The 70,974-nt window shown below is 36.8% G+C and overlaps 7 protein-coding genes across 8 annotated transcripts; 1 reads left to right on the forward strand and 6 right to left on the reverse strand.

Annotated features, from left to right (window-relative positions):
- Positions 1-4,454: 4,454 nt before the first annotated feature.
- Positions 4,455-8,099, reverse strand: LOC133979225 (guanylyl cyclase-activating protein 2-like). The gene is made up of 4 exons (XM_062417710.1): positions 7,905-8,099; positions 7,655-7,804; positions 6,941-7,037; positions 4,455-4,576 (listed from the first exon to the last, which is right to left on the reverse strand). Exons 1-4 carry the CDS (start codon positions 8,097-8,099, stop codon positions 4,455-4,457), a joined length of 564 nt encoding a protein of 187 aa, XP_062273694.1.
- A 5,076-nt stretch (positions 8,100-13,175) lies between these two features.
- On the reverse strand, positions 13,176-14,275 carry LOC133978815 (retinal cone rhodopsin-sensitive cGMP 3',5'-cyclic phosphodiesterase subunit gamma-like). The gene is made up of 3 exons (XM_062417153.1): positions 14,163-14,275; positions 13,350-13,387; positions 13,176-13,252 (listed from the first exon to the last, which is right to left on the reverse strand). The coding sequence occupies exons 1-3, from the start codon at positions 14,270-14,272 to the stop codon at positions 13,176-13,178; spliced, it is 225 nt and encodes a 74-aa protein (XP_062273137.1). The 5' UTR covers positions 14,273-14,275.
- Positions 14,276-18,527: 4,252 nt separating this feature from the next.
- On the reverse strand, positions 18,528-18,934 carry LOC133978769 (retinal cone rhodopsin-sensitive cGMP 3',5'-cyclic phosphodiesterase subunit gamma-like). Its single transcript, XM_062417085.1, has 3 exons — positions 18,828-18,934; positions 18,705-18,739; positions 18,528-18,604 (listed from the first exon to the last, which is right to left on the reverse strand). Exons 1-3 carry the CDS (start codon positions 18,932-18,934, stop codon positions 18,528-18,530), a joined length of 219 nt encoding a protein of 72 aa, XP_062273069.1.
- A 6,860-nt stretch (positions 18,935-25,794) lies between these two features.
- LOC133997015 (stonustoxin subunit beta-like) lies at positions 25,795-26,844 on the forward strand. The gene is made up of 2 exons (XM_062436596.1): positions 25,795-25,944; positions 26,279-26,844. Exons 1-2 carry the CDS (start codon positions 25,848-25,850, stop codon positions 26,842-26,844), a joined length of 663 nt encoding a protein of 220 aa, XP_062292580.1. The 5' UTR covers positions 25,795-25,847.
- A 1,629-nt stretch (positions 26,845-28,473) lies between these two features.
- LOC133979754 (ras association domain-containing protein 7-like) lies at positions 28,474-35,720 on the reverse strand. Of its 2 annotated transcripts, none has more exons than XM_062418350.1 (5): positions 35,639-35,720; positions 30,705-30,833; positions 29,562-30,209; positions 29,183-29,451; positions 28,474-28,848 (listed from the first exon to the last, which is right to left on the reverse strand). In XM_062418350.1, exons 2-5 carry the CDS (start codon positions 30,805-30,807, stop codon positions 28,696-28,698), a joined length of 1,173 nt encoding a protein of 390 aa, XP_062274334.1. In that variant the 5' UTR covers positions 30,808-30,833; positions 35,639-35,720; the 3' UTR covers positions 28,474-28,695. The 2 variants fall into 2 exon arrangements, with proteins under 2 accessions (XP_062274334.1, XP_062274345.1); XM_062418361.1 differs by having other exon boundaries at positions 28,764-28,843.
- A 5,691-nt stretch (positions 35,721-41,411) lies between these two features.
- LOC133997118 (up-regulator of cell proliferation-like) lies at positions 41,412-53,268 on the reverse strand. Its single transcript, XM_062436682.1, has 4 exons — positions 53,241-53,268; positions 49,023-49,101; positions 48,831-48,940; positions 41,412-46,093 (listed from the first exon to the last, which is right to left on the reverse strand). The coding sequence occupies exons 1-4, from the start codon at positions 53,266-53,268 to the stop codon at positions 41,412-41,414; spliced, it is 4,899 nt and encodes a 1,632-aa protein (XP_062292666.1).
- Positions 53,269-62,563: 9,295 nt separating this feature from the next.
- On the reverse strand, positions 62,564-70,749 carry LOC133997203 (interferon-induced very large GTPase 1-like). Its single transcript, XM_062436806.1, has 5 exons — positions 70,746-70,749; positions 70,546-70,611; positions 69,117-69,219; positions 68,938-69,044; positions 62,564-67,281 (listed from the first exon to the last, which is right to left on the reverse strand). Exons 1-5 carry the CDS (start codon positions 70,747-70,749, stop codon positions 62,594-62,596), a joined length of 4,968 nt encoding a protein of 1,655 aa, XP_062292790.1. The 3' UTR covers positions 62,564-62,593.
- Between the last annotated feature and the right edge of the window lie 225 nt (positions 70,750-70,974).

Raw genomic sequence — 70,974 nt, forward strand, 5'->3', positions numbered from 1 at the left:
ATTGTTTTGTAAAGATGTCATATCACTGTCACTTCTCATAACAGTGATTTAATTCATCTTTTAGTCAGCTACAGTGTAACAGGTGTGGAAGTGATAGGACCCAATAGCAGCACAGAATCAGGAGCCGTTTTAAATGATCTTTATTATATATATATAGCAAGGTAACAGAACAGGTATCTGGCAGGATGTGTAGGTGGGCAGGCTGGGCTCAGGGTCACTGAAGACAGAGAGTAGGCAGCAGGTAAGACAATGCCAGTAGCATTAATGGACAGGAGGTTGACCAAGCTGGAGTTTCTGGGCTCTCCTGGCAGGATTGAAGCAAGACGACGCCACACAGCCACAGGCAAACAGGAACAGACGATAATCAAAGTCAGGGACAGAAGGCTGGTGCGTTTACCGGGGGAAGACATGAGGAGAGGAAGTCAGAAGCAGGCAGGGTCCAAACCAAGGAATCAGTCCATGAATGAGTGGAAGGTCTGGCATGAAGCAATTGCAAATGACGATCTGGCCAAGAGTGAGTGGAGGCTTGATTACAGATGGGGTGCAGCTGAGAGTCCAGGTGATTACTGATGAAGGTGAACAGAGTTAACTGATGAGGTGGGTGTGGCTGATTAGCAGGAGTAGAGCAGGGGTGTGGTGAATGGAAATGTACCAGACTGTGACTTACAGTGAGATAAACTGTTATTATGAAAGTCAGAAAAATGTAGAAGTTTATTTATCATTGGACATTTTAAGAATCCACAATTAATATTATTCTTTAGTAATTGTCTTCGGTAAGATTCTGATTTTAAAATGTGGTTACAATCATTTGAGATTACAGGTTCAAGTTTCTCTCCTGTGCTTTCAGGTTTGGTGTCACAGTTTGTTTGGTTTACTTCTTTAAAACATCTGAGAAAAAACAGTCAGTTTAATTTGTGACTGAGAGAAAGAAAGACATTATCACTTTAAAGGAGATTCATGATGTATTGTAGATATATTTTGGAGGTTTTTTATCATGTGACTCTCAGCACCACGGACAGCGACAGATCCCAAATTACACAAACACATTTCACCTTCCTGTCGTCCTCCCGGGTCAAATTGACCCCGTCTGTTTTGACTGTTCCTTCTTTCCTCCCTTCCTTCCTTCCGTCTGTCCTTCCTTCCTCCCTCCCTCCTTCTTTCCTTCCCTCTTTCCTTCCTTTCCTTCCTCCCTTCCTTCTTTCCTCTGTCATTCTTTCGTTCCTTCCTCCGTTCCTCATTTCCTTTCTCCCTCCCTCCCTCCTTCCTTCCTTCTTTCCTCCTTCCCGCCTACCTTCCTCCCTTCCTTCTTTCTTTCTTTCCTTCCTTCCTTCCTTCCTTCCTTCCTAACTTCCTTCCTTCCTTCCTTCCTTCCTTCCTAACTTCCTTCCTTCCTTCCTTCCTTCCTTCCTTCCTTCCTTCCTTCCTCCCTTCCTTCCTTCCTTCTTTCCTCCCTTCCTTCCTCCTTTCCTTCCTTCTTTCTCCCTTGCTTCATTCTTCCTCCCTTCCTTCCTTCTTCCTCCATTCCTTCCTCCCTCCTTTCCTTCCTTCTTCCTCCCTTCCTTCCTCCTTTCCTTCCTCCTTCCTTCCTCCCTCCTTCCTTCCTCCCTTCCTTCCTTCCTTCCTCCCTTCCTTCTTCCTTTCCTTCCTTCTTCCTCCCTTCCTTCCTTCCATCCTTCCATCCTCCCTTCCTTCCTTCTTCCTCCCTTCCTTCCTCCATTCCTTCCTCCTTTCCTTCCTTCTTCCTCCCTTCCTTCCTTCCATCCTTCCATCCTCCCTTCCTTCCTTCTTCCTCCCTTCCTTCCTCCTTTCCTTCCTCCATTCCTTCCTCCTTTCCTGCCCTTCTTCCTCCCTTCCTTCCTTCCTTGACTCAAGAACAACAGGAGGGTTAAAACTGCATAGTGGCCAATTAGTCAACTTAACACCTCACCTGCACCTCTATTAACCTTCCAGGCCTTTTTATATTTGATTAACACGGTCCTGTTTATCTCATGTTTCTTGGCCTCTCCTTTCCTGACCCCCTCCTCCCCCTTTCATTTATCCATTTACACTCTTACCTAATCCCTCCTCACTGCCAGTACTTAGTTGCACCCATGTCCTCTCATCCCCTTTCATCCTCTCTTCCAATCAATCACGTGTACAACTCTCTCACGTCTCTTTTCTGCCAGTAATTAGATTCAATCATGGGCCGATTTGTGATTGATGTTAAATGGAGGCGCCATAAAAAACATAGGACTGTATACTTCCAATATTTAGTTTTTTTATTTATATTAATTAACCCTCCTGTTGTCCTTTGGTCAAGGAAGGAAGGGAGGAAGAAGGAAGGAAAGGAGGTAGGGAGGAAGGTAGGAAGTTAGAAGGAAGAAAGGAAGGAAAGGAAGGAAGGGAGGAAAGGAAAGAAGGAAGGGAGGAAGGAAGGAAGAAAGGACGGAGGAAAGAAGGAAGGTAGGTAGGAGGGAGGGAGGGAAGGAGGGAGAAAGGAAATGAGGAAAGACTGACAGAGGAACGAAGGAAGGGAGGAAGGTAGGGGGGAGAAAAGAAAGAGAGAAGGAGGGAGGAAGGAAAGAAGGAAGGGAGGAAAGAGAGAGGAATGAAAGAAAGAGAGAAGGAGGGAGGGAGGAAGAACAGACGGAAGGAAGGAAGGGAGGAAAGAAGGAACAGTCAAAACAGACGGGGTCAATTTGACCCGGGAGGACGACACAAAGGTTAATTTAGGAATATATTTGATAGAAGAAATGCTTTTCTTTAGGATTGTATCCAACAGCAAATGTATTTTTATCTTTTAAAGGCTTTATGCAGTTTTCAGAGCACAGTGTCGTCTTGCCAACTTAAAAACACTTTAGATCAATGACCGGACCTCCTGCGGACAAAGTGACTGGCAGCCAAGTAAACTACTGAGGATTATGTTGAAATCCCCCACTTATAGGATTTAAACATTTCTCACTTGAGCGCCCCCCAGTGGCAAAATCAAAGATGACATGGGCTGAAAGCACTTAAATAAAAACACAAAATGTATATAAAAAAATGCTTTAATAATAAAATAAATACACATCTGAGATAGAAATCAGAATGGGTTCAGCATGGGTTTTCAATTTCAACTGAAACATTTTCTGTTTTCTTCACTCTTTTACAAAAAAATAAAATTAAAATTAATTTCAACAGAGGCAACAGAGACCTGAGTTCACGTCCTGAGTCCTGCATTTGGTTCGCTTTACTCTGTTGCCGAAAAAACCCCTCAAACACGTGTTTTTCTTCTTGTTCTTATCTGTGCATAATGATGATTGTGCAGAGTTTGTTTTCACGTTCAGCTGATGAAAGTGGAAAGTTTCTCTGATCTCACTGAAAATCCAGTTTTTAAGGGGTGGTGGACATTCAAGCAGGATTTGTGACATCAAAAGACCTCTGCAGAGTAAATTATTCCCTCCGTATATTTGTATATTGTTATTACTGTACTGGCATGACTGTAAATCATATAAGTTAAAATCACTTATATTTAAACACACAATAATAAACAACTTAATTGTAATATCCAATTAAACTACATAGATAAAGACTGGTTTGATTTGTGTTGATAATGTGAAGTTGAGTATTTACTTTGGGGTATAACATGCTCTATAATCATACTTCCTAAACTACATTTTAAATGCAATAAATACATGGAATAATAATGAATGTAGAAAATATACAATAAATGACTGCACTTGATTTAACCCTCCTGTTGTCCTCGAGTCAAGGAAGGAAGGGAGGACGAAGGAAGGAAAGGAGGGAGGGAGGGAGGAAGGAAGAAAGGAAGAAAAGGAGGGAGGAAGGACGGGAGGAAAGGAAGGAAGGAAGGATGGAGGAAAGAAGGAAGGTAGGAGGGAGGGGGGAAATAAGGAAGGACGAAGGGAGGGAGGAAGGTAGGAGGGAGGAAAGACAGAGAGAAGTAGGGAGGGAGGAAAGGCGGAAGGAAAGGAAGGAAGGAAGGAGGGAGGGAGGAAGGAAGGACAGAATGAAGGAAGAAAGGGGGATGGAGGAAGGAAATAAGAAAGGGAGGAAAAAGAGAGGAAGGAAAGAAAAAGAGAAAGAGGGAGGGAGGAAACACAGATGGAAGGAAGGAAGGAAGGGAGGAAAGAAGGAAAAGTCAAAACAGACGGGGTCAATTTGACCCGGGAGGACGACATGAAGGTTAACATCAAACTTCCTGTGACAGTATTGAGTGTCTTCAAACGGAGACATCAGCTCGATGCTGAAACAAATCACCTCAGTCGATAAAGAGACTCGGACCTTCGGACCAGCAGTCAAAATCACAGCAGAACTGCAGTTGTGAGAAAAGTTTGCTGCACTCCAGCTTCAAATAACAGGAAGCTCAACGTGGAGACACAGACAAAAACCTTTCAAACCAAAGGTATGAAGACAGCACTTCACTGTCAGTCTCAAACAAAAGCACGTGGGCAGTGAACCGACTAAGTTAGTCATCATGGTGATTTCCCGCAGTTCTGGATGACCCAACCGCTGGCGTTCACGTCCAGCTTGAGCAGGTTCATGACCCATTCATCCTTCTGAGCTCCCTCCATGAACTCGGACAAAGTTATCTGACCTGTGGGGCACAAAAACACAATCATGATGATGACTTTACGTATGAAAAGAAAACTAATTTCAACAGTAAAGTGATCTTATAGGGATGTGCAGAGAGTATTTTCTGCTGTATTTGTTGAGGCAGCCAGGCGGGGAGTTCCGGTCCTCTGAAATGAGGCTAACGCAGAAGTAACTTAAGACTGCATTCTATCAAAAGGCCACCAGGGGGCGACCGTTTTGGTGTCAAAAGGACTTCCGTCTCTATACAAGTCAATGGAGAATTCACCAACTTCTCACTGGATTTAACACATTTTCAAAATGTGTTTATGGTCTCAATCGCTAGTTTAAAGCCTTCTTCAATGCAGTATGATGTTCATTTGGGACATTTTGGCCTCCCTGATTTTATATGTGACGATAAAGCAGGGTATGCATTAGGGCGTGGCTACGTCGTGATTGACAGGTTGATTGGTTCACAGGTTCAGGAGGGCGCCTCATGCTCCTCCTGATGCCCATATAAGTAGAATCCGTGTTTTTATTTTTCCCAGCATGCACCTGAGATTTTCAAGATGGCGCTGCCCAGATCCGATACTATTGGCCTCCGAGCAGCAGTCCACAAACCAATGGGTGACGTCACGGATGTTACGTCCATTTTATATACAGTCAATGGGGGCAGCACAATTATCTGTATTTGTATTTCAATAAAAGTGGAAATAGATGTAAAGGTTCTTGTTTTGTTTTTATTACTCTTCTAATTTTGGGATATCAATGTGTTAAAATAAGTGTTCATCATTGAAATGTTATGTGAAGGAGGCTCCTACACCAGGTCTTGACCTCAAGTCTTCCATGCAACGAACGACTGTGCTCAATCTCAGCTCTACTACAAATAGAGGCTTGCAGCTATTTATACATCATGCAATACATCCACGACTCAGAGGAGAGAGAGGGACGCATTGATGTAACCAACCTACATGCTGTTATTTGACTTTTTTTCTTCTTCTTGAAAACAAATAATTTCTCAAATATTTAATGGAATAATTGTTTGTATAAATGTGTGCTTTTCAGAATATCAGATACAGATTCAGATCCAATCCCTATAATCTTGACTTGACCAGAATTTAAAGGACAGTGTGCACACTGCATGTTAATCCATATTCATTACTTTATCTCTGTAGTTTAATGTCACCTTTTTACCTAACGCCACAACACTTCCTAAGGGAACTTAAAAGTATTTTTGTTAAATAGTGGTGCTCTATTTCAAAGAGTCTAGAGTTTTTATTGTGGTGATGAGATCGGTCCAACGCTTTCAATTCAAAGTAAAATATCTCAACAACTACTGGATAGACTTAGATTGTCATTAGGGCTGCAACTAACTGTTATTTTCATTGTTGATTACTCTGTCAATGATTTTCTGGATTAACCAATCAGAAAATGGGGAAAAATCCAAATAACCCAAAGATATTCAATATACTGTCAAGAAGTTAGAATCAAAGAATTTGGAATTTTTTTCTGACTCAAAACAATTAATCAAATATCAAAATAGTCAATAATCAATTAAATAGTTGATAACTAATTAATTCAGCTATAACTGTCATATCATTCTGTAAAATAGAGATAGATGTATGTTTCACCACAGGATTTGAAATACCAGCATGCTATCACATCAGGGACTGACTATGTTGGTGCTCTGAGCAAGATTTTAGATCTGAGGCCCCAAAACATGGGACCTCCGGTTCAAGAACTCCAGATATAAATTCTCACTAAAATCAGTTGCCACAATGGCCAATTGGGATCCTCATCCACACCTACTCCACCACCACCACCATCCACCCACTGACCATTAGCTCTAAAACCAACACGGATGTACAAATCATTAATGATCAGGTCTTTGCTTCTGCTGTGTTTTGCCAGGCTTTCTTTTCTTGCTCTTTACTTATATTTGTTTAACATAAAAATGGAAATATTTTCTTATAGTAACCGCTGAAGGATAAATTCAAACTGTTTCCCTGTTGGTCACTGTAATAATTACTCCTCTCCATATTGGCTAGTCTTACTGTCTTGCGTAGTTCGTTTGATTGGGGCTTCTGATCATACCCATTTGGTTTGATAAATAAAGACTCTGGATTTTGTCCTACAACCAGTATAAACAAGAGGAGTTATTATAGTGCCAAGAACTGTCTTAATGTAAATGTGAGGGTGTAAGGATTGTATAAACTTGGAAAAAAGTGACATAATCCTCTAAAACACAAACATATTGTGCTGCAAAACATACCAATGTAAAATGTAATGCAATGTAAATCACTGAAATCGTCATCAATTGAGACAAATGATCACATCACATGGTAAATCACATATTATAGTTTCTAACGTACATCGTGTTTGTACTCACCGTCGTGATTCTGATCGACCAGCTCGAAGATTCGGTCACAGATTTCGGACGGCGTCAAATTGACATCACTCGTCTGGTACTTGATTTTGTAAATAATCTGTGTGAGATACGTGAAATCATGTGTCAGCGTCTGATTGAGTTGATAACGATAATCATCAAGTGTTAAATGTTAAATGAAATGACTGAGATAGAAAAACAAATCCAACCGCTATATGTTTGCATTTCTTTGATGGATCCCAAACATGTCCCATAAATGAATAATACTAAGATATACTAAAACATATAATTCTATAGCCACAGTAACATACAGTAATGAGGAATATAATATTTCGCCCTGGCATGAGCCTGTTACCTAATTCCTGTCCAGTAAATCCAGATCATGGGGTATTATTTTGAATCTCTATATTTAGAGGCTTACTGTAAAGTACAGCAAAGATTTTCGCTTTAAGAATAGCCTTAACTGAAGCTACCGACTCCTCATGTAATACACTGTGAACTTACTATGCTGCCCTAAGCCTTGTCACTGGGTCAGTTCTATAATCTGTCTTAAAAAGGATTTGTGTTATGAAACATGCTCATTTTTTAAAAAGTAAACACCTCACCGCAAAATAACCACCCTGTTAATATCCACAAAGCATTCACACATAAAAAAATCAATTAACAGACATTTACATAACAACAAAGTTGATGTCTGAACAGGTTTTTCTTTCTTACCCTGATGAGCCGTTTCACCTCCTGTCTGTCCAACTTGCCGTTTCCATCCTTGTCGTACATCTTGAAAGACCACTTGAGTTTATCTTCAAGATTTCCTCGTAAAAGCAAGTGAAGTGCTGCTACATACTCAATGAAATTTAGTGTGTTATCCTGTAAACACATAATGCAGAAATTAATACAATCAGAGCAAACAAATCTACTTCTATACTAACTATATTATTTTGGTATGTCTTTTTACATTTTTTTTTACCTTATTTGTATCAAAGGAGCGGAATATCGTCTCGATGTAGAGAGACTCCTCTGAAGAGTTGCATGGTACCCCGAATATCCTCTTGAATTCGTGTAAGTGCAGGGCACCACTGGGACATTCCTTCATGAAAATAATGCACAGATCCTGAATTTGCGCCAAATCCATCTCCTCATTGTGGCTTTCTTCTTGCCCCATTGCTTCTGATTGTCTGTATAAAAGAAAGAAAAGTCCTGATGATGGTTCTGTGGTGATTTGTTGCAGGCTTCTGACAGTGTGCAGGTCACTAAGCAATCTGCTCAAACACTCCCATCAAACTAAAGAGCTTTGCACTATCTACAGCAGAGGCACTCTCTCAGCAGGTGGGATGAGGGATGGGCCAAATCTCATTATCTCGTTAATCACTTGATCTTTCACAGATGAGGTGTTGTGAAACGGGATCTAAAGACCTGGCAATGCTGTTTTTAGTAAGTGCCAAAAATAGTTGTAACTGTAATAGCCTATATCTTCAGTTGCAGCAGATTCAGAAAGTCATGTAAACCTGTTGTCTTTGATGCCTCCATTATTTAAATACATTACTTACACTGCTGTCCAGACCCCAAACCTACAAAAGTCACTAAAATGTTATCAGAAGACTCAAAAAATATTGTCATATGTTTATATTTTTAAGTATAAGTGTACATTTAAAGGTCTGTGTTTTCTCCCTTTATTTGATCATCTGACTGGTGATAAAGGAGAAGACATTTAAAGTCTTTTCTAAAAGCTTATTGGAGTTAAAGATAAAATATAAAGCAATATTTTTCCATTTACTCTCTATTTTAATTATTTAATCAACAGCAAAAGTTATGTGTATTCAGTTTTTTGTTGTTTTTTTTCGGTTTTTTTTTTTTTTGTCAGTTTCAGGCCTCCATACACTGCAAGCTCCTCAGCAGGCACCTTGATCTGAATGTCTGGATATATGTTGTAATGATGTCATTAATAAAGAAAATGAAGGCATGATTTGACAAATAAACAATATACTATGTGAAAGTATGCATGTTGACCACTACCATTGTTTCTCCTCTTCTATATGTTTTTCATGCACTCATAAGAGGCACCAGTTATTGTGTCTTGCTGGGCTTTGTTATTTACTGGTGGGGATGTGTAGTTTGTTCTAAGTGCATGAATTAACAAAGGAAGCTGTAAATCATGCAGTATGTATGTAAGAGTCAATTTCAAGTATCATATGGTATGTGTAGATGTGAATCAGTTCCGAGACATATGATGGTGCCAGGTTGTGAAGGATCTTGTAAGTGAGGAGTAGAATCTTAAAGTCAATGCGGGATTTGATAGAGAGCCAATGAAGTTGCTGCAGGGCAGGAGTGATGTGTTCAATAGAGGGGATTCTGGTTATGATACGGGCGGCTGCGATTATGTACCAGCTGGAGTTTGTGAAGAGACACCAACACCAACACAAACTAACGATAATGATCCATTTCTTTTCTTAGGTTAAAAAATACTTTTAGATTAGAAAAAATCATTGTGGTAACAAGAGATGCTGTTGGACTGGATCAAGTGGAGAATATAAGAAACGACAGCCAAATAATAATAAAGTAGTTTATGTCATATATCTCATCATTTCTTTGTGGTTCAATGGTGGAGCCACCTCAGAGCCGTACTGTGACAAAATTAATTCTCTCAGAATATCTGTCTACAAATATTTAACTCAATGCCAGCTGTCAGAGTTGTGACATACAGCATCAACATGCTGATTAAACAATATAAACCTCACACAGGTGTCTGTTATGATGGAGCAAATAAAAAAGAAATTGCACAGCATCATTTAATAGATGTGAGGGATCATACTATCAGCATCTGTCTCAATATCTCTATCACATATTTCGGCTGAGGCTGATTCTTCCGCTCTGTTAATGCAAAAACTCATGACTTTGTGCAGCCTTTCAGCAAAGAGTTGATTGAGTTTCTGCTGGTGGTTTGTTTTAAATTAAACAGGTTGAGTTCAATGTTAGGAGGATCTGGAAAATCATTCTACATTTGTCACATTTAACATGTTTAACAAGTGGAGGTTGAACCCAGTAGCAGAACAAACACCAGAGATAGTGTCGTGTAATGATGTTTATTGCAGATTATAGCAGGGATAAAGGGTAACAGGAGGAATGCAGTGAGTTCAGCTCGTCAGGCATAAGATCAGGAACCAGATGCAACCATGATGACAAAGCAGGAATCTCTGATGTAGAGTACCCACAGGAAAAAATGGCAGGGAAACTCACACTGTGAAGGAACTACTGAGGCTGAACACGTGGTCGAGGACAGAAGGCTGAGGCTTTTACTTGGGCAGTGACAAAGCAGGATGATCAGAGCATAGTCATAAGCAGGACGTCAATCTGATTGTGAGTGCTGGAGAGTCTTGTATGAAGAGTGAAGAACAATCTGGCAAAGAGTGAGCAGGCAGGAGAAGCATATATACTGGCTTGATTGCTGTTGAGTCGCAGCTGAGTTGATGAGGTGGGTGTGGCTGACTGGCAGAATGAAGCTGAGGTGGGATGAATGGAAAAGTACCAGAACAGCAGATACAGAGGAGAGCAGACTGTGATGTAATGGAAAAATCTATATTCACTATAGTCTTTTGAAAGGAGAATCACAAAATGTTCTCTCTGCATGTCAATTTAATAGTTTTTCCGGCAAAAACATAGAACTGTGTGTCAGGATCTAATTGTGTAAAGAATGTATTTCTCGCTCTACTTTTCCATTTAGCTAACACTGATAAGTCGACACCTCCCAGTCGTGCCATAGGTGAACAAAGAACAATGGGTTAGGGTTAGGGTTAGTGATTCTTAGAGGAGTTAACCTGAGAATATAAAACTGTCATTTTAGATTAGTGGGACTTCTTAATGCAACTCTCTGTGGCAAGGCAAGGCAGCTTTATTTATACAGCGCATTTAATACTCAATGGCAACTCAATGTGCTTTACATAAAACAAACATTTAACAGTAAGAATTTGAAATAAAAAACATAAAAACATGCAATTTGAGATATTAAAATGAAACCCAATAATAGTAAAAACATGGAAATTCAATTTTTTTTGACAACACGGACAACCACCTAACACTATCTCTTCCATAGATCCTTATCATGTACTCTACCAGATGGCTCTCTGGCTCTCTGGACTTGTTTCCTGTATTTCCCATGATTAGCTAATCTTTCTCTTTAGACGTAATCGTCACTACGAATCCTGGATCTGTTTCTTCGGCACAATCAAAGATAAAAGCCGCCGTACTGTATGGTACCTTTTAAGGAGTCAAAGGACTTTTAATACCTTATCTTCCCCCTAAACATGACACTACAGAATAGACAGGTCCAGTGGTATGTCTGTGTGCTGTATTCTGAACTCTCATCTGGCTGCAAGATTATAATAAAAGTTGTGATCTGGTATCGGTGCTGGACTCATGATTTTCTCTCTCACCATTAATTAAGGACTTTTCCATAACAGTGACAACATGTGAAATGCATTTCTTAGGTGTTTTTTCCATCCCAGTATAAAAGTAATAGTAACGCTTCTTCCTGTGCACAGTGCCAGCACTTGCATGTCACGGCAGAAATCCAACTTTTAATCAGGCTGAAACTCATTCAGTGCTGCTTGCTGATTGGCTTGGCTCAGATTATATGCAGGACCAGAGAAGAGCATGACTGGATTATCTTGTTGGTTATAAAACAGAAACGTATATTAAAAGACAGGAACCACAAGAATCAGTCATAATGAAGGACCTGTGTTAGTTGATATTCATCTTTTGACAAAATGGCTGATAATGATTATAAGTTATCTATTATATCACCACTTTTCCACACTAGTTTTTTTAATTTAAGGAATCTAACTTAATTCCTTCAGTAATTAAATAAATGACAATATCTGTAATGCCTTTTTTTAAATTGTTATAATCGTGTTACAATCTGATGATGTGATTCAACAGTAACTATGGCCTGAGGTCACTGTTGTATAATATACTGTGGCATCTTTTCTTTTCTTTAATATAAACCAGGCGGGGTGTTCCGGTCCTCTGAAATGAGGCCAACGTGGAAGTAACTTAATTCTATCAAAAGGCCACCAGGGGGCGACCGTTTTGGTGTCAAAAGGACTTCCGTCTCTATACAAGTCAATGGAGAATTCACCAACTTCTCACTTGATTTCTAACCTCAGTAAACGTTTTCAAAATGTGTTTATGGTCTCAATCGCTAGTTTAAAGCCTTCTTCAATGCAGTATGATGTTCATTTGGGACATTTTGGCCTCCCTGATTTTATATGTGACGATAAAGCAGGGTATGCATTAGGGCGTGGCTACGTCGTGATTGACAGGTTGATTGGTTCACAGGTCCACAAACCAATGGGTGACGTCAAGGATGTTACGTCCATTTCTTATATACAGTCTACGGTCAAAATACATAATGAAGAAGCAGTTTCTAAATTATGTTAAACATTTCTTTGACATATAATAATCTATAAAAGACTACAATATCTATTCCATACCAATAATCACATAATGCATTGCCTACACTGGAGTTACTGAAGTTACTCGCTGGCAATTAGGGGGAAAAAAACATGAAACAAATGTACTGAGGAAAATCTATTTATACAAATAAACATTTATACTGTATGACATTTACTGTACTTATATTGTCAGTGCAGTCACAGGTGAAGTAGATAAAATAAAACATGGATTCTTAAGAGCTTTTGAAATTTAATTTATGGATAAAAGCTGATTGACATACAGTAGTCAGGATAGTAAGTATAGGTAGGTCAAGTTTATATTAATTTTTAAAGATCATCTAAACAGAGAAAATACTTTAATATTAAAATACATGTCAGATATATTCTAAAACACATACACGGTCGCCAATAAAATTGGAATAAAATATGTTTTACCTCTTTCCATGAAATGATTGTGACAGTGTGATGTATTCTTGATAGATAAAGTGTAAATATTCTCAAAATTGTATTGATCAATCTCATTATACCTGGTCAAAGGTGATTACTGATGTGTATAAATAGAAAATAAAAAGGGGAATGTGTGTGAAAACTAAATTATTACAACTTTATGGGCGACCGTGTAGGTAGATGTTTGATCACGGCAGAGCTGATTGCAAGAAAAGCCTGCAGAGATCCGTCCCAAAGCCACTGCTGCACCAACATTCGATGAAATCACTCGTTCATGTTAATATTAAGCACTCGACACTGTGGAATCCCATCTGTCCAGGACCAGGAGACAACATGTGAAAGGTCTAGACGATGCCAAACTGAGCCAGTTCGTTCAGCTCCATGTCACCAAACGCCTCCCAGGGGCAAACCACCGCAGAGTCTGCAGAGAGAGAAACCACAAAGAACAGTGAGTGAGTCCGGACTCGACATCCAACACATGCAAACAGCTGCAGACTAAACGTGAAACTCAGCCTCACCTCCGAGACCCTCCATCCCTGGGACGTCGTTGTCAAACCTTTTTGAAAGAAAAGAAGAAAAATAAAGTTAACCTTGTGTCGTCCTCCCGGGTCAAATTGACCCAGTCTGTTTTGACTGTTCCTTCTTTCCTCCCTTACTTCCTTCCTTCTTTCCGTCTGTCCTTCTTCCCTCCCTCCTTCTCTCTTTCTTTCCTTCCTCTCTCTTTCGTCCCTTCCTTCTGTCCTTCCTTCCTCCCTCCCTCCTTCTTTCCTTCCTTCCTTTCCTTCCTCTCTTCCTTTTTTCCTCCCTCCCTCCTTCTCTCTTTCTTTCCTCCCCCTAGCTTCCTTCCTTCCTTCCTCCCTTCCTCTTTTCCTTCCTCCCTTCCTCTTTTCCTTCCTCCCTTCCTCTTTTCCTTTCTCCCTCCCTCCTTCTCTCTTTCTTTCCTCCCTCCTTTCTTCCTTCCTTCTTCCTTCCTCCTTTCCTTCCTTCCTTCCTCCCTCCTTTCCTTCCTTCTTCCTCCCTCCCTTCCTTCCTCCCTCCTTTCCTTCCTTCTTCCTCCCTTCCTTCCTCCCTTCCTTCCTTCCTCCCTCTTTTCCTTCCTTCTACCTCCCTTTCTTCCTTCCTTCCTTCCTCCCTCTTTTCCTTCCTTCTTCCTCCCTTCCTTCCTTCCTCCCTCTTTTCCTTCCTTCTTCCTTTCTTCCATCCTTCCTTCTTCCACCCTTCCTTCCTTGACTCGAGGACAACAGGAGGGTTAAAAAGTGAGATATCCTGTCAAAATAATAGCTGTTGGATGAATATCATGATGTTTATGTGTAGAAGATAATCCAGCTCACCCCTTCTGTCCAGCTTTAGGAGCCTTGCTCTTGAACTGCCTGCCCTCCTTCTGCTTGAACTTGGGGGGAGCGGCCTTTCCTCCTTCACCTGCTGCTGCTGCTGCGTTCATCTTGGAGACTTTAGATCACAAAGAAAAAATACATATAAGGGTCTATGGCGTTTTTTATGTGTCCATGTGGTTTAGTTTAAATTTAAAGGGTTAAAATGTGAAAATAAACGTATGAATAACTTGCACACATTCTTTTTTTGTGGACCCAGCATCAAATTTCTGCTTTTAATCCATTTTGAGAGAATATATTAGAGGATTATGGCAAAAATGTCTAAGTGGTGTAACCATAAAAACTATATTTTGATAATCAATATGAATATAAGGAGATCAGACAGTGAACAATGTGTCTGATGTGTCATCATTTATAAGATATAGACTGAGTTGGTTATTAAGAAAAATTAGTAAAACAAAATGTAAAGTTCTAATAAGACTTTCAACACATCTGTTATATATTATACACCATTATTTAGCTGCTATCATGCATTAGAAGTTTAAACTTTGCAGAAAAATGTAGAAACTCCACATATATTTTGTTACTTTAATACCATGTTACTATACAAACCATTAAAAGTATAAAAGATAGACATGTCATATATATAAGTGCAGATAATCTTCCCTGTTTTCTATCTTGGTTTGTTGGAAAATGATCCTCAAGACTAATTTCGTGCACTTTGATCTCACGACATCTCTCAGAGAAAAAACAAAGTACTTACTTGATTTGCTGGAGGACTGGACGTCAAAGAAATGTCTCTTAATTTGCAGAGAAGAAGCAAAGAAGCAGCTGCAAGACAAAGAGGGAGTCTTCTTTCTTCTTGCAGTGTCTCTATTCTGTCTCATCTCTGTATCCTCACCCTGCTTTTATAGCCGTGGCTCAGCCCCCTCCCATGTATCGCTTGTTGACAACGTGGTGGTTGACAGGGGCTGAGGGGTATTTTGGGTGCAGACTTATAAGTAAGCTTCATCAGTTAAGGATGAAGAACCCTCCTGTTGTCCCTGAGTCAAGGAAGGGAGGATGGGAGGGAGGAAGAAGGAAGGAAAGGAGGGAGGAAGGAAGGGAGGAAAGAAAAGAAGGAAGGGAGGAAGGAAAGGAAGGAAGGGTGGAAGAACGAAGGAAAGGAGGGAGGAAGGAAAGGAAAAAAGGAAGGAAGGGAGGAAGGGAGGAAGAAGGAAAGGAGGGAGGGAGGAAGGAAAGTAAGGAAGGGAGGAAGGAAGGACGGAGGAAAGAAGGAAGGAGGGAGAAAGGAAAAGTGGAAGGGAGGAAGGAAGGAAAGAAGGACAGAGGAAAGAAGGAAGGGAGGAAGGTAGGGGGAAGAAAGAAAGAGAGAAGGAGGAAGGGAGGAAGGAAGGAAGGAAGGAAGGAAGGAAGGAAGGAAGGAAAGAAGGAAGGAAGGAAGGAAGGAAGGAAGGAAGGAAGGAAGGAAGGAAGGAAGGAAGGAAGGGAGGAAAGAAGGAACAGTGAAAACAGACGGGGTCAATTTGACCCGGGAGGACGACACGAAGGATAATGACGTGAATATTTATTTTAGTTTAAGATCTTAAATTTCAAACATCTACTGTTCTGTTTTGGTTCTTGCAGTGTTTCCTATCAAAATCTAAACCCTGAAATCTCCAAGGAAAAAAAGGTAAATTGACAATAGTTTGTTGTTTTGTTGTGTTTTACGTACTTATAAGTGACATCAAATAACAAAATAAATGATACACATGAGCAATACTTTGCTGCAGTATAGCTTTGGGTTCGTAGAAGGAGAGCGCTGAGTGAAAATAAGGGATTAAAGGTCATAATCTCTCACACACCGTCATTAGATCGTTGCACAACAAGGAACATGCAAACTGTGTGAACTGTAGGATCCTGTGAAGAGCATCAGAGACGGAACAGCTGACTATATACAGACCAAAAGAAAAAGAGCTCCACCTGAAGTTAGGAGATCATATGATTTAAAAAAAACATCACATATCCCAAAATGGCTTATTACATGATACCTTATTACATGACTTCCGTGAGGTGTTATGCTAATCCAGACAAAAGAACAGCTTATGATGTATGGCTCAGCGGCTAGTACTGCACTGTCAGACCTGGATGTTACTCAGGTTCATGATCTGATGATTTGCTTTGAGGCAGTGAAAATGACACCAGTGTGCTGCTGAGGCAGGAGACACTGTCACTCTGTAGGAGACATCTGGGTAAATCTAAGGGTGCACAAAGATAGTCCTCTAAAGTGTCTTAGAGGCTTGATATGAGAGGGAAAAGGTATCATGTTTTGGATGGGTGGATAATATTGCAAAATCCTTATTATTTTGTCCTGTGAGACCAGTAAAATGTTGCAAAATGATAAAATGTAATATGGTTAAGAGCGCATGCCATGTACGCAGCGGATCCCGGTTCGAGTCCTGACCGGCGGACCTTTCTGCATGGCACACCCCCCTCTCTCTCCCGTAATTTCCTGTCTCTCTACTTTCAAATAAAGGCGTCTATGCCAGAGAAAATCTTTAAAATAAATGTAATATTAAGCACAAAAATAAAACAGCAGATCTAGTTTGCAGATATATTACAGATGTAGGGACAGGAAGTACAGTATTTATATTTAGCTTTTTACAGAGAGGTCAAAGGATCCACTAACAGAGTCAACAGTGGTGATTCCAAGCCATTAGACTGAAGCCAGTAAGAGACATCATTTGATCGTGCAGTAGCAAAGAAGACGGGAAACGAAAAGTAGTTTTCCCCTTTAACGTTTGTATTTTGAATTTGTTAGCAAACAGTTATTTCTACGTCCAGCAGTTACTGATCAACATTATCATTCATTAAGAGTCGTGTTTCTGTCCAGCTGCTGAATGTAAAGTCCAATATTCTCTCTCTGTTAGGTCTGTTTTTACTCTTTACCAACTCCTGAGGGGAAATATCTAAATGCTCCACTATGTTCACCAGCTAGTCTACAGATAACTGTGTCTGTTAGCAGGTAGTGTAGAGTGGCTTATTTTTCTCCTAACCCTAACCATTTGTCTCTGAAAAACGACGCTATGAGAGCGCTGAGAGTGAACCAAAATAAAGCCTGTAATTGATTTTATGACGATGACTGTGTTCAACCCAGGCGGGGAGTTCCAGTCCTCTGAAATGATGCCAACGCGGAAGTAACTTAAAACCGCATTCTATCAAAAGCCCCCAATCCTCTCATTTCCTTTTTTTGGTGGAAGATAGTGGTACTGTTGGTTTCAAAGCAAGCAAAAACCAACGTGTTGAACTTCTCTTTAGTTGCACAAAGAAGATTGTTACTGCAATGAAAAAAGTCCAAATCCATTTCACTGCAACTCCTTGCTCATTTTTTATATTAATCCTCCCATTTATTTTTAAATGACTGGCATTTACAAACCATTTGTCCAATCCAAAAACTGAAAAAACTGGTGTAATCGACAGATTCTCAAGTTTCCGAGGGTACCTGAATGAACAATGAGTATAAATGTGACAGAAGCAAAAAACGACCAGAAATTGCTTCGGATTCAGAGGGTTAAGAGAAACTCAAATATTCTATTAAGAAGTTCATCACGACAGTTCAACAAAAGGTGGAAGCACATGCTCTCTGGTCAGGTGTCACATTCAGCACTCTGATGCTCAGAACGGAGAGACAGACAAAATAATGTGATCAAAATATAATTTATTGTACATGACTGTACTTTATGATTAGATAGATAGATAGATAGATAGATAGATAGATAGATAGAGAGATAGATAGATAGATAGATAGAGAGATAGATAGATAGATAGATAGATAGATAGATAGATAGATAGATAGATAGATAGATAGATAGATAGATAGATAGATAGATAGATAGATAGATAGATAGATAGATAGATAGATAGATAGATAGATAGATAGATAGATAGATAGATATGCATAAAATACATTTACATTGTGTGAGCGAATTTCGATTTTAGAATCTACCCACTTTTAAGTATAATATGTGAGGATTTTCAGTTGATACGTGATCGTCACAATAGTTAAATCCAAGCAGCGGTACAGTGTGTGACACTTTTACACAAGTGCTAGGTTAACAAAGCCACAACTAAGATCTCATGCAGATGTAATCAGAGGAATAACTGTGCTCAGCGAGATGCTAAAACTTCCAAGTGGTGAAGCGTAGTGGCCCAGGGATGGAAAAAAGTCATTCTTGGGGGCTGCTGTCCAAGAGCTTTTTACTCCTCTTATCGAGGGAAGAAAACTAAAGTCCCTCTCAGTCCATCAGTCAAACCCAAAGACGAGAGGAAAAAAAAGCTGATGGATTGCAGCCACCCGAAATAAACCGTTTCTATGCGGCATATGATCTAGACGATGCCAACCTGGGCCAGATCACTCAGCTCCATTTCACCAAAAGTCTCCCAGGGGCAGACGACCGCCGCATCTGCAGGAGAAGAACCACAGATTAATCCAACTTGCCTTTATCTACTACTTTAAAATCATTTAATATTAGTCAATAATGTAGTGTGTTGATTGATAGTTACCTCCAAGCCCGTCCATCCCTGGAAGATCATCAAATCTAAGAAAAGGACAGAGAGTCGTGTTAAGATGTGTCAAATTCATTATCTTACACTTGTAATGCTGTTTTCTGTTCTCTCCATACTCACCCCTTCTGTCCAGCTTTGGGAGCCTTGCTCTTGAACTGCCTGGTCTCCTTCTGCTTGGGAGGAGCGGGCTTTCCTGCCTCACCTGATGGTGCTGCTGCTGCGTTCATTTCTATGAAAACAACAAATATTCATATTATTACAAGAAAAAAAATGAAAAAGTACAAAAGGAACAGAAAGAAATAGTGAAAAAAGCATCTGGAATAATATACACAAATTAAAAAGATGTTCTTCTCAGATAATCTTTTCTGTGTCCTTCACATGTCATACACTAATATCTGTTATACAATTTGAGATCCACGTGTCTCTGCAATGTAATCTCTTAATCTCTTAAATCCCATAAACAAAAGTGCCTGAGGGTGCAAAATGAATTTCAGGGTAAGCTGACAATGAAGTTGTGTAACAGTCTTTGTTTCAATTACAGCTGCATATGTTAAATATAAACCAGTGTGTTATCAAACTTTAAATAACTCTTAATAATTAGTTATATGTATATGTTATAGTTCATTTAGATCAACAGCAATAAAAAAGGCAGAACAAATCCAGCGAGTACCAAAATATGTATATATATATATTAATGAACAGATAAATGCCAATAGAAAAACATACTAAATTGTACACTTCTAGGATTTTGGTTTAACCTTCCTGTTGTCCTCGAGTCAAGGAAGGAAGGGAGGGAGGAAGGAAGGAGAGGAGGGAGGAAGGAAGGAAGGGAGGAAGAAGGAAGGGAGGGAGGAAGGAAGGAAAGGAGGGAAGGAAAGTAGGAAGGAGGGAGGGAGGGAGAAAGGAAAAGAGGGAGGAAGGAAAGAAAGAAGGTAGGAAGGAGAAAAGAAGGAAGGAAGGAAGGTAGGACGGAGGGAGGGAGGAAAAAAATGAAAGAGGGAGGGAGAAAGGAAAAGAGGAAGGGAGGAAAGAAAGAAGGAGGGAGGGAGAAAGAAAGGAAGGAAGGAGGGAAGGAAAGAAGGAGGGAGGGAGGAAGGACAGAAGGAAGGAAGAAAGGGGGATGGAGGGAAAGACGGAAGGGAGGAAAGAGAGAAGGAAGGATGTAGGAAGGACAGACGGAAGGAAGGAGGAAGGAAGGAAAGAAGGAACAGTCAAAACAGACAGGGTCAATTTGACCCGGGAGGACGACATGAAGGTTAAAAATGTTAAATACAAGTGAAAATGTGTCATTACGTGTGCATAGATATAAACACCAAAGCAACGGCAGAATGCAGCAAGTTCAGTGTTCTGGCAATGAAAATGTGCTAAAAAAACAAAAAGATGACTAATAGTTGTCTGTAATATTGTTGAAACAGTGTGCTTAAGTCTTTTTACCGTCAATGACTTTATAATTCTGAGCTTAAAAATGTGTCATCAAGTTTCATTTTGCCTCAACATATCTACGACAAAGTCCAACATGTTACATTTTTGCCGGCTATTTCTCAAAAGGTGTATGAAACGTTGAAATGTCCCTTTATAAAGCTCATTAAAAGTCATTGCAGTCTGCAGCTACAGTGTACGCTGTTGTGTCTCACCTGCGTGTTAGTTTGGTGTCTGTTTGGTCGGCGAAGAGAAGCTACCTGGAAGGTCTGAGCGAAGAAAGAGATGCAAAACAAAGAGATGTTTCTCTTTCTTCTTGCAGTCCCTCTGTCCTGTGTCTTCTCCCTCAGTCTCATCCTTTATATACCTGCTGTGCTCATACATAAAGCCCTTAATGCAGATGAGGTGGCAATATATTCAGGGATAATCTTATGAACCTGAGAACAGCACGTACATGTGTGATGCCACATGTACAGACGACATTAAGTCCTTTTGTTGTGAGTCTGGGGGAGTTTACAATTACCCAAGCATTTTGGGTCATCATGAGTTAACTGTTCATTTATTTACACTCATCACTGTATTTAGCACACCTACTTACTGTACATACATACTACTGAAAACTACTGCAGTCTGTCAGCAAATACATTCAATACATGTTCCTGTTCAGCTTTTGTTTAATCTGTTTTAAAGAAGCATTTGTTTATTTTATTGTCATTTTAGAGGCTGTAATTTTTGTTGTTGTAGGACTATCTCAGGTTATACTGGGAGATGTATTAAGCAGGCGGGGAGCTCCGGTCCTCTGAAATAATGCCAACGCGGAAGTAACTTAAAACTGCATTCTATCAAAAGGCCACCAGGGGGCGACTGTTTTGGTGTCAAAAGGACTTCCGTCTCTATACAAGTCAATGGAGAATTCACCAACTTCTCACTTGATTTCTAACCTCAGTAAACGTTTTCAAAATGTGTTTATGGTCTCAATCGCTAGTTTAAAGCCTTCTTCAATGCAGTATGATGTTCATTTGGGACATTTTGGCCTCCCTGATTTTATATGTGACGATAAAGCAGGGTATGCATTAGGGCGTGGCTACGTCGTGATTGACAGGTTGATTGGTTCACAGGTTCAGGAGGGCGCCTCATGCCCCTCCTGATGCCCATATAAGTAGAATCCGTTTTGTTTTTTTACCCGGCATGCACCGGAAATTTTCAAGATGGTGCTGCCCAGATCTGAAACTATTCGCTACAAATAATAACCTTTCCTTTACATAACACTCCTCAAACATGTTTACAGAAAGTCTTGTCCAGCTCTGATCACTTTTGGAGGAATTCATTCCTCTGCCGTCTGGACGGAGATAAAGTCTTAAATTTACCTGCTTTGTTTTTGTTTTGTTGTATAGTTTTATAAAGGGTTGTGATTGGTTGTGTGTGTTGCCTAATGTATGTATGCATTAATGTATGTATGGAGTAGTATTATGTCATGGGCACTAGCAATTTCATTGTATTTTAAGTACAGTGACAATAAAGGCGTCTTATCTGATATTATCTTATAAAGGCTACCTAGAGCACGAACAAATAGATACAAATGATCATTTATTCCACATGCAATCAATGCAATTAACTTGCACAACCCCTAAATGCATTGCTCTTGTGGCAAGACTAAAATTTTTATTTTCCTTTTTCAAATGTCTGTGATCCTTTAATAGACGACAGGTTTCACTCCCTTTATACTCTTCTACTTTTATTCCGATCGTGATTGTGTCTTATCAAGTTTGGTTGTGCTGTATGCTGCCATGATGTTTTGTGTCACTGTTTATCTATTTATTATAGTTATGTTAGTTGTTTTTTTACTGTCACTGCAAATCAAATTTCCCCTTGAGGGATGATAAAGCTCTGAACTGAACTGAACTGAGAGTGATTACACACATAGGAACAGTAAAAAAAAAAAAACAACAAGAAAAGAAACACCCACAGAGCACATACTATAAAATACATATCAAATTATTAGATTACAAAAACATATGTGAATAAAAACTACAGCATCAAAAATGATGCAATACTGTGTAAGAAACTGGCAAAATATTGTAAGTAGCCTTTGATTATAAAAAATGTGAATTAACAAAAGTGAAACTGTGCAGACATTGGATGTATAAGTGTATGTTGTAACCAAAACAACAGAAACAATAAAACAACACAATAATATAATGTAGCCAGCTGTATTTTCTGAATATATTTAACTGTAGCACGTATTAGATGAGCTTTGATTAGATTAGATCAGATTAGATTAGATTAGATCATTAGAGTAGATTACAAGCAATTAGATCAGAGTAAATTCTGGAAAGGACCTGAAAACACTGCAGACATGGATTTGAAAACAACCAAAAATGAATCATAGTTTTGGGTTTTCCCCAAAAAGTAAAAATTCAGAACAACTTTATTAATAGACCAACACGTTTCAGTTTGTGGTTTTCATCTGGATCATAAAACACATTACAAACAGTATTTAAATAGGGCAGTTAAAATAAATAAATATTGTATAAAATAGTATAAAAGTAGTATAACATAAAAAATAATATATACAAAAAATAACCATTTAAGTACATCCAGACATGTATCAGCTAACGAGGTATCTACCAAAATGAGATGGGTAAATAATCATGTAACTTCATGACAATTATTATCACAAATAGAAGTATCCAATGAGAGACATGGGTGACACTATATATATATACATAAACCAGAAAAGTGCAACTGAAGGGGTGATAATTGAAGTTGGTACAGAAGTGGCTTTAATCTAAACTGTGTATATTTAATATCACATGTAGATAGATAGATACTCATCATAGAACAATGTAAAATAATACAATAAGGAACCACAGAAACCTAAACAAGAGATATTTAAGAGCCTATATAAAACTTGTTGATTGAACAATCGTCACTCCCCTGGAAATGGGCCTTTGAAATAAAAAAAAATCCAAAATGCTCCTTTCTTTTTCCTGAGAAAAGTGACATAACCACCACTTTGTCTGAGCTCGGGATTTTCCCAACCACAAAACATCGTTTTCGTCTTTCTGTTGAACACCAGAGCTGCAACTTTCTCTTTTAGTTTTTAGGATCCATATGAGTTATTAGGTTAATGGAGTGGACACGCTGACAAACAGACACAGCAGGGTCACCAGAGGACAACAGCACCACTGAGAGCAGTATATTTGGAACAAGGTGGTAAGTGTTTAGATTGGATTACAGTTGGCGACCTGAATTATGAAAGGGTGATGTAATCTTCAATCCGCACCCTTACCGCATTGTTACTTAACACACTGCTGAGTGACTGTAAATGGATCTAACAGGAGTGAAAACAACTGGTCAAAGCCTCTAATAAAGCTTTGTACGTTTACACATACAGTACATAGCCAAAATAAATGTAACTTTTTCTGTGAGCAAATTAATATTTATAAACATTTTCTTTTGTATTGCTGCTTCTTTTTCAGGTTGAGTGGCTGTAACCTTTCAGACAGAGGCTGTGAAGCTCTGTCCTCAATTCTCAGTTCTCAGTCATCCAATCTGAAAGAGCTGGACATGAGTAACAACAGTCTGCAGGACTCTGCAGTAACACAACTCTCTGCTGGACTGAAGAGTCCACCCAGTACACTGAAAACTCTCAGGTCAGGAATGAAGTTATATTTAAAAGCTGAACATGCAAGCTAATAATTATCCTATTTGTTTAATATGTGAATTGAATTACTGAAATCTCTCCTCAGGCTGATTGGCTGTAACCTGTCAGACAGAAGTTGTGAAGTATTGGCCTCAGTTCTCAGTTCCCAGTTCTCTAGTCTGAGAGAGTTGGACCTGAGTAACAACCATCTGCAGGAATCAGGCGTGAAGCTACAGTCTGCTTTTAAATATTTTTAATCTGTTTTTTCCTTCATAAAATGTGGCAGCAGTATCACACTAAAGGGATTAGCTGATGCAGGAGTTTGTCACCAATAAGGTGCGTGTAGTTAGGGACACACAGACTTGGTTTGTGTCTATAAAACTTTACTAAAGGTGTATGTTAGGCACATACTGTAGGAGGATGTTGATGACAGTCATCCTTCTATACTTACTGAATGGAATTTTTGTGGTGTCCGGGCATGATCTAAAGTGACACTTATCTTAGCCAAGGAATACATGAAACAGAAATTAACTTCTATGCTTCACAGTTCGCACCTGCACACCTTGCCGCTCTGAAATGGACTTTAAGCCTAACTCTAGCTATAACCACAGTTTCCAATATGCTTTATTTTGCTTGTACTTTTCTATCTACTGTCAGGTCAACACTTCCCTAAGCTCCAAAAAATAGAATCACGGGTTACATATAACACCTGTGGAACATCAGTCAAGCAAGTTTCTTAAGTACTCCAGTCATATAATTTTGGATGCAGATGTCTGCAAAAAGTAGATTAATAACAAGAATTATCCACATAACTCATGCAACAAACAAAAACACAGGCTCCAGAAGTAATGACTGAGTTAGTTAAGCAAAACACTGAACTCCAGCACAAGCAAAAAAGCTGGCCAACCAATACACAGCGGCTATGTTTGCATTCACACTAATATTCCACTATTATTCTGATTATTTATGAATCTGATGTTGCCATGTAAAAGCTTAGTGGGAATATTGTCTTTTTTGGAACAAGGGAAAAAAAACAATATTTTGTGCATGTAAACATAGTTACTGTAGATGAAAGAAGAACATAGGGATTCTTATTTAATATGGAAATGTAACACAGAATTAGTTTTACAGTGATGGTAAGAGTAGTACATAGTTTGTGTTTGTATGCAGGTTGTCAGGATGCGTGATCACAAAGGAAGGCTGTGCTTCTCTGGACTCAGCCCTGAGCTCCAACCCCTCCCATCTGAAGGAGCTGGACCTGAGCTACAATCATCCAGGAGACTCAGGAGTGCAGCAGCTGAACCAGGATCCACACTGGAATCCACACTGGAAACCGGCCACTCTCAAGTATTACATTACATTGGATATCTATAGGCACTTAAGTAATAATAAGTACAAACACCAGATAGGCAGCAGCATTCCTGACTAAATGTTAAGGTTTGGTCACATGCAATTGGTGACTCCTATCAGCAAGGAGGGAGTCACAGTGATCCAGGTAATAATTGACACTATAAAGCACCTGGTCTTCCTAGTGAGGAAGTAGGAAATCCTATACATGATTTACAGAGAGAATCTACTGTATGCAGTTTTTGAAGAGAGTTATAATTCGTTGTTGATTGATTTTCCAGGTTGAGCTTTAGGTGGTGTTGTGTCATCCACTGACACCCAGAAGAGAAATGAGAGGAATAGCTAGCTGTGTTGGTCTCCAAGCACTGAACCTTGAGGAGCCCCTGTTGTTGAGCTGCATGTTTCAGACATAATCCTTTGGATGTTACCAAACTTGATTGAGTTCAGAGCCAGAAACACCCAAGCTTTCAAGGGGGGAGAGGAGTATCTGAATGTTCACAGGTCCAGATAGAGGTCCAGGATAGAGGAGAAAGATTTGTCTTCTTGCCTGGTTGATATGGAAGAGATATGAAGAGAGTTGATTAAAACTGCTAATTAGAGTGTCTTTGAAAGAAAGAGGAGAAGATGAAAGTATAGTTTTCAACTTCTGGTGGACCCAGGGGGAGTGGAGGCACATGTAAACAGAGTAGGGAGGTTCTGAGACCACAGAAGTGTTTATTGTTTAAATCATGATATTGATGAAAGTGTATGAAGGTTCTGGTTTTGTTTGTTACTCTAGGGTGGACCATGGGGGAGTGCAGAGGCTGAGACCTGGTGTAAGAAAGTGTGAGTGTGTTTAAGTGTAATTCATGAGAATATAACCACACATGTTTAACTGTTTAAGATCATTTTTGTTGCAGTTTGAAAGAAATTATCTGAAGTAACATATAATATGAAGTAAATTTGATAATACTTGGATGATATATGAGTGAGATGTGAGACATCTTTGCATGATTGATCCCTCTAAAAGACTATCCATCCAACATTATATGTCCTTCCACTACCTACACCTCTTTCATTCACAGATAGAAAAATAAATGGGACATTAGATAGAATAATTTAAGTTTTTAAGTAATTGTTTTAGTGGATCTATGTAAACTTGTCTTGTTCTCTCCATCAGATGCCTGTGAACTCACACTGGACCCAAACACAGCACACAGAAACCTAAAACTGACCAAAAACCACAAAAAGGTGATAGTGAGAGAGGAGCAGCCATATCTTGATCACGAAGAGAGATTTGACTTTTGGTCTCAGGTGCTGTGTGAAAATGACCTCACTGGTCGCTGTTACTGGGAGGTGGAGTGGAGAGGAGATGTTCGCATTGCGGTGACTTACAAAGGAATAAGAAGGAAAGGAGATAAAGATGACGGCAAGTTTGGAGGGAATGATCACTCCTGGAGTCTAAACTGCTCCAGTGGTGGTTACTTCGTTTGTCACGATGAAAGAGAAACCAAAGTCCCTCTCCCCTCTGCCTCTTTCTCAAACAGAGTGGCAGTGTATGTGGACTGTCCTGCTGGGATTCTGTCCTTCTACATAGTCTGCTCTGACACACTGATCCACCTCCACACCTTCTACTGTACATTCACCGAACCTGTCTATCCTGCGTTCGGACTCTGGTTTAGGTGCTCATCAGGGTCAGGCTCCGGGCTCAGGTCTGGTTCATTGGTGTCTCTGTGCTCTCTGTAGGAGATTCCATATACAGAAAGACAGAATAATGACCATCGCACACTCTGAGTAGGAGATTTGTCTCAGGTGGTGTTCAGATGGACATTAGTTGTGTTGACATAGTGGGGCTACAATGCAAAAGGCTTTAGCAAAACAACACAGGGTCGTCTGTCACATGCATGCAGGAGCACATTCATGGAGTATTATATTTTATTGTGAGCACTGTGTGCCTACAGTTTAGCTTTCAATAGTTGCAATGGAAGATAGAATATTTGCAGCCGCATTAACTTTGCAAAGTTGTCTGTGAGTATTACAAAACAACCTGTAGTGTCTTGGAGTCTAACAAGCTCCCACTATACTTCCTGCATCATATTTCATTGTCTCACCTTGTACCTCAAACAGCATGGCCCCACCAGTCAAGCCCCTTTGTACTGTTTTAACATGGGAAAAGCAGCCTTAGTCTGCAAAAAATTACTCTTTTATATTCCTTATGTCCATAGACTCTCATAGCTCTGTCACTTTATTTTAAAGATATACTTTTTAAAATGCATCTTTACTTAACCTTGTAGTGCATGTACCTTGTAATTCCTTGTAGTGCATGACCAATAAGCTTTTTTATATATGTATATATATATATATATATTATTGTATTCTTTATTTTAATTTATTCTCATTTTTATGTTATTTTTTTATGATGCTTTTATCTTGTTGGCATTTTATTGGATTCCGCCTTTCAGTTTGGTGCTGTGAAGAACTTGGTAACTGTTTTGAGAAGTGCTATAAAATAAACAAACAAAACAAACAAAACCGAATAGAGCCTTTTATTATTATTATTATTATTATGATCATGATTACTATTATTATTGTTTTTAACTTTTGTCCTGGAAGACACCAATGTCTGCTCAGGAAACTCGTTTAGTGATGATTGACAGCTCAAAAATCTATCCCATTAAACCCTGTGAACATTTTTATCACATTCACTGCTGAAACTGCTGAGCAAGAGTAAGACATTCTTCTCATTAGGGAATGTATTATGGGTCCCAAAGCTACCTAATATGCATTTATATGTATGCACATGTACTTCAATTTCTCATTAAAGGACATGTGCCTACAGTATGTGTTTGCTTTAATGATGGTGATGGAGATGCTGATGGTTGGGTGATGTGTATGCAGTAAATGCAACATTTCATCATAGGTTCAGCATTGGTGCCATCTAGTGGATAAAATATTTTTAGGTTTAACATGAACTTGACTTAATACAGGGGACACATGCACGTTTTCATGTATAAAAAAATACTTTTATTATAGTCTGTTGAAGGTATATAATATGTGCATTAGAAAACAGTCCTATTGTGACAATATTAACAAGTACAATTAAAATACATTAATTTTCATCAATGGCATCTGTTTTATTTCAATTAAAATACATTATCACTTTTTACTCAGACTTAGTCTGTAATTAGTTTATCAGACACACACACACACACACACACACACACACACACACACACACACACACACACACACACACACACACACACACACACACACACACACACACACACACACACACACACACACACACACACACACACACACACACACACACTTATATTACTTCTTACTTTACTTCCATGTCCCTTCTTTCTTCTTTTCTTCTATCCTGCATATTTCCAGATTTCCTTCATGAAATCATGAAAATTCCCTTCAAGTAAGCTTAAACTTGACTCTTCTTCACTGTCACTTCTGATATCTGTGTACATTTGACTTCTAATGCTTTTCTGCATATATTTCATTAAAAATGAGATGGCAGATGTTGTGACATTACTTTTATAGTTCTGTGAATGACTTCTATAATAATCCTTACTGTAATCATAATTTTTTAGCACCCTGATGACTTCTGTTACTCCATAATTCCAGCATTGCTGAGATAAAAGTCTGAGTGTCGCCGGTCTGCTGGATGAACTGTTGCAACTTACACTGTCGCAGCTCCTTATTCAGGGCTTGAATCAACTTCCATCTGTCCTAGAAGATGCAGGGAATACTGTATTACCAACATCACCAATTTAGGTTGAATACATCCTGTAGGCATGCAGGATAAATTGAAGTTGAGTCATTTTTCTATACTATGCACTTCAGATGGATATCAAGACACTCACTATGTTATGTGAATAACTATTAGAAAAAAAAATCAACAAGGAATACTTTCACACATCCTTTTCCTTGACCTGTGACTTCCCTTCAAATTCCACATACTGTGAAGATTTCACAGGCATTTATTTGGGTCTGAACCTTTGCTGTTATAAATGCTGATTCAAAGTTTTAGAGAAAAAATAAATAAATGAAGGAGGAATTATACCTGTAAGTTTTCCTCCAAAGTTTGTAGCTCTCTCTCCGTGCTTGACAATGATGCATCCAGCTCTTCTGCCTGCTGTAGGCGGTAGTGGAGTTCCTGCTTCAGAGGTCTCAGGGTCTCCTCCAGTTGCGGAGCGCCCACCGGTGGGCTTTGTCTGTAGGCTGTGGGTTGCATGTCCTGTTCTAGATGCACAGAGCGGAGTTCAAGCTCTTTGATCTGATAACTGTGATCATCCACTGACGAGTGTATCTGATGTAGACGTCTGTGCATATCTGTTGAACAGTATTAACATTATCTGTTTTAGAAATGTCAGAAGATAAAGAAGATAAAGAAGTCACCAGCTTAAAACATTTAGAAAATGTAAACAGGTTTGAAAACATACCTTGTTCTCTGCCAATCTCTTCCTGTAAGTCTTCCTCCCAACGCTCTTCATGAAACAGCTCCTCCTCGTTCAATCTTTGTTGCTGCTCCAGTTCGTCCAGTAAATCAGTAAGGTCCAACGTCATATCAGGAGCCACAGCAGATGACCGCTCCTGCTCCCACACTTCTGTCTCTCTTTCCAGAGCTTCAAGCTGAATCTCCAGATCTTGTAGCATCCTCTGTTTTTGCAGAACCTGCCTAAACACCTCCTCTTTGAAGGAGTAAGAAGGAATCGCATTCACAGAGTTGGGAGGGTCTAGGAAAGAGACAGGGGAAGCCCGTGGCTCTGGTGAAGCTCTTGGTGACGGTGACCAGACTCTCTTTGATTTAGTCCTCCTTGGTAATGTTGAGGCACCCAGATTGAAGGTGAGGGACTTTTGTAGCACCCTGTGTTTGAGGCTTTCTGGCTCCGGTCTAGGCAAAGGAAGTCTTTCTCTAGTTGGTCGGTCTTGACCATCACTGTGACTGGGACCTTTCCACCGCAGAATGAACTGGACCTCTGTAGCCAGCTGTCCCAACTGAGCCAGTTGCTGCAGAGGACAGTCATCAGCAACTAGCTGTCTCTCTGTCTCACGTCTTTTCAAGATAAGAATGTAGCGACCTGTCTGACCTGTTGATAGCAATAAAGGTTTCCTATTTACTTTATATACTGTACAACAACTGTAAAGGGTAAGGCAAACATATTCAGCAGTTTACAATGTTGCCACTGGTTTTGTGTTAAAAAATGTTTGCTTTTTTGTTTGAGAACTGGTGTGCCACAAAGTAACTTGCAGAAAGCAAAAAAGTTTCAGCCAGTCTCCACCAGAGAGTAAAGTGAAAATAAAACTTTTGTACAAAAGTTTGTACAGAGGTTGGTGCAAAGGAAAGGAAAGGCTGTAGGTTAACTGGAAGTTTGACCTGTGTGTGGTGTTACAGGAAAACTAATGTGTCAAAAAAGGACAGTATTCATCCTATGAATGCTCTCATAAAAACTGTGTGAGCCAAAATATGTCAGCATAAAAGCTTAAAAGTAATATCAGAAAGACATACAAGAAAAGCAAAACCAAAAAGGTGTTTATTGAATATGTTAACGACTTTGTCTTATATGAAGATAAAAGTGACTCACCCATTGCTTGTGCCAGAGTTACGACAACATCCTGACAGGAAGTGTTCAGTGACAGGCCGCACACCACTCTGACCACACCCTCCACCCACACCTTCAGCTCCATCACTTACACTCAGCTCCACCAGTGACCTGCAAGAAAACAGATGAACATTCGTAAACTGTACTTTTAATCTTAGTTGGCATAATAATAAAAATCAATCAATCAACCAATCAATTATTTTTATGGTTTGTTAAGACAGTAACAAAGCATCTCAGTACTTCAAAAAAGCACATCATGACATTACAGTCACAACTGAAAACAATATAAATAAACAACTCTGCTGATTTCATATGTCTCCAAATTTCAAATCAACTGCTCATTGTCTAACGAAGTGACAAGAACTAAGAAGTGAAAGGTAATTGGTCATTCCATTGCAACATCAGTGCCATTTTGGACTGAAGAGATAAACCAAAGAACTTAATGACACTAGTGACATAAGATAATATACATAAATGGCCTCCATAAGTGACTGATTTGTAACGAGATAAATTCATTGGAGCTCAGTTGTCCCACTTTACCCAAATCCACCTTATTGCAGGAACATAGAAAAACGGCGGCAGCGCTACTACGGCGCCATCTGGCGGCGGTAGTCAAAAATATAAAAATCAGAGTTTCGTCATGCCTCTTCACTCTTTGCGTTTAGAACGTGCGCACTGTCGCTTTAAGAACTGAGGTAACGGTTAGCGCACGCGCTGCAGAGAGAAAGAGAGGCGCGTGAGAGACGCTAGTTGCTAGGAGACGGAGTTACACGGCAGCTAGAAATCAGCTAATTTAAGCTTATTAATATGTTGGGAATGCCAAACGTTGTGATTTTGAGTCCAATTTCTGTTATGCGGGTGAATCCTGTTATTTGGTCGAGTTTTGAACAAGGACATGGTGAGTTTCTCATAATGTGTCTGTATTTTTTGTCAGTAACTAAACGAAAACAGCGTGAGTAAGTTTATGTTGTATATTTTATCATTTTTTCTTCTGTGTAAAGTGCTGGTAGCTGTTGGACATATTCAAGCTGGGCCAAGTCAGTGATGGCAAGGCAGCTTTATTTATATAGTGCATTTCATACCCAGGGGCATTTCAATGTGCTTTACATAAAAACAAACATTTAACAGTAAGAAACTGGAAACAAAGAACATAAAACATAAAAAATAAAAAAATGTTGCCGCTGTTACAGAGTGTGGCACCAGTTAAATGTCAATTAATCTGCATGTGAGTTAGCAGAGTGCTTAGTTTAACCACGCACACCACACTTCAAAGCAACCCAGTGGGGAAAACGTTCACATCAGTCTCCTAATTGTTTTTTCGAGTTAAATATATTGGCAATTTAATTATTTACTCCTTGCTGTAAAGAATGACTGTTGCAGAAGTGTCAACAAGTGTTGAAGTATTGCTTAAACAATAAAATCCCATGTCAAAACTAATTCAGACGATTCAATAAACTAAAAATGAGATAAACAATGACTGTACAAGCCACTAAGAAAATTTAAAACAATAAAAATACTATATTTAGGCTGATGAAAAGACTAACAGTGGGAGTCATCTTAGAATAATGTGTGATTAGTCCCAAATCTAAATTATGTGTGATTTTGACATTATTTTATCATTATGATTATGATGATTATTACATTTTTGGATTTTTTTATTGTTAATTCATGTGTAAGACTAAATGATGCATGTGTAGTGCATGTGACAATATTGAGCAGCATGTCAGGTGTTTTATAGTGAGGATTAATATTTGCATATGACTGCTGCAGGGTACAGAAAGATGGAAACCGTGGGAGGAATCATGACGCATGAACATCTACAAGACCTACGAGAATCTACAGGTAAGGTTCAAAACCCTGAACTGTAGGACTAGACCATTTATCAGTAGTTGATCAGATGGACTGTTCAAGCCTTAATAAAAGGCATTCATATGTAGAGTTTGAGTTTTTAAAAAGAGTTTGTGCTGTGGTTTTACTTTAATGTTGATGTTTTTTATATGTGGTACATTGGTGGTTACTATAAAATCTAACTAAAGCTGTTTTACTAGTGAAGCTGAACTAGCTAAAAGAACAACAACTCAGTTATCTCCAACAGAAAGAAAAAAACTACATTTCAATTTAAAGGAGACTAAATCAGAAATATCACTTAAACTCAACTATGTTTTAACTAAACCAAAAAAGATATTGAGAAGTCATCATGTTATAAGAATAAAGTTGTAATTGTACAAGGAATAAGTCATAATGCTCCAACATACTACTACCACACTTGTTTCTGGCAGCCTTTCTAATCATAGACATTGACGAGATCTAATGAGTTGTAATTCTATTTCAGTGCCAATAACTTGTGTGTTGAGGGAACCACGTGTCTGCTGTGCTTCAGGCGTTGTTTCAAAACACGTCAGGTAATGTGACTCACATACTGTATCATGTAACTGGTGTCATTTACTACCAGTATCCTAAATGCTATGATAATAATCTGCTTATTGTTGAGACCAGTGACTCCAAGTCATCCAGATAAACTGACAAGTGAGGATGACAGAGAACTCTTACCTGTTGCGTAAGAGTATTAAAACAGCAGAGTATTAATACAAAAACACTGCATTAGTTTGCTCTTACAATATTGCATTTACTTAACCCTTTTTCTTGTAAAATTATAACTTCATTCTTGTAATATAATGACTCTTTTCTTCAAATTACAATGTTATTCTTGTGGTATTATAGTTATAGTAGTATTTTAAATCACCACTACAGTGGCTCACAAGGGTCCATGGAAAAATGTTTGGGTAAGATTTGGGTCAACTGAACCTTTAAAAATCTTTTTAGTTGGCCAGTGCAGATATTGCCAGAATAATCAAATGAAATGTTGGTAATCAGCAATTGCTATTATGGTAAATCACTTTCTCATGTTTCTTTTCCCATACAGTATACAGTAATACTATAACCTTCCTCCTGGGTGATGTAAGAAAGTTGAGCCAGCCAGAGAGTGGTATAAGATATCACTCTTGTGGTGTTAGCACCCAGATTATAGTGTGAACTGACACCCAACACAGATGTTTAGGAGTTTTCTCACATACTGAATTCCACTGAAAAAGCACACAGATAGGCTGTGTGCAAAAAAGAACATGATAACATCCAGTACAGCAGCGAAAGACAAAACAAACATTTACTTTTGCTGATCTGGAGAAACCAGTTCTGACTAACAAATTCTAAGACCAAGGTGGGAAGAAGCTTTTTTCCTCAATAATGGCTGGAGTTACTGGTTACTGTACATATAATATTTGATTGGACCATAAGATATCATCAACTGGGGTTAAATGTAGACCATGCACTTGTCAAACAAAAAACAGCTCACAGTAGATATGCTGTGAAAACTCTCAGAGCAGTTTAGGTAAACCAATCTCTAATCATTAACCAAGTACATGCAGGTGTTTTTCTGCTCCTGTCGACTGAAACTGACTGGTACTTAAAAAATTCAGTGCAAAACTCAAAATTGTGAATTAAATTAAAATAGTACATTTCAATAAGCATCGACTAAACAAATCATATTAGATGTTGACTCATTAGCAGACCTCTCAGCATTGAGCACACTTTAAATGTTTACTTAGAAAATGTGTTCTTCCTGATGTCTCAAGTGATCATTCTGTATTGTTCTGAATGAAAAAAAATGATAAATCTATATATATATAAATGCAGTTGTACTTCATTGATATTCTTAGAATCTCTACACTATAAAAAAAAGTTAACACGTACTTTGTTAAAGCACCCCAAAGACAAAAAAACCCTTTGTGACGAAGCAAATTTATTTTCCTTGTGTGACAATTAAGTGATACATTGTTCCAGTGCGCTTAAGAAGGTAAAATAAGACGCACATGATAAATAAGGTCACCTGACAGTGTAAGACATCCATTACATTTGCAAAAGACAGTGGATGCCTAAAAGGGGCTTTAGTTCATGCCATGTATTTGCAGTTTTATTAATGAAGTATAGTATACATTTTGCACAAAGAAACAGGTTTTAGTGTGAAAGGTGAAGGTTTGTGTTTGTCCCGTATTTGCAGGAGTAGACAGGTTTGCTGAAGCAGGAATGTGGCAGGAGGTATGTGTGGGTGGACTCAGACTCCACCCACACATACCTCCACTCTCTGTTTACTAACTTCCACCCTTCAAAATGAGTTTCAGTATCACCCTCATTCAGAAAATAATCAATGGGAACAGTAAAACTATTGCTCCAAGAAATGAATCTGTTTATCTTGAATTTCAGTCATCTTTTGAAATATTTAAGAATTGAAGTGGTTGACATGGTGTTCCTCATTTTCCTGATAAAAATAAATGTCCCCTCATAAGATTTTTTTCTACAGTGATTAAAAAAAGTCAAGTGTAAAGTTAAAAAAGTCAACTATTAACCTCCTTAGTTTCAGTCATAGAAAAACATCTCAATCCAAAGTTTAAGAATTGCATTTGCAAGTGTATTGTCTGTTATAAATTAACTGTATTATACAACTCAACTACAGTAGCTTAAATCTCTCCCATCAGTGAGCTCTAAAACAAGACTCATTGTGATAGAGGTTTTATTTTTCTTTAAAATGTGTCAAATCTCTTAATAGTAATGAAGGTACTCTGCCAGTTAAGTAAATAAGCTCTGATGGCATCATACACAATATGGTATTGATTATGAATGAAAACAAATGAAGATAATGAAGAATGGCTTTGCATGCTAGATTTTAACAAAAGTTCAAAGTAACAAAGCCACTGTTCCTTAGGTTAAAAGGAAAAATCACAAATTAAATTGTTTACCCTTTTCACTCCTGAAGCGCGTACTCATTGGTTTTGTTTATATTCTATGAGATAATAATTATCATGAATATAACCACATTACAGAGCTGTTAAAGCTCAAGAGAGAAATATTAATACACTTACCTGTTTGTTCAAGCTTCTTTCCGTTTCATTGATGTCCTCGTTCTTTCTCTCTGCTTTGTGTTCAGGCTGGTGAGAGGCTGAGCAGCTGTCACACAGACACTCACCTACAGGCACACTTCAGCTGAGGAGCAGGAATGAAGCTGTGGAATGCCGCTCTTCTGGGTGTACTGCATGAAAAGTGATGTCACTCTCCAAGTGGTGGGAGGTAATTAAGTACTTTTACGTATAATTGTAGCTGTTTCTTTTACATATAGACTTAACATTCACTGCTACTCACAACATATCACAAATGTCATCCCCTTCTTTGATTTCTTAAATCAAGTCTCTTTTCCTTTCTTCCCTTCATGAACATTCCCAAAACTTGAGACATGTTTTCATCTATAAACAAAACTAAAGTATTTATCTCAATCAATAGTTTTACCCTTAATGTGTCGTGTACATTTTAGAATATTTTTGAACACTTCACTGAAGAAAAGGATTGAACGCCAAAGCTTTGTTGTCTATCTTTTTTGACAAAATTGTAACATAAAAGGTTGGAGTACTTTTTCCACTACTGCCTCTGGCTCTCTAAACAGTGCTGTCACTGTGACACTGAAACCAGGATCCTCCCACTATGTGTAAAAGATAAAAACTGAGGGGAGTGGCTCCTGCCGCCACCCTGCTCTTTCTCTAAATCTCCAGCATTCCACTCTACAAGTTAAGTGTGCATGTGTCTGTTTGTGCTGAGGATTAACAACTCTCTCCTCAGCTGGTTCTTGTCAGCTGAATTTAACTACAGCAAACAAAGACACACGCGCACACACACACACACACACACACACACACACACACACACACACACACACACACACACACACACACACACACAAAGACTACTGGGGACAGATAATGTCAAGCAGTAGTGTCTCATGCAAAGTGTGCATGGATTAAGTTGAAGATACAATATGAAACTTCTGGGAAAATATTTTTGTTGAAATTTGCCAGAAGCATATATTGGCACCAACAGAGATATTCCCATCTAAAGTTGTCTACTTTGGCCTCGCCCTTCTAGCCAGTCAAAGAAGTCCAAATTTGGGGGCGTATGTGAACACGCTTCTGGGCTTCTTATACCATGACTACTCCTTCGTACCGGTGTTTCAGTTTAACTGGATTTAAATTATATGATATGATATCCGCGTGCATGATGCTGTGGTTGCGACGGTGATCTCATGATGTTTGAAGCAAGGATGACGGAATGGCAGTAAGTATGTGACTATGTCTGTGCCTGTTCAAAATACTACAATAAATAGTTAGATAAGTGTTCTTGTCAGCATCAACATTTGTCAAATATATGATTATTACTCTGATGTCAAACTGATTTATGAAATGTTCATCCTACAGATATAGAATGTAGTTCAGTGTATAAATTGATGGTCTCATTATATTTGTATTCATCTGTGTATTGTATCTCTGACATCACAGCAATTTTCTGTACTATCAAACTCAATCATTGATATTAGAGGACAGGAAGGACAACAGGGACAGTAATTAGATAATTCTAGACGCACAAGTGGAGAAAACAATCATATAGGCATGAAATTGTCTATATAAGTTTGGTTCGGTATGCTCAAAGATCTACTATTTTTCAGTATCAGGGTTAATTTGTATGAACATGTTTGCACTTTTGAAGTTGTTATCCATTTAGATTGCTTAGTGTCCTCAGTGCCAATCTAAGAGGGTCAATAATAAGGAAAAGAGGGCACATAATATAATTGAGGTAAAGAGCAATGACATATACTGTCAGCTTTTAAACACCTAAAAAGTGATGTAATATTCATATCCTTTCGTTTTTCCTCCAAGGTAATAGAGCCTGTGGAACTTGTAGTGATGGTCATGGTTCTTTATTTCACCGAATGAGAGGCCACTAAGCAAAACAGATGAGGTGACAAATTGTGTCCTTGATTTCCTTTACAAATATGGTGCACCCAACCGACTGTCAACACACCAGGGCTCTGAATTTCAGAATAAGGTATAGTACTGATGCTTATTAATTATCCTGCTTGCTCATGCCTGTTCTTGAATTCTGCAACTTCTGTGACAAAGTCCTACAGTTGAAAAGTTTGCCTGTGTCTCAGTACCAAAAAACAATTGACCACAAAACACAGCCCCTATTTTCTGATGTCCCTCAGAGGTACCAAAGGAGTTCAAAGTAAGATGCTCTAATATTCTCACCATAAAATGTTCAGATTAACATCCAGTTATAAGATTAATTTCCTGACTTTAATCTGTGTTATTTTTGGCACGTTACAGAAGACAAAGTCAACAAACTACTGCTCAAGGAGAATATTTGGAAAGGCCTCAAAGTGAAATAATCAGTCTTCAGATAAGTGCAGGACAGCTTTAAAAAAGTCAAAGAAAAGAAGAGAGAGGCCAGGTGGAAGTGAGACATGCTGGGACGCTTCAAAATCATCTCTCTTGATGGTAAGAGTGCTCATTTGGTGTTAAAAAAAGGGGGGGGGGGGTCAAAATAAACATTGATCTCCTCACCCATTACTTCAAGCTAGAGGAGAAAAGCAAAGTGTCCTCTGACTGGTCCATCACAGACAAGTCTACCTTATACACAAACCTTAACAAACATAAAACTTCATTACACCAAATGCTTTCAAAATCTTCTAAATTAAAGCTGTGTAAATAAAGGACACGTGCTAGACAGTGATTGCGTGTACGAGAGCGAGTGTGTTTGTGTGACTGAGAGAGAGAAAGAGAAAGAGAAAGAGTCCTGATTGGTCTGTGTTGTTTAGTAGACCAATCACATCGGTGGCCTATGTTGGTTGTGTTCAAGTTAATATTGCTTTCTGTACATGCTAGTGAGAGATGCTGCAACAGCAGAAGGGGCTCATAGACTTGTGGAGAGCGGGAGAGAGCATGTTCCCCGTGAATTGATTAAACTGTGCGCAATATCTGCAATCTCAAATTCTGGCCCTTTATTATTTATTACAAGTGAGCAAAACATTCAGGTCTCAGAAAAACTTGAGATGGAGAATTGTTTGCAGAGCAGCCTGCTGATGCTAATATGAACTTGAATAAGTGATGATAAAAATAATTACCAGTATCCTCATACAAACTGGGTATTGTTTAAATTATCTTATGTTTTATTTTTTCCTGATCTAAAATGAATGAGATTGACAATGAAGGAGACTGAGATTGTTGAGACTGAACAGATGCATGAGTGAGCAACACTTATTCTCACACTGATAGATCTAACACAGGAGGTATTAATATATCTTTAAGACTGTACTGTCTCTGATTTACCTCTTAATTCTCCATTTGAAAAGCTGTATTTTAGATTTGACACTGGTGCCCTCATGTGGTAGAAGGCTGAACTGCTCAGCATTGTAGACTATCACTACTTCTTTCTTGCATTCACTGTGCTCTTCAAATGGTGTATGGTGAATGCTCAATTATGCATTCATTCAAGTGCCAAATTAACAGTGCATCGATTGATGTTCACTGGCTGATTAAAAAAGTTGGTATTAAAACATTCAACAGCATAGGGGTTTTTGTCTTTTAGAAAGTGTGACTGTTATTGTAAATATTCCACAGAAAATACAGTAGAAAGAAAAAAAGTCAAATTTGTTTTATTGAAATTCTTTCCAATCCAAAATGAGAATATGTTCTCTGGATTGTCAGAGTAGGTGGAGACATTGATTTTAAAAAGACGTGAAAGTGTTCATCTTTTAAATTTAACTTTTTAATGCATGTACATTGTATTTGTTTGATGGGAAAATAGTATACAAATATCTCAAACTGTGAAGATGAAACCAAAAACAAAGAGAGATGTTCTAGAATGCAACAATAACCCTCCAAATACCAGTATACCACTCTGTGAATCATATTTTTTAACATTGTGTCTTAATTTTACGCAATTTAAATCTTCACAATGTAATGCACAATAGAAATAAAGGATCTACTGACAGCTGGTAAAGACTGATACCATTGTTGTCAGTAGTGCAGTGGCTTTGATCACAGCTTTAAAAACACAAAACTAAAATAATACATTTGTGGAATTAAACTTAATACTCAATATTTGTGAACTTATCAAATAAGAAATTGGCAATAGTGTCCTAAAGTTATAGTTTGGTGTCAGTTTTATTTCTACATGTGGTGGTTTTATGCATTAATTATTTATTACTAAACATACTTGCAACATGATCTTTGTACATACAGTATATTATCACTATCACTTATCATTATGCACATAACTATACTGTATGTCAACATGTAAAAAGAAGAAAAAAGAAACACTGACAAAGTTCAACTTCTTTGTATCTTGTTTAATTCATTGTGTCTGAAAACATGTAAGTCAGAAGTTCAACATGATCAACAGACCAGAAGATGCCACATTATTCCCACAGTTGGCTTGTTTAGACAATATTTAAACATGAGCTGAAAGATCAGTTACAACAACATAAAGACTTCTTATTCACTAACTTTCATCAAATACTTTAAAAGATCAAATGTTTTGCATGTTCCTGTTAGAAATGAAAGTGTAAAAATATTAAAGAATAGTGATGACATGTTAGAAAACATGTTTCACATGGTCTTTGTACTTCATCATCATCATCATTTTAGTTACTATCATTATGTGCATAGTTGTACTCATTAAAAAGTAAAATGAAAAAATATAAAGAAACGATAATATTTTCAAAAAAAACAAAACAGTTTTCTGTCAAAAATAATGAAAAAAGTTAAAATGTTAAAGAATAAAACTAAAAAGTAAATAAATTATAATTATAAATTGTATACTGTAGGCCTTCATCATCATTATCTTTAGCACATGTCATTATGTACTTAGTTGTGTTAAAAGATGAACATAACAAAATCTTTGTACTCATTAAAAAGTGAAATAAAAATGTTTTAAAAAACTAATACAGAAATAATGAAAAAAGTTCCACATTAAAACATGAAAGGATGTCTCAGTATTAGTTCATGAATCAAAAAGTAATTTATATCAACATGAACACATTTGAACTGATGACAATTCATTTACTCTGCAAGAAAACATGAATAACTTCTTCATTGTAGCATGTTATGATCTGTAAGAAATGTTAAAGAATAAAACTATAATGTAAATAATAATATATAATGTAATAATATAAATGTAAAAAGTAGTAAAACATGTTTCAAAACAGCATCTCATTACATGGCCTAAGAACTACATACTGTAGGCCTTCATTATCATCATCATCATCATCACCATCATCATCATCATCACATGTTTAATTAAAATAATGAAATAAATAAGAATAAATATGGTAAATATTTTAAAGTGTGAGTAATTGTTAAACTGTGAACAATGAATGAATCATGCTGACATCATTGTCATCATCAAAAAACAAAACATTCGTATGATCACAAACCAAAAAGTAAGGACAAAAACATGATAAACATCATCTTGTTTTTTTACACAATCTTTGTTGTTCATCATCATTTTCTTCATTATTATCATTATCAGTCTGTATCAGTTTGTATTATTTACAAAGTAATTTACATTTAAAAGAAACAAAAATAAAACATGTTTTAGGTAATGTTAATGTTTCAGCCAAGCTGATATTCTTAAACAGTATTGATCAATCTTGAACTTAAATGATTGAATTTAGTGATCTGACCTGATGAAAGCTGTAAGTGTTTAGTCACCTCCTGTCCTTTTAGTCATTCGTTAATTTTTGTTTAAAAACATTTTGAATATTTTCAAACAAAAACATTTTTGTTTTTATAGACATTTTTATCTTGTTCACTTTCTGTTGTAGGCATCTTTTAACCCCTTCAGTGCTTGTTCCTTTGTGATTTTCCTCCAGGCATCTGGAACATCAGCTGGCTTGGCCTCATATTCTTGAGCAAATCTGTCATTGTATTGTACCAGTACATACTTCCAATAGTCAGATGCATCTATGCTGGAATCTGGAGGAATGAGCCAGTCTGGATAGTACTTGATGTAGTCTTTGAAAGGATGAAGCTCCTTTTTAGTATCTGTGTTTCTGAATCTAGTTTCACTTTGCACAGAAGTTGTACACAGTGTGGGAACCAGCTTCTCAGTGTCATCATACCTGTATCTACCAAGACCTTGTGGTCGATGCACAGCTGCATGATGCTTATCGTGTCCTTTTCCTCCAGCCTCACAGGGAACTTTACAAAATGGACATTGCTGTCCACAACCAAACACTCGCTTGAAAAGCTCATCCTGTGGTTTGATTGGAAGTTTGTTCAGAGTCTCAGTGATGTTTTCAGACTTTGAGAATTCCTCCTGAAGCTGTTCTTTCATGTCTTCTATTGACATGTTGAGGCTGTTGATAAATGGATGACATGTGCTTTGGATTTGAAACAAGGTGGTTTTTTCATCCTCCTCTGAGATTGAGATGTCTTTAATCAAATACTTCCGCATGTTGCTGATACTCTCTGTTATGCTTTCACTGTTGTCTGGCAGTTGAACACCATCTGGTCCTTTTGTGGCCTGCTCTAATGCTGCTGTGATTTTATCAACTATGACTTTGAGGTACTTCTTCTTCAGTTTGCACAGCGTTTTTTCATTTGACATTTGCTTGTGGATTTGCTGAAGTATCCAATCCTTAACATATATTTCATAATTACAAATGTACTTGACAAAGCTGTTAAAGTCATCATTTTCCAGCAACTCTTCCTGAATGTTGTACTGGAAAAAGGAGCGGGAGCTGTACTCTGCTGAATGGCAACCTGTCAAAATTTCATCCACAATGTCTATTCCCAAAGATCTATTGATGAATTCTTCCACCGCAGGTTTGATACAACATCTGACAAAATCATCTGCTTTGTGCTGACAGTGATCTCTATCTTTGTACAAGTCAAGAAAATCTATCAGGTATTGAGACTTCTTCTTCTTCAGCTGAATTTTAGGATCTTTATCTGACAGGTATTTTTGGTGCATTTTGAGAAATTCCCTTGAGGCAATGCCACAAATGTGAAGTTTCAGGTCAATCTCAAACTTTGCATTTGTATTGTGATGCTTGTAACTTTGTAGAAGGTATTCATCTATTTTTTCAAGAAGATCTCTTGTAAAAGAGTCTTGGTAATCTGTGTTTGAATTTGCTTTATCAAGCACAAACCGTGTACAAGACTCAATGACTGTGTCAGCAAAGTTTTGCAGATCTCCTAGTCCCGTAAACCAAGATTTAACTTTATTTAAAAATGAGTCTAGATGGTCACGTGTGCTTTTAAATGGATTCTTTCCAAACTCCTTCAGGTCTTTAATATTCTGCAATTCCTCATTAACATTCTGATTTGAGAAATTCTTTCTTAACTGCTCCAGGACACATGCAGCAATATCTCGCTCTTTCAGGCCAGACACATTTTTAGTGGCTTCAGTCCACATCTTTTCAAACTCGTCTGTCAGCTGTTCATCAGATAGTGTGGAGCCTTTACAGTCACTCAGCAGCTTCATGACTTTTTCTTCAATCCTGCCTCTGTATCTTCTCTGAATGTCTTGAGCCTTTTTTGAACTTATTTTTAGCTCAAGAACACAGTCCAGTTTATTGTTTGCTGAATATCTGATTTCATTTGCAAGACTACCGATATTTTTGAGAAAGTCGGTTTTGTATTTTTCTATCATATTTACATTCTGGTCTTTCTTTTTGTAGTAGTTTGTGAGTTTCTCCTTCATTTTTCTGTCTTCAGATACTATTTCTTTTGACACCTCTGATTTTTTTAATTCAACCAATCTGCTCCAAGTAAGAATATCAGATTCATTGTCAGAATTTAAGATTTCCACCTCTGCTTCTGTTTGCCAGGAGAGGATTTCTTTTCTGAACTCCCATTCCCATTGACTGAACTCTTTGCAAAGGTTGTCGTAGGCCTGAGCCACAAGAGTGTTTCTGAAACTAAAGATGAAGTTCTCATATTTCACAGCTTTCCAGAGACTTTTAATCCATTTTAGAAACTCTGGGATCTGTGAGACTTCATTGCTTCTGTCTTCTGTCACCAAAACTTTTTTCTTTAACTCTGCTACAGCTTCACTGTAACCTGTGCTCACTGGTGCCATCGGAGGGATTCCATGCCAGAGTCCTGGGATGTTCCAGTTATTTTTGTCCATGTCATAGTCCAGCACATCTGTGAATGCTTTAATAGAAGGCTTCTTTTCCATTTCAGCAGCGATTTGTGTCACTTCATTGAGCTGGTCCAAGAGATGCTTTCTTTCTGTTATTGTCTTTGCATGAGCTGAAACTTCAGAAACATTTTGGTGCACAAAATGACAAACTGGCTTTTTACCAATTTCCTTCATTCTCAAGAAAGCATGAGCTGCAATTTCCAGGATGTCTTTCATTTCAGTTGAGTTTTCCATGGCAATGTTGATAATGGTGACATCACTTAAAGCAATGACAAAAGTTGCCATCTGGTTGTCATGCACATAACTTTCCTTTAGTTCTGCCAGATCAGGAGACTTTAGACCCTCTGTGTCGATGAGAACTATAAAATCACAGTTCAACTCATGTTTCATATCCTCTCCAACTTTGAGGAAGAGCATATAAGCTCCTCTTGTGCATCTGCCGCTGCTGACAGGAAACTGCACACCAAACATGGTGTTGAGGAGTGTTGACTTCCCTGTACTTTGAACACCCAGCACAGTCAGTACTAACAGTCTGCTCTGTTCTCCAACCTTCTTGTGAAGCTCCATCAGCACATCTGTCACCCATCTCTCTGGGATGTTGGAAGCATCTCCATCCAAGAGCTCTAAAGGAAATCCATCCAACATCATTTCAGCAGCCAAACCAGGGAGACAAGATATTTCATCAGCATGTTTTCTTGAGCCATCAATTGAGAACTCATAGATGAGTCCCATCTCTCTCATGTAATGCTCTACTCCTAACGAGCTTTCCAGCAAATCTTTATCTAACTTTTCAATGAGTTTGATGTCTTTGGTGTCTTTTTTGTCACATTGCTCTTTTAATTTGTTGCGCAGCTCAGACAGTTCGCTCCGTGAATGTGCATTAAGCTTAAGTTTCATCCACTTAAGAAAAAAATATCTTTTCTCTTTGTCACTTGTGGATACGGTTTTAATAAAACTCTCCATTCCTTTAGAGAGTTTTTGTTTGCTTTGCTCCTTCCTAATTTTATCTTTTTCATCCTGTAGCTGGCATTTATACTCTTCAAGGCCTGAGTCACCAGATTTTAATCTACACTCCTCCTTCTCTAACTGTGATAACCTTTTCCAGTTATCTCCCTGCAAAGGAAGTTGTTTTTTCTTGTAGTCTGGTATAGTCTGAACACCAATTCCTTTCACAATCTCCTCAGCTGTTTTCTTTTGTTTTTCACTTGTGATTTCATCCACAGATAGACCAAGCTCAGTAGCTAATTTATGCATATTGACAATGTTAAGTGTGGCTGATACATCTGGCAGTGAGGTTTTGATGGCTGTACAAAGTTTCTTTGAAAACTCTGCAACATTTACACCTGAGTTTTTGGTTTTCACTTGGCTTTTTGGTAGCTCTAATTCTTTCAGTGTTTTCTTGACAGACATCATGTCCTCTCTAGAGTTGTCCTCCTTGCAATTAACAACAAAAAAAAGTTTGCATTTCACATCTTGAAGAGAAGTCAGAATCTTGTGCTCATTTTCTTCAACTTTGTCCAGGAACACAAAGGTAGCAGTTGACACTTGAAAAAGAAAATTGAATTGTGCCAGTGACTCACAAATGTCTCCTCTCAAATTGGCAAAGGCAACTGGTCCTGGAAATATGTCAAGATTTTCTCTGCCACAGGGAAGGTACCAGCAAACCTCAACTGAACCATTGGCAATTTTTCTTTCAAGTGATCCTCCTTTCATATCTCTGTGTATGAAGATGTTGTGATTCTGTTGGCCACGACTGAGAACATGATTCAAAACCTGTGACTTGGAGAGACTACAGTTTTTCAGCCTGACAAAGGTAAAGAATGGTATATTTGCTTGAACAATGTTGTCTTCAACAAATCCTCTTGATTCAGATAAATCCTGTGGACGCCACTCTTTGACGATGTCTCTCAGAGCCCACAGCATCAGGGTAGACTGACTGTTATTGACATGAGGCAACAGCAGTGGGACAGAAAACTGACACATTGACATCTTGAGGGCCATTTCCTGTTGCAAGAAGCTGTCAGCACAAAGAAAGAGTGCAACTATGAGGTCGAGAGGGTTAACCTTGTTGTCTGCAGAGTCATCTGCAGTGTCCAGGTCAAAGTCATACAGATCACTGTTTTCCTTCTTTTCATCATCATTGTTTGATACTTGTGTACAGTTTCTGCATTCTGCATTGATTTGAAAGAGTTTCCTGAGAAAGCACCATGGTATTTTCTCCAATGATTCAGCAGTTTCATCATAAATATTGTTTTTGTTGATTTCCAAAAGAGAGCGAAGAGTGAGCTTGTTGGGATAAAATTTCTCCAGTCCAAGTTTTGAGAGAAAGTTAAAAAGAGCTGGGAAAAAAAAAAGAATCACTTGTTAGAATTGTCAGAAAAAATGAACACCCTATAAAAAACCCACTTTACATGTCATCTTTATTTGTATATCACTGACACTTAACTGTTAGTGATATACATATACCATATGGAATTATTATTATATGTATATTATGAAATAGTCTTGTTACACTCATTAAATGCCTTGACAACATTACTTGATAAAGTAAATAAATCGGAGAAAGGTAAATTAAAGTATATTCATATTCCTAATTTCCGCCCTGTTGTTACCCACTGTGTTTTCTGTGATGGGTTTCTATTTCATTTATTCTTACCTCCTTGTGTGTTATTGTCATTTTGAATGAAAAGTATTGCCATTCACATCCATTGCACTGAGGTGACAGCAAAAGTCTATCTTAAAATCTTAGATGATAAAACTAAACTATTTGCCTGGCTTGATTGATTCATGCCTGACTGAAGGATTTTGAATGTGTTTTCAATGTTATATTGGAATTTAAGTAGGACCTGATTTGATCCAAAAAAAGGCCCAAAGATTGTGTTTATTTGTTAAATGTGTTGTTTTCTGATTCATTGGCATCTTTAATATTAATATGTGTTATGAAATGCAGTTGGGTGTTTGATTTGTAAATGTGTTTTATTAAATGTTATTACTCAGTGTATATTCTAATATGTACAGAAGATCAGTTGCATTGGCCTGTCCTCTTTTCTTTGTATTTTTCTTCTAAAAAAACAAAACATGGTGCTTTATCTGCAACACATTTTTTTTACAAATATGGGATGACACACCAGTGTTGAAAGGGTTTGTTTGGATACCCGACAGATCCTATCCTGCTACTAAATGATATGCGCAAAACAAAGCAGGATGATGGTGTTTCCAACTTTAGCTTTGTTTACTTATTTTAACGTGTGTATACCAGGAATAACTCATAATGTGAGGACATAAATCTGTGTGGGGACTCACCTCCCTTTAGGGACAAAAATCTAGTCCCCACTACATAAATCATGACATTTTAGGGTGAAGACTTCGGGTTAAGTTTAGACTTAGGGTTCGGAAATTAATGTAAACTAGTGCAGACCATAGTTCAACATGTGTCTATTCTGAAACGGTGCCTGTTCCATAAATGCCTCACATGGATGCTATTGGTATATGCTACATCTACCAATAGCTGTTCCCATAAACACCTCACACACAGAAAATCAAGATATGCTACAATTGTGAGCCAACATTTTTTACTGGATTAACTGTAATCCTGTTCAAAATGTTCATGACACACCCTGTTTATGCATTCATACCATGTTTTGTTCACATCTCACGTGAGTAGCAGGAACAATATATCTTAAATTTGAATTGTTACAGATGTAATCCCCCTTCTGCTGCAATTACGGAATGGTGCTATTGACTTCATAGGCAGAAGAAGAAGCAGAAGCAACGTTGTTTTAGAAGTATATTATACATTTCTCAAGAATGCTTTTTTGACAGCTGCCGCTAGATGGTGCTACAGTAGCACTGCCGCCATTTTGGTCTGAAAACACCATCACATTCATTCAAATCCATGACATCTTGCACACCAAAATCCAAAATCAGCAAATTAACAGAACATTTCTCACAGTAAGTCATCTGTAAATTGTATGACACTTAGGGCCTGATTTACTAAGATCCCAAATAAAGGGTACTAAATTGCGTGCACAGTGCAATAGATTGCGCATTTAGTTTGCGTGCGTTGCAGTGATCTACAAAGAATAACTGCATAAATGAAAATAGGTGCAACAGGTGCAGACAGCAGTATTTAAATGATGTTTTGGTGTCTTAATGGAGAGTTTGGACGAGCAGAAAGCTGCAAGCGCAAAATGAAATGTGATCAGGTTCTAGTCATTTTTGTCTGTCTCCTCGTTTCCACAGTAACAGATGGTGAATACCTGCCCTTCTTATTGATCTTGATTTTAAGCAGCCAACTCACGACTGGCCAGGGACAACAGCTAATTCTGGCATATTAACAGATATGTTTATTAATATGCACTGTCCCTGACAAATAAACATTGCGTCTATACATTTAAAAAAATGTATAGACGCAGTTACTGTCAGCAAAATTACCTTCGAGTTTGGTAAATCACAATGCATGTGATGAATAACATATTTGCGTTTTCTCCTCCCTGTATTTTGCACACTGGGGTTGAAACGCCTCATATTACATTCATTACGGTAAACATACTAAATGAATTGCGCGTATTATCTTCCACAGTTGTAAGACGCAAACCTCAGTGCACTGCGTTAGTAGATCAGCTTGCACATTTTTTTTGGGTGATGTCAAGTTTGCACACGTTTTTACACACGCAGACCTTTAATATATCAGGACCTTTCAGTATACTATTTTGCTTTGTTTGTTTACTTCTTGCTTCCCGGTCGCTATTGTGCATGTGCAATAACTTTGACCTTGGGTCAGGACCCATTTTTCATATCTAAAAAATTGATGATTGCAAAACAAAGTTAAGCAATAAGGCTTTTATTAATGATTGGGTCTGATTAAACGTTTTTTGTTCATTAAACTTGAATTTGAAATTGACCATCAGGGAACTAAAATCACTACAGGCTACTTCTTTTTTTTTTTTTTAAGTTAAGACATTTACACTCAAGTGGGTGCTTGTCTGAATTTAGCTCAGATTTAACATCCATATCAACACATACCACTTTCACCTCGTTCACTCTGAACTGACACTGAAGAAAGGTTTAGCTCACCAGCAGATTGTCCATCTTTAAATGATACATAGAACTCCATAGAATCAGCACGGTTCACAGACACACAGCTGGGTAGATGAGAGGTTGATATCTGCTTCTGCTGATCTGGGCTTCAAAACAAACAGAGATGTGAGTATAAATAATGATGGAGAGATGATTTGTATCATGGACAGTTAAAGATTCTCATCTCACCTTTGAGCTTTTGTCTTGCTGTCATGAGTGGTTTTGGAGGAAGTGTTTTCCTCCTTTTTCTTCATAATGCAGCCGACACCTTCACACAAACACAACAAGTAGTATAGTAGTGATTCCACTGTCCATTAGATTTGATAAAACACGATGTGTTTTGATCTTCACACAGCAGAATATAAAGATGCTGTTATTCACATTATTCACGCTCCATTTGTCAGGTACTGGTGTACACAATGTGACAACTATGGAGTGTATTATAGACAAAACAATCATAGAAATATGCAAAATATGATTTCACAACATTTAAACACTACACCCTTAAAAAAACCAAGACAGACTTTTGTCCCATCTCGTAAAGATTAAATCATTAGTTAATGAGAAAATTCTGAACAATTACCTAAACTAACTTTCATTTCACTTTCTCCAGCTCCTACATTTTTCATTTCTCCTACATTTAGTATGACATTTATTTCATATTATACTACCATGTGACCTATCCTCCTGCATGTGGAGAACAGGTGCTGTTGTACTGAATGTAGTAGCAGGCTGATGCTGCTTGTCAAAAATACACTAAATATTGAACTCTCACATCTATCCTTCAGGTCATTAGACTGTACAACAAAAGGCTTGCTAGGACAACATAGATTCTATTGTTCATATTGTTATTTTATAATTATGTGAAACATTTTCATTCTGCAATAATCTTTATTGATCAACTTTTCATACTTTTACTTTTTTACTTTTTACATTTTTTTATTTTATCATCTTACTTTTTTATGTTTAATCTTTTTATGTTGTTTATGTTTATGATATGAAAACTGAAACTTTACATTCTTTTATTGATCACTAAAAAGAATCTTTAACCTTAAATATTGCTGAATCAGTGACGCCAATAAACAGAAACTTCCAGTAAGAAGAATGGATCTTTATTGTTTTTGTCGTTAACTGAAGTGGTGTGTAAAGAAGCAAGCTAGTGTAAAAACATTTCCTTAAGCTGTAGAACTAAACTGTGAATGAATTGCAATATGGTATTTCATTTATCTTTTATCATTTTTCTAAGGAAGAGAATTAGAGTCACATGTGAAAAGCTTGAGTTTGGAGATTAAAGTCAAAACTCAAATGTTTCCCATGGCTCTAATCCTCCTCTGTACTATTCTTTAGTTATATTCTAAATTAAAACCTAATCTGTCAAAACACATTCAGTTCAGCACCATGCAGGTTTTTTATGACTTGTCTTGTTCATTGTATATAGTTCAGCACACTAAACCTGCCAACTCCCAAACACACACCAGCTTATACCTGTGTGTGGCACATTGTGAAAGAACCATCACACTCTATTCACAGACAGTTCGATCCTCTGCTATCAGGTCAGAGGTTTCATAGCATCAAAGTGATAACCAGAAGACTGAAAACAAACTGAACTGAAAACAGTTTCTTCCATCAGACTGCTGAACAGTAGCTCCTTTTCTATCTGTAGAAACAACAGACTCTTCATTTGCTTGCTTAAATCTGCATGTTTCTTTTTACCCCAGGATCTTTATTTAACTTTAATATTTATCATTTATTCTATTCTTGTATTGTCCTTAATTGAAATGTCTGTGTTTTTAATGTTATTTAAGTTATAACTCCTTGTACTTTGATCCTCAAAGAAACATTCTTGCATCACATCTTGAAGAAATGTATAGTAAAAATGACAAATTGATTTGATTGTGTAGTTTATGAATTTAGATCATATGACTTACATCATGTGTGCTGACTATCAACAAGCAAAGAACTTTTCTAAAATATAAAACTTAAGGCTCCAATATAAATGTTAATGATTGAATGACTTTGTGTAATGTGACATACGTTATATATTATCCCCTGACTCTGCAGTTCACTTCAGCTCTATAAAGCAATTTGGTGATTCACTTTACAGTTTTAAGATAAGATCATAAAGAAAGTGGAACATTTTCAAGTGTGTTTTAAATCAACAATCAGGTGACCGTATGAACACTGAAAGAGGTTTCAGCGTCATCACATTTTGATGTTTATGGAGTTTCCACTCTTAAAGCTATAATATCATAATTTCTTTGCAAAAGCTGTAGCTGTGTAATGATTCATAAACAAATTACAGTGTGTTGGAGGATAATAACCATAAGTCAATTCATGATTGTAGTGAACCACTAACATTACTCCATGTATGTCAAATTATATATTTTTGGTGAAGCTGGATATAGCACAACACATCAATGACATTACATTGTTGAGGCGTATTCTTTTTCTGGTAAACTATTAAGTTGGCCATTAGCTGTATTATATCAATCACCAGTTATAATTAAATGAGTGTTGAAGTGAAAATGATATAATTCTATCAATTGTAACACCATAACCTCATATATGTTGAATTGTGATCAGATTTAAATATTTAAAGTAAAATTGTCACAGTCAAATGATGTCCAACTATAATTGTTTTCCAATCACAGTATGTAGTTATTTCTTCATATATTATACAAACAGAAACATACAGAAGAGGTTGATAACAGTATGAAAATGATTTGTTGAAGTATTTTAAATTATGTTTTGAAACAATTCCTTGTGAAATGACTGTAAAGGTGCAAGAATAGATGAGTCTGATTGTTACATATTGACAGATATTTACAGCACACTGGATGTTGTTGGTCAAAGGGTTTTAAGATCTAGCTTGCTTACTGCTGAGTTTTAAAGGCAATATAATGTAGTTCAAACTACTAACATAAAACTTCCTTGTGGAATTACTGAAGGTCCGAAAAGCAACTCTATAAAATGGCATAAACTGTGTTATGTTGTAATTAACCAGGCCTCTCTGCAACCTTTCATGAGTCATATTTTATATGTGGTGAGGAAAATTCAAATGTCAGTTGATCTTGAACAGTTGTCCAAGTTGTCTGCATTAGCAATCAAATCTTTAGCTTCTTCTATTAGAAATGACAAAAACCGCAAAGGTGCCAATGTCAGTAACACTGAACGGAAAACTTCATTATATACCAATGACTACATCCTTTTCTTTTACTTAATCAGTAAAAATCTGAAACACAATTCCTGAGTTTAACAAAACTATTTAGAAAAAGTTCTGGATATAAAATAAACCTTAATAAATGTAATTATTGTGTATTAAATATGTAACTATCCAGTTACAAACTATTATTTCAATTGGACCCTAGAAGGATTTAAATAGTCAAGAATTTCTAATACAGCAGATATAATCTTGTTAAGGAAAATCATTATCCTTTAGTAAGTAAAGCATCATTTGATTTAAATAGATGGACTGGTCTATCTTTATACACGGTCGCCCATAAAGTTGGAATAAAATATTTTTAACCTCTTTCCATGAAATGATTGTGACAATGTGATGTATTCTTGATAGATAAAGTGTATATATACTCAAAATTGTATTGATCAATCTCATTATACCTGGTCAAAGGTGATTACTGATGTGTTTAAATAGAAAATAAAAAGAGGAATGTGTCTGACAACAAAATTATTCCAACTTTATGACCGTGTATATACTAGGTTGTTGAACAAGTCACCAGTCAAACAGTCAGCAGAGAAAAATGCACTGACAACATTAGTTTATTGCATTAGATCAACATCATTTAAATTATTTTGTGTGCTTTTCCACCAAATTGTCATATTTTAAAATATTAATATCAGAAAATATATCTGTATTTAGTACTTCAAGGTCTATTCAAGCTACATTACGCAGCTGTAGTATGCAGTGTGACAACCCTTTGGCTTTTTCATGGCACTTAGATTTATGTCTTGCCCTGGGCTGCTGTGTTTGATTTGTCTTTCTTCAGGTACAGGAATATGGGGACTTCTGTCTCTCCTTATCACTGACTCTCCTTTCTACCACAACTTTGCTTTTGTTGCATTTCTCTTTGGCTTATTACACATTCACACATACACTGACCAACACTACTGATCTACTGTCTCTATATTACATACATTTGATATGTTTGGCACAGAAACTGAATATAGTCTTCTTGTCTTTAAATGGTTAAACAATATCTATTTCATTTTCTCAATGCTCATACAATGCAGGAGAATTACATCACTCAGCAAACTCTTAACTTTGAGGTCTGAGCACATATGTGGTAGTGAGAGAAAGAGTGAGTGAGAGAGAGAACGAAAGCAGCAGCACACAAACAAAGGGACAAACAAACCTACAGCCTTAAATGTAGGTAATGAGTAGGAGCGTACCTGGGGGCTTTCGTCTATCTGGGTCCATTGTTGTCCTCTTTTCTCTTCATTCCCCAGCACACCAAAACCTACAGACACAATTTCATCTGTTTTGTTTGACAGTACCAGTTTTGTTCAAAAATATACATCCTTAGCAATCAATTAGTCAGTAACAACTCAACATGTTCCTATCATTAACTGGACACATTTATGTACAACTTCAAATTATATTTTAAAAACCTTATGCCACATTGCAAATCCAATACAGAAGAGCATATTCATTTACAATACCTAAAATACAAAATGCAGCTCTTACTTGACTTTTCAGTTATTTACATTTTATTTTTCACATGTATTTTATCTCATCTTTATACTTGTTATAATTAATATAGACGCAAACAGCAATACATGTCAAAATGTCTGATGTTTAATAATACAGCAACATGTAAGTATTCTATAATTGTCAGCTGTACTGAAGAATACGGCTCATCTAAAAAATCTGATAAAATCATGGCTTTGAATATTTGGTAAGTATAGATTTTAATTTTTGAATTAAGCAGCCTCTGAAAGTTACTTACATGTTCTTGTTCCGGATGAGTCTGGTTTTCTTCTCTACAGCTTTAGTTTTCTCTCACACAGCTGTGATTAATCTTCTTTGGTGCTGTCCATCAACTCTAAGTTTCCCTTTCTTTATCACAACATGGTAACATAATATTGTGCATCTCTTTTCTTATTTCTGCCTCTGCAAATGCCTGTTCCCTTTCTGTACCTGTTGGTTGTTAACTGATAGGATCAATGTACAGTTCATATGAGAAAGGACAGGATCCTTCTAGGGCGGGGTTAAATTTCCTGGTTTGATTTAATGACAGGTCAGCAACTGTAACTCTCATTTAGGATGGAAGGGTTGATACTCTGTTGTTTTTCATTCATTTTATGTAATTACTTCTGTTAAGGTGGTTAGGTTTTAACTGTTTTGACATCAAAAGGAACAAAAATAAACTCTTTACTGATCCTACGTTTTATTATTGTAAGAGTGACATATAGGTTTCTTTATGAACAAAAAAGTAAAATTCAGGAAAATATTGCATATTTATTCATATATGAATGAATGTTCTAATATGTGAATCAGAGGGAAGTTATTTAATAGATAAAAGCTGCTCATTCATGCTTATTTTAACTGGGATAAACCTTCCTGCTGTTACTGTTAGATTCCACACAGTGGCAGCAGAGGACACTAAATTCAGAGATATACACTCACTGGCCACTTCATTAGGTACACCTGTGCAATCTAATGCAATTCAATACAACTATACAACAGCTTGATGTGTCCTTGGGCAAGATACTTAACCCTGAATTACCTGATGGCGGCAAGAGTGGGTGAATGTTAGTCTCCATCTGATGAGCAGGTGTGGTATCTGCTGTCCTGTCATCAGTGTATGAATGTGTGTGAATGGGTGAATGTGACATGTAGTGTAAAAGAGCTATGAGTGGTCAAAAGACTATAAAAGTGCTATAAGTACAGTCTATTAACTTTATTTTATTTTATTCATTTTTCACATATATGGGGAGGACTCAGTTAGCCAAACTTTTCATTGAAAACCTTGTATTCAAATAAAACCCTGTATTCACATTTGCGGCAACACTCACTCTATTTCTTATACATATTATGATACAGTTATTTTAATTATTATGATTTTATAACATATTGCCAATAAAATAAAAGTAAATTGCAAGAATCCTATATCACACAAATAGAACAACACACTTCTAATTTGAGAGCTCAACCAGCCTTCCTACTGTTACTGTTACTGTCCAGACGGTGACAGCAGAGGACACTAAATACAGAGATACACTCACTGGCTTTGCCATAAATTCTGCTTTTATACCGCTCATGGTTTTATCTCTTCCATTGAAGCATTCAGATGACACTCAGGTGGATTTGATCTACTCATCAGAGGTTTACTCAAGTAACTTAACTTGCAGCCGTGTTTACCTGTTATAAATATGACTGTGCCTCAAGTTACAGGCTTTTTTCTAAAGCCTGACTGATATATTGATAAAATGGCATATAAAACTCCTTAAGTTGATCAGTCACAAGCTTCAAGAATGTTGACAGTCAGTACTGGTAAATTAGATATTGGCCTACAATTATTTACAATAGTTGGGTAACCCTCCTTTAATAAAGGGAGAACAAAGGCACATTTCCATATTCTTGGAATTTCTTTATTTTCCACTTAAAGTTTAAAAAGATTTGCAAGAGACTGCAACAAAATCAGCTGCCAGTTTCAAAAAGTAGGGATCAATAAAATCAGGTATACTCATGGTTTATTTACTTTATTTTACTTTACTCCAGTATACATCATCCGTGGGATTTCACGGATGCAGAACAAGCAGAGTCAAACAGAAAGTCACAAGATAAAATGCTCCTTAAAACAATTAAATATCTCAGCAACAGAATCCTTCATGAGGCACTGCTTTAGGTTTTTCTCACCAAAAGTGATTTCATAGGGACATTAACATGACAAGTTTCTTCATCTTGGCGGCGAAATCCAGGAGTGGGGAGTCCAAACTGAATGGAGAGAGTGGCGGTCGGGTGGGAGACTCTAGGCCATCAGTTATGTCCCACCCTGAGATGAGTTTCATATATTATATACACATATTATCCTTTGATCATCTCTTGGCCATAGAGGACAGATGATAGGCCAGCAGGTGATTGGCTTTAAGGTCACATGATTATATATACATATCTTCTTATAATAACCTACTAAAAACAGGTAAAATGGCAAACACCATACAATTTAACAGTTCTATCTGAAGTTACATGTTTTCTAGTTGCTTTGAGGAAGCATTTAAAACTAAAATCTTCATTCTGTCCAGCAGGTGTCACTGTGTTGAGTGTTGAAATCCAGTCAATCTGTCTGAGTAGTTTTGGTAAATTGCCTCCTCTGGCTGGAGGAGTTACATGTTCAAGTCCAATAAAATGCAGAGTGGCTGAAGGGCCATGACAGGCTTCATGATAGTATTTGACTGTGACATATTCTATGTTACCTGTGCCACTGTTCTGAGATTTGATGTGTGTCTCTTTGTTTGTCCACAGGGGCATGTAAGCATATAATTACTGATGTTGTGTGTAGCCATTTATGAATTATTTGATGGTAAACCTCTTCCCAGTGTGTGGAAAACTTGACATTAGAGCTGCTGTTACAATGACTACATTTTCAAATGACATTTCCTGTTAAATTAAGCCAAGTGTGATTAGTTTTGATGGGTTGAAAATACATACAAGGTTATAATTATATCTTCCATAAATTTAACAGACTCTAAGCTATTGTTTAAGTCCATTTGTTTATAGTTGTTTACATTAGACATAAGAAACTTACAGTTCAAATAAAATCTTCATTTATTTTGTATATACAGATTCATATATAACTCTCATTTAATTAAATTTAACAGATACTCAGTCCAACCGAGTGTTTATGTTATCGTTGCAGGTTCACTAAACGTCCAGCAGGTGGCGGTAAACACCTGTAAGAGCTTGTTCTCAGTGACTAGCAGAAGAAAGAGAAGGTGGTAGTGTATAATGAGCATGAGAAAAAGTTAAAACTTGTTATATTTGTTAAACTTCGATGTTAAAGTTGTATAGTATGGAATCATATTTTATTTTGTATTATACAGATTCATATATAACTCTCATTTACTTAAATTTAACAGATACTCAGTCCGACTGAGTGTTAATGTTATTGTTGCAGTTTCACTAAACGTCCAGCGGGTGGCGGTAAACGCCACGAGCATGAAAAAAAGTTAAAACTTGTTATATTTGTTAAACTTCGATGTTAAAGTTGTATAGTATGGAATCCTATTTTATTTTTGTATTATACAAATTCATATATAACTCTCATTTACTGAAATTTAACAGATATTCAGTCCAATTCAGTGTTAATGTTATTGTTGCAGTTTCACTAAACGTCCAGCAGGTGGCGGTAAACACCTGTAAGAGCCTGTTCTCAGTAACTAGCTGAGAGAGAGAAGGAGTTAGCGTGTGTTTATAACGAGCATGAGAAAAAGGTAAAACTTGTTATATTGGTTAAACTTCGATGTTAAAGTTGTCCAGAAGAGACCTACCTTGTTTTAAGGATATTATTGTTTGCCAGAGGATGAAGGAGGATCGCTATTAGATGTGTTTTTGATGACAAATTCTCCGGTGAGTGTGTTTTTATTTTCAGTGCTAGATTAAGAAACTGATGTTAGCTAATGCTAATCTATCAGAGAAACGTGTTTGTGACTAAAACAGAGACACTGTAAAAATGTGTGTGATGTGAGTAATATGAGATGTGAGATACTATTGCTGGCAGACATTATTGCCTCATAGCCTACATTTTATTTTATCTTTTATTATTTATGTGCATGTTTGTTATGTTCTGTTTGTAACATTGAAGCCAGCAATAAGCTCAGAAAAGGGTAGAAATAACCATAAGATTTTCATACGAATCTGCATAATAAAATAAGTAAATAACTTGACATTAACTGAGGTATTGTTTTTGTTTTTGTAGAGGACAATGAGGATCTTCAGAGAGCTGGAGGTAAAACAGCGACCCCTGCTGTCCGTGTGGGAGAGTCTGAGTCAGGACGCTGCTGGACTTGATGTTCTGGATCTTCACTTGGATGTTAGATAAGTTTAAGCAAAATAAAAGAACAATGAGGAAGCCCCTAACTGAACTAAAGCTGCATAGTTGACTGAAAAAAAGGAAACTTGATGACTTGACTGAACTGAACTATACTTGCAAAGGAGAAAAAAAACAATTAACAGCTGATGAATAATACAGAAGGACTATAAAATAGTTTTAAACTGAATGTGATACTATCTGGATAACAAAAAGAACTGAAAGGTGCACAATTTAATTTAGTTTATGTATTTATTTTGGTTTAATATTTGAAAAGCTTAGAAAAAAGGGCTTTATTTCAGTTGGTCAAATTTAAGTTAACATACAAAACTGTAAAATCTTGATTTATTTAATTTTTGTGTGTAATAAATGTATTCTTTCTATCTTGACTAAATTGAATTTGTGTTTTACTTGTCATCGTCCTTAACGGGCCTATATGTGAGATATTTATGTAGGTATTTAATTGATACTGAGCCTGTCTGTTAGAATATGTTGGACAAACAGAGAGAGTCTCAAACAACAACATCAGAATATAAAACAGGAACTTTCCTACATCTAAAAGCCCAATGAGAGAGACTGGGAGCGTCAAAATTAAAATGACACGTGAGTCAATAAGTGATAGAGACAGACAGAGAGTCAGGAGTCAGATAAACTGTTTAGTATCAGGTATGATATTGACTGACAGCTCCACAGGACAAACACTCATACTTTAACATTCAGATTTTTAAAAATATATTCTCATCTTGTTTGATCTGACCTGAGTTATTAATGTATGTAAGACTGTGCTCTCTCTGATTTCAGACACACTATGAATATGACCTTTTAATTTCCCATTTGAAAAGCTGTACTGTAGATTTGACACTTGTGCCCTCATGTGGTAGAAGGCTGAACTGCTCAGCATTGTATCACTATGACTTTCTTGCGTTCACTCTGTGCTGTTTGAATGGTGACGTGTTGCTGAAGTATTTATTCATACAACAGAAAGCCTTTAATCTTCTGTATATTTCAATAATATACTTTAGTGCCAAATTAACAGAGAATCTACTGATGTACATACAGATCATTTTTCATTTTATTTGCTTAGTGTTTTAAATGTGTCTGTAATACTTCTGCTGCCAACCCAATTCAGTGAAGATTAATGGGATTTCATTTGTGGAGGTCACAGGAAGTGTTTTTCAAGAAAGTGTGACTGTTACTGTGAATAATCCACTGAAAATACTGCAAAAAGAAATTGTTGAGATTGTGTCCTGTGGCTTGTCCATAGTAAGTAGGGGTGTTATTTTAGAATGACATGAAACTGATAAAGTCTTTTAAATGTCACTTTTTAATACAAATATCTCAAAAGCTGTGACGATGAAACAAAAAATAAAGAGATATTCTAGCATGTAAGAATAACCCTCCAAATACCTGTATACCACTCTGTGAATCATATTTTCTAATATTGTGTCTTAATTTTGCACAATTTAAATCTAAACATGTTCTGAGTCTGTAGTGTTGATTAATAAATGATAACTGGTGTTGACACTGTTGTCCCATAATGCAATGCACAATGGAAATAAAGGATCTACTGACAGCTGGTAAAGACTGATACCATTGTTGTCAGTAGTGCAGTGGCTTTGATCACAGCTTTAAAAACACAAAACTAAAATAATACATTTGTGGAATTAAACTTAATACTCAATATTTGTGAACTTATCAAATGTGAAATTGGCAATAGTGTCCTAAAGTTATAGTTTGGTGTATTTTATATTTCTACATGGTTTTATGCATTAATTATTTATTACTAAACATACTTGCAACATGATCTTTGTACGTACAGTATATTATCACTATCACTTATCATTATGAACATAACTATACTGTATGTCAACATGTAAAAAAAGAAGAAAAAAGAAACACTGACAAAGCTCAACTTCTTTTTATCTTGTTTAATTCATTGTGTCTGAAAACATGTAAGTCAGAAGTTCAACATGATCAACAGACCAGAAGATGCCACATTATTCCCACAGTTGGCTTGTTTAGACAATATTTAAACATGAGCTGAAGGATCAGTTACAACAACATAAAGACTTCTTATTCACTAACTTTCATCAAACACACATCAAAAGATCAAATGTTTTGCATGTTGCTATTAGAAATGAAACTGTAAAAATATAGAAATAAAGTTTCACATGGCCTTTGTACTTCATCATCACCATCATTATATTTTGCTGGTGTCATTATGTAATGTACGTAGTTGTAAAAAGTAAAATGAAAAAAATATAAAGAAACGATCATATTTTCAAAAGACAACAAACCAGTTTTCTGTCAAAAATAATGAAAAAAGTTAAAATGTTAAAGAATAAAACTAAGAAAGTAAAAATAAATGTAAAAATACATACATACATCATTACATAGCCTTTAAATTGTATACTGTAGGCCTTCATCATCATTATCACATGTCATTATATACTAAGTTGTGTTAAAAGATGAACATAACAAAATCTTTGTACTCATTAAAAAGTTAAATAAAAAAATTAACTAATAAAAAAAACAATGTTTTTAAAAGATAAAACAGTTTTCAGGTGTTTAACTTGACTTGTTCAACACATCATGTTTCACATGACCTTTGTACTTCATCATCATCATCTTCATTATATTTAGCGCATGTCTTTATGAACATACTTGAACTCATTAAAAAGTAAAATGATATAATGAAAAAAGAAACAATACAACAAAACAGTTTGCTGTCAAAAATAATGAAAAAAGTTAAAATATTAAAGAATAAAACTAAAAAGTAAAAATAAATGTAAAAAATGTAATTATATAGCCTTTAAATTGTATACTGAAGACCTTCATCATCATCATCATCATCAGCATAATTATCTTTAGCACATGTCATTATGTACTTAGTTGTGTTACCAGATGATAAAACAAAACATTTGTACTCATTAAAAAGTAAAAAAGAAACGATAATATTTTCAAAAACAACAAAACAGTTTTCTGTCAAAAATAATGAAAAAAGTTAAAATGTTAAAGAATAAAAAAAATATGTAAAAAGTAAATGTAAAAACTGTCATTAAATAGCCTTTAAATTGTATACTGTAGGCCATCATCAGCATCATTATCTTTGGCATGTATCATTATGTACTTGAATATAACGAAATGAATGAATGAATGTAAATAACAAAATCTGTACTCTTAAAAAGTAAAATGAAAAGAAAGAATAAATTAATACAGAAAAACAATAATAATGTTTTTAAAAGATAAAACTGGTGTTTAACTTGACTTGTTCAACAGATCATCATCTGTCAAAAATAATGAAAAAAAGTTCCACATTAAAACATGAAAGGATGTCTCAGTATGTGTTCATGAATCAAAAAGTAATTTATATCAACATGAACACATTTGAACTGATGACAATTAATTTACTCTGCAAGAAAACATGAATAACTTCTTCATTGTAGCATGTTATGATCTGTAAGAAATGTTAAAGAATAAAACTATAATGTAAATAATAATATGTGTAATGTAATAATGTAAATGTAAAAAGTAGTAAAACAGCATCTCATTACATGGCCTTTGAACTACATACTGTAGGCCTTCATCATCATCATTATCATCATCATCACATTTTTATTTAAAATAATGAAATAAACAAGAATAAATATGGTAAATATTTAAACGTGTGAGTAATTGTTTCTGTGCTTTCTTCTTTGTTTCATGTTCAACTTCTAAACAGCAGAACCAAAAGTCAATTGTATAAATATTTGTTATTCATTGACTGATAGTAACCATTAGAAAGTTAACTGTGAACAATGAATGAACCATGCTGACATCTTCATCATCATAATCATCATCATCTTCATCATCATCATCTTACACACTGGTTACACTTAGCCATAAATCAATATGAACAAAGATAACAAATAAACACTTTTCATATAATCAAAGAACAAAAAAAGCAAAAAAAACCCCAACAAAATATTAGAAATCATGACTCTTTTTTCTTGTGTTCTTTGTTGTCATCATCAGCATCATAATTGTGCTTACCAGTCATTATTCTCGTGAGCATATATTAAAACTGAAAATATGCATATATTGAAACACGAAAAACAAAACATTTCGTATGATCACAAAACAAAAAATTAAAATAAAAACATGATAAAACATCATCTCATTTTTTAAAATTGATTTCTGTTGTTCATCATCATTTTCTTCATTTATTAACATTATCAACATTACTATCATGGAGAATAGTTATTATGCACGAGAGAGAGAAACACTATCTGTTAAATAGAAAAAACCTTTTTTATTTTTTTTTAAGTTTAAAGTCTTAAATAACTGCTTCCAGCTTTTCAACTTCTAAGCAACTTGGTCAACTCATAATTTGTTGTTGTTCATCACAAATGAAGTCACAATATTCACTGTCAGCAGCTGGTTTAGTCTGTATTTGAGTTTGAACCACAAAGTCAATTACATTGAAAATAAAACACAAAAAACAAAACATGTGTTTTAGGTAACGTTAATATTTCAACCAAGTTGATATTTTTTAAACAGTATTGATTGATCTTGAATTTAAATGATTGAATTTGACTGATCTGATCTGTTGAAAGCTGAACGTGTTTAGTCACCATTTCCTTTTGTTCCTTTCCAAAGTGTTCAGTTTTGTTTAAATACGTTTTGAATATTTTCAAACAAAAACACTTTTGTTTAAAGACATTTTTACATAGTTCACTTTATGTTAAAGGCATCTTTTAACCCCTTCAGTGCTTGTTCCTTTGTGATTTTCCTCCAGGCCTCTGGAACATCAGCTGGCTCTGCATTATATTCTTGAGCAAATCTGTCATTGTATTGTACCAGTACATACTTCCAGTAGTCAGATGCCTCTGTGCTGGAATCTGGAAGAATGAGCCAGTCTGGATAGTACTTGATGTAGTCTTTGTAAGGATGAAACTCTCCATTTGTGTCTGAGTTTCTGAATCTACTTTCACTGTGCACAGAAGTTGTACACAGTGTTTCAACCAGCTTTTCTGTGCCTTCATACCTGTATCCACCAAGACCTTGTGGTCGATGAACAGCTGCATGATGCGTATCGTGGTCTTTTCCTCCAGCCTCACAGGGAACTTTACAAAATGTACATCGTTGTCCACAACCAAACACTCGCTTGAAAAGCTCATCCTGTGGTTTGATAGGAAGTTTGTTCAGAGTCTCAGTGACGTCTTCAGACTTTGAGAATTCCTCCTGAAGCTGTTTTTTCATGTCTTCTATTGACATTTTGAGGCTGATGATAAATGGATGACATGTGCTTTGGATTTGAAACAGGGTGGTTTTTTCATCCTCCTCTGAGATTGAGATGTCTTTAATTAAACACTTCCGCATGTTGCTGATGAGCTCTGTGATGCTTTCGTTGTTGTCTGGCAGTTGAACACCATCTGGTCCTTTTGTGGCCTGCTCTAATGCTGCTGTGATTTTATCAACTATGACTTGAAGGTTCTTGTTCTTCAATTTGCACAAAGTTTTGTCCTTCAGCATTTTTTTCTTGATGTGCTGAAATATCCAATCCTTAACATATATTTCATAATTACGAAGGTACTTGACAAAACTGTCAAAGTCATCCTTTTGCAGCAACTCTTCCTGAATGTTGTACTGGAAAGAGGAGCGGGAGCTGTACTCTGCTGAATGAGAACTTGTCAAAATTTCATCCACAATGTCTATTCCCAAAAATCTATTGATGTACTCTTCCACAGCAGGTTTGATGCAAAACTGGACCAAATCAGTTGATTTGTGCTGACAGTGATCTTTCTTGTTGGTTGATCTCAGTTTGTATGAATCAAAAAAATCAGACAAATACTGAGTCTTGTGCTTCTCCAGCTGAGTCCGAGGATCATTATCTGACAAGAATTTTTGGTGCATTTTGAGGAATTCCCTTGAGGCAATGCCACAAATGTGAAGTTTCAGGTCAATCTCAAACTTGATTTTGACATCCTTGCTGATATCTTTAAGGGACTCATCGATTTTGTCCAGAAGTTCCTTTGTGAGGGTCTCATGATAATCTTGTTCTGTCTTTACGATTTCAACCACAGAATGTCTGCAAGACTCAATGACTCCATCAGCTGTGGTTTGCAAATATATTTTTATGTCTTTTTTGCGGAACACATTAAAGGTTTTTGCATTTTTTACATGCTCATTCCCAGCTTGAAACCCATTCCTCCCTATTTCTGTTAAGTCTCCAATGTTCTGTAATTCCTCATTGACATTACGATTTAGGAAGTTTTTTCTCAAGTTAATGAGGATGTTTTCAGATATATTTTGTTCTTTCAGGCCACCCACATTTACAGTGACTTCAGTCCACATCTTTTCAAACTCCTCTGTCAGCTGTTCATCAGACAGTTTATAGTTTTTACAGTCACTCAGGAGTTTCATGACCTGCTGCTCAATCACACATCTGTATTTCTTATGAATGTCTTGAACCTCTTTTGAACTTTTTCTCATGTGAAGTGCACAATCCAGTTTGTTGTTCACTGAATATTTGATTTCCTTTGCAAGACTGCTGATGCTTTTGAAAAATTCAATCTTGTATTTTTTAATCAGATTTACATTTTGGCCTTTCTTTTTGTAGTAGTTAGTAAGTTTCTCCTTCATTTTTCTTTCTTCAGATGCAATTTTTTCTGATGCCTCTGATTTTTTTGATTTGACCAATGTGATCCAATCCAAAATATCAGATTCATTGTCACAATTTAAAATTTCCAACTCTGCTTGTGTTTGCCAGGAAATGATTTCTTTTCTGAACTCCCATTCCCATTCATTGAACTCTTTGCAAAGGTTGTCATAGGCCTGAGCCACAAGAGTGTTTCTGAAACTAAAGATGAAGTTCTCATATTTCACAGATTTCCAGAGACTTTTAATCCATTCTAGAAACTCTGGGATCTGTGAGACTTCATTGCTTCTGGTTGTTTTCACCAAAAGATTTCTCTTTATCTCTGCTACAGCTTCACTGTAACCTGTGTTCACTGGTGCCATCGGAGGGGTTCCATGCCACAGTCCTGGGATGTTCCAGTTGTTTTTGTCCATGTCATAGTCCAGCACATCTGTGAATGCTTTAATAGAAGGCTGCCTTTCCATTTCAGCAGCGATTTGTGTCATTTCATTGAGCTGGTCCAAGAGATGCTTTCTCTCTGTTAGGTTCTTTGCATGAGCTGAAACTCCAGAAACATTTTGATGCACAAAATGACAAATGGGCTTTTTACCAATTTCCTTCATTCTCAGGAAGGCATGAACTGCAATTTGCAGGACGTCTTTCATTTCTGTTGAGTTCTCCATGGCAACGTTTATAATGGTGACATCACTTAAACCAATGACAAAGGTTGCCAGCTGGTTGTCATGCTCATAACTGTCTTCTAGTTGTGACAAATGTGGAGACTTTAGACCCTCTGTGTCAATGAGAACTATAAAATCATAATTCAACTCGTGTTTCATATCTTCTCCAACTTTGAGGAAGAGCATATAAGCTCCTCTTGTGCATCTGCCGCTGCTGACAGGAAACTGCACACCAAACATGGTGTTGAGGAGTGTTGACTTCCCTGTACTTTGAACACCCAGCACAGTCAGTACTAACAGTCTGCTCTGTTCTCCAACCTTCTTGTGAAGCTCCATCAGCACATCTGTCACCCATCTCTCTGGGATGTTGGAAGCATCTCCATCCAAGAGCTCTAAAGGATATCCATCCAACAGCATTTCAGCAGCCAAACCAGGGAGACAAGATATTTCATCAGCAGTGTTTTTTGAGCCATTAATTGAGAACTCATAAATGAGTCCCATCTCTCTCATGTAATGCTCTACTCCTAAAGAGCTTTCCAGCAAAGCCTGATCTAACTCTGCAATGACTTGCACATCTTTCTCCATTCTTTCACAGTGCTCTTTCAGTTTATTACGCAGTAAAGATTGTTTAATTGCAGACTCTGAATGTGCATTCAGATTAAATTTCATCCACTTAAGAAAAAAACCTCTTCCTTCTTTGTCACATTTGGATAAGTTTACAATTAAACCTTTCATGGCTCTTGACAGCTTGTATTTGCTTTGCTCCTTCCTGATTTGTTGTTTTTCCTCCTGTAGCTGGGATTTATATTCTTCCAGTCCTATGTCACCAGCTTTGTTCAGTCTACATTCCTCCATGTCCAGTTGTGATAATCTTTTCCAGTTATCTCCCTGCAAAGGAAGTTGTTGTTTCTTGTATTCTGGTATACTCCGCACACCAATTCCTTTCACAATCTGCTCAGCTGCTTCCTTTTGCTCATCAGTTTTATTTTTGTCCACAGACAGACCAAGTTCAACGGCTTTGTCAAGCATATTTTCAATGATAACTGTGTTGACAACATTTGACAGTGATTTCTTAATGGAAACACAGAGTTTCTCTGAAAGTTCTGCAACATTTACCTGTGGGTCTTTAGTTCTCACACTGCTATTTGGTAGCTGTAACTCTGTCAGTGTTTTCTTAACAGACATCATGTCCTCTCTGGAGTCCTCCTTGCGATTAACAACCACAAAGAGTTTGGATTTCACATATTGAAGAGAAGTCAGAATCTTGTGCTCATTTTCTTCAACTTTGTCCAGGAACACAAAGGTAGCAGTTGACACTTGAAAAATAAATTTGAATTGTGCCAGTGACTCACAAATGTCTCCTCTCAAATTTGCAAACGCAACTGGTCCTGGAAATATGTCAAGATTTTCTCTGCCACAGGGAAGGAACCAGCAAACCTCGACTAAACCCTTTGCTATTTTCTTTGTGATTGTTCCTCCTTTCATATCTCTGTGTATGAAGATGTTGTGATTCTGTTGGCCACGACTGAGAACATGATTCAAAACCTGTGACTTGGAGAGACTGCAGTTTTTCAGCCTGACAAAGGTAAAGAATGGTATATCTGCTTGAACAATGCTACCTTCAACAAATCCTTTTGATTTAGATAAATCATGTGGACGCCACTCTTTGACGATGTCTCTCAGAGCCCACAGCATCAGAGTAGACTGACTGTTATTGCCATGAGGCAACAGCAGTGGGACAGAAAACTGGCACATTGACATCTTGAGGGCCATTTCCTGTTGCAAGAAGCTGTCAGCACAAAGAAAGAGTGCAACTATGAGGTCCAGAGGGTTAACCTTGTCTGCAGAGTCATCTGCAGTGTCCAGGTCAAAGTCGAACAGATCACTGTTTTCATCATCATCATTGTTTGATAATTGTGTACAGTTTCTGCATTCTGTGTTGATTTGAAAGAGTTTCCTGAGAAAGCACCATGGTATTTTCTCCAATGATTCAACAGTTTCATCATAAATACTGTTTTTGTTGATTTCCAAAAGGGACTGAAGAGTGAGCTTGTTGGGATAAAATTTCCCCAAACCAAGTCTGGAGAGAAAGTTCAAAAGGACTAGGAAAAAGGAAAAAAGTTCAATTGTAAATATGAACAGAAAAACCCTCTACCACTTTACATGTGATAATTATTTTCTATTTGTGTGCTGTTGACACACAACTCTATGGCATAAATAGTGTTGTTACTCTCATTAACTGCCTTTAGACTAAGTGATAAGTGAATAAATTAAATAGGTTAAGTTAAAGCATATTCATATTATTAATTCCTCTCTGTTATTTTTTCTTTAATGGGATTCTATCTTATTTTATTCCTACCTTTTGTCTGTGTAATAGTGGCTTTTAAAATGAATACTATTGTCTGCTGTTTGCACCATAAACTAAATTCCCATTAACCTGCATTTTACTGAAGCAGACATCTAAAACCTCAGATAATGAAACTAAACTATTTGCATGGCTAGATTTATTTATTTATATTTTATTTTTATTTTTTAGATACCACTAGAGGTGAATTGGAAAAGCAATTTAATGTGTTTTCAGTGTAGTATTGGCATTCATGGAAGACCTGATTCATATGCAACACATATTTGTATTATTAAATCTTTGATTGTAAACTTATAACATGGCACACTTGTGTTTCTGGAGGGTTTGTCTGGATCCTTGACAGTTTCTGGAATTGGCCCTTACAGCTACTAAATGATGGTATATAACATAGACAACAAAACAGTATGGTGTTGATTTCTACTGCTTATCTTAGGTATTTTAACTGTGTTAGTTACACAAGACACTGCTTCTTGATTCTTTGTGTGTACCAGGAATTACTCATAAATGTTGTGGGGACATAAATCTGTTTACTGTCACATTGTGGGGATTTGCCTCCATTTTAATCACAAAACTCACTACATAAATCATGACATTTTCAGGTGAAGACATGATGTAAGGTTCAGGTATGGTTAGGGTTAGGGCAAGGAAATTAATGTTAACTAGTGCAGTGCCTGTTCAAAATGTGCCTATGCAGTACGGGACGATTTCATAATACCTAGAGAGAACAGTGCCCTTTCCCTAAATGCCTCACATGGAGGCTATCACAAGATGTTACAATTTGGATGATTTTGGTTTCCATTGACTGTTGTTGTCATTTTGTACTCAACAAATTATACATTGTATATCAGTAAAGACTTTCAACCTGAATAATTAATTCATCAAGATCCAATGTGTGATTTAAGTGTTCCCTTCCTTTTTGGGGGGAATTTCTCGGAAACTGCTCTAAAGAGTGTAGAAGCACAAGATACGACACTTTGGTGCATTTTTTGACAACTGCCACTAGATGACACTGCAGTAGCAATGCCACCATTTTAGACTGAAAAGCCACAACATTTATTCATCAGATTCATTAAATTCATCACATCTTACATAGCCATAATCAGCAAATCGATAGAAAAATTCTCAAAATGAGTCATGAGTCAAAAACTGATGATTGCAAAACTAAATTAAGTGATTAGGCTTTTATAAATACCACAACCAAATTAATATTTCTTTTTCATATAACTTGAATTCTAAATTGACAATCAAGGAATTTTAAAATCACTAAGGGCATGACCTTTACGCTCAAGTCTGTGTTTTTCTGAATTTAGTTCAGATTTAACATCCATATCAACACCATCTTCACTTTAACCTTCTTCACTCTGAACTGATGCTGAAGAAAAATGTAGCTCACCTGCAGATTGTCCATCTTTAAATAATATAATGCACTCCTTAGAATCATCCTTCATGGACTCACAGCTGGGTAGAGGAGAAGTTGGTCTCTGCTTCCTCTGCTCTGGTCTTCAACAAAAACAGAACTTTGAGTGTAAATAATGATGGTGGGGTATTTTGTATTAAAGATCCTCATCTCACCGTTGAGCTTTTGTCTCGCTGTCATGTTTCCTAGACAGAGAGCTTTTGGAAGAAGTGTTTCCCTCCTTTTTCTTCATACACGGATTCATAGCGCAGCCAACACCTTCACACAAACAAAACATGCTGTCAGAACTGCAGAGATTTCATATTAAATATTCTCAGCCACATATATTTGTAAATACATAATGAAACAAGCAACTTCCCATTTTACATTTACAGGCTGACCGGCAGAATTTTAAAAAGGAACGAAGCCCATTGATGGCAAAGGAACCTACTTCAGGGCAGGTCCTCCAGTCAGACAGTTATAGAGCTTAAAATTATAGATATCAAATTTAATTCATATCTGCACTCTAAAATCAGTTTTTATTTAAAGAACATCAGCAAACAGACAAAATAACACAAATAGAATAACAGCTCAGGTAACAACACAATTCAAAGACATTGATTCAAACAGCATGTATATGGGGTTTCAGCAATAGCAGCATTCATAGCAACACTGCTTTCCTAAAATTTTCTGGCGAGGCCTGAAACAACCTTCGTAATAACTGACAAAATAAACATCATATGTATTCACTCTAAAAAATACTATTATTAACATAAATGCACATTCTTGCTAGAAATGTTATAAAAACACATTGTAATGGAGAATCTCTTAAGATATTGCATTTTCCACTGATAATTAAAGGAATATGAAGGGAAACAACAGCATTTTAGAATTGGAGGGTTTTATGATAAACACGTTTTTTCTTGTTTTATATTTGTTTTTTCAACTGTGTAGTGAGCTACTGTATGAAACAACAACAAAAACATGTGTTGTTTTTATTTTAATGAATGTTTGGATATCAGTTGGCCAAAAATGTGTTTACATTTCCAAAGAGTCCAAAGTTTTGAAGTCTAATTTGTTCATTTCTCCCTCATAGTTCACTTCCTGATCTTTCCACACAGGTGAGGCATGTGTGGGTGGAGGTGAACAGTCCTCTACAGATCCAAATCTCTCTACAGCTTCATAAAAGGATTCATATTTACGATACTATGGCAACCTTAAAACAAATGGTTTCAACAAATCTATTTTTTTTATTTATTTTTTTTTATTTATCCTTTATTTAACCAGGTGAAGTCCCATTGAGATATTAAAATCTCTTTTACAAAGAGCCCTGGGGCAACATTTTTGTATATTTGTAACTGTACTCTGCTCATATATTTTGTTTCACTTGGAAATACATCACATTATGATAGCTCATTTCACAGTGCCATTTAAGACCCAAAGGTTTACAAATTCTAATTTTAATATTCAGATTTGGTGACTCCTTGTCAGAGTCAGCCCTAGACCTTTGGGGGCTCTAATTAAAATGTTGACTGTTGTGCATTTTGAGGGAGTTGTAGGGACATTTAGTTATCTCTTTAGGTTTAACTAAAACACATAACTTACCAGCATCGTCAGCTTCTTGGGTGAGATGACCACATTCTGTACCAGAAGTAGAGGTAGTTGATGGACCTGCAGTGAAATGAAGAAATGAATTATACAATGACTTAATGTTTAAAAAGCAGAAAGCTTTTTATTTTACACCCCTTTTATAATAATTTTATAATAATGTGCTGTGTTTTCTGGCACCTGTGATGCTTTCGTACTCATAGTCCTTTAGTGCAGAGGCAAAAATGGTTCTATTTCTGCCTAAATTTGTATTCTTTGTTAAATGTTAAACACCAATCAATACCAATGTGAACATCACAGTGCCATGAATACTGATAGATAAATAATGTATAGATAATGGTCTTTTTTGTAGACCCTCAGTTTAGCCAGTCTCTTAACAAGCCTTTGTAGCTCCTGTCTCTTTAAGGCCCTTCTCCCAGTGAGCCC

The sequence above is a fragment of the Scomber scombrus genome, chromosome 1, assembly GCF_963691925.1.
Source record: "Scomber scombrus chromosome 1, fScoSco1.1, whole genome shotgun sequence".
NCBI classification, from domain to species: domain Eukaryota; kingdom Metazoa; phylum Chordata; class Actinopteri; order Scombriformes; family Scombridae; genus Scomber; species Scomber scombrus.

Bases quoted from the DNA above. Each gene is read 5' to 3' on its own strand.
- LOC133997203 (XM_062436806.1), bottom strand. The intron at 69,220-70,545 runs GTAAGTTATGTG...GTTTGTGTGAAG, and splicing joins CCAAGAAGCTGACGATGCTG to GTGTTGGCTGCGCTATGAAT. The intron at 67,282-68,937 runs GTGAGCTACATT...CCTTTTTCCTAG, and splicing joins TAAAGATGGACAATCTGCAG to TCCTTTTGAACTTTCTCTCC.
- LOC133979225 (XM_062417710.1), bottom strand. From the start codon at position 8,099: ATGGGGCAAGAAGAAAGCCACAATGAGGAGATGGATTTGGCGCAAATT. The intron at 7,805-7,904 runs GTAAAAAAAAAT...ATGTGTTTACAG, and splicing joins GCTCCTTTGATACAAATAAG to GATAACACACTAAATTTCAT. The intron at 4,577-6,940 runs GTGAGTACAAAC...TGTGCCCCACAG, and splicing joins GGTCGATCAGAATCACGACG to GTCAGATAACTTTGTCCGAG.
- LOC133978769 (XM_062417085.1), bottom strand. From the start codon at position 18,934: ATGAACGCAGCAGCAGCACCATCAGGTGAGGCAGGAAAGCCCGCTCCT. The intron at 18,740-18,827 runs GTGAGTATGGAG...TCCTTTTCTTAG, and splicing joins CCCAAAGCTGGACAGAAGGG to ATTTGATGATCTTCCAGGGA. The intron at 18,605-18,704 runs GTAACTATCAAT...CTTCTCCTGCAG, and splicing joins AGGGATGGACGGGCTTGGAG to ATGCGGCGGTCGTCTGCCCC.
- LOC133997015 (XM_062436596.1), top strand. From the start codon at position 25,848: ATGATATTGATGAAAGTGTATGAAGGTTCTGGTTTTGTTTGTTACTCT. The intron at 25,945-26,278 runs GTGAGTGTGTTT...TCTCTCCATCAG, and splicing joins GAGACCTGGTGTAAGAAAGT to ATGCCTGTGAACTCACACTG.
- LOC133978815 (XM_062417153.1), bottom strand. From the start codon at position 14,272: ATGAACGCAGCAGCAGCAGCAGGTGAAGGAGGAAAGGCCGCTCCCCCC. The intron at 13,388-14,162 runs GTGAGCTGGATT...TCTTTCAAAAAG, and splicing joins CCTAAAGCTGGACAGAAGGG to GTTTGACAACGACGTCCCAG. The intron at 13,253-13,349 runs GTGAGGCTGAGT...CTCTCTCTGCAG, and splicing joins AGGGATGGAGGGTCTCGGAG to ACTCTGCGGTGGTTTGCCCC.
- LOC133979754 (XM_062418350.1), bottom strand. From the start codon at position 30,807: ATGGAGCTGAAGGTGTGGGTGGAGGGTGTGGTCAGAGTGGTGTGCGGC. The intron at 30,210-30,704 runs GTGAGTCACTTT...TGCTATCAACAG, and splicing joins AACTCTGGCACAAGCAATGG to GTCAGACAGGTCGCTACATT. The intron at 28,849-29,182 runs GTATAATTCCTC...TGCATCTTCTAG, and splicing joins CTTTGGAGGAAAACTTACAG to GACAGATGGAAGTTGATTCA.
- LOC133997118 (XM_062436682.1), bottom strand. From the start codon at position 53,268: ATGGACCCAGATAGACGAAAGCCCCCAG. The intron at 49,102-53,240 runs GTACGCTCCTAC...GTTTGTGTGAAG, and splicing joins AGATAGACGAAAGCCCCCAG to GTGTCGGCTGCATTATGAAG. The intron at 48,941-49,022 runs GTGAGATGAGAA...TTTGTTTTGAAG, and splicing joins AGCAAGACAAAAGCTCAAAG to CCCAGATCAGCAGAAGCAGA.